The 70,305-nt window shown below is 36.7% G+C and overlaps 8 protein-coding genes, 1 long non-coding RNA gene and 2 other non-coding genes across 13 annotated transcripts in view; 8 read left to right on the top strand and 3 right to left on the bottom strand.

Annotated features, from left to right (window-relative positions):
• LOC18015211 (probable sucrose-phosphate synthase 4) overlaps positions 1-414 on the top strand; it is a 5,173-nt gene extending 4,759 nt beyond the window's left edge. For all 3 annotated transcript variants that reach the window (XM_006397034.2, XM_024154222.1, XM_024154221.1), the window contains exon 15: positions 1-414. This exon is cut by the window's left edge and continues 24 nt beyond it. In XM_006397034.2, the coding sequence (XP_006397097.1) occupies positions 1-253 (253 nt within the window). In that variant the 3' untranslated portion in view covers positions 254-414.
• Positions 415-1,346: 932 nt separating this feature from the next.
• Positions 1,347-2,045, bottom strand: LOC18015210 (DPH4 homolog). The gene has a single exon (XM_006397033.2). The coding sequence runs from the start codon at positions 1,949-1,951 to the stop codon at positions 1,412-1,414; it is 540 nt and encodes a 179-aa protein (XP_006397096.1). The 5' UTR covers positions 1,952-2,045; the 3' UTR covers positions 1,347-1,411.
• A 7,902-nt stretch (positions 2,046-9,947) lies between these two features.
• LOC18015209 (non-specific lipid-transfer protein 2) lies at positions 9,948-10,355 on the top strand. Its single transcript, XM_006397032.2, has one exon. The coding sequence runs from the start codon at positions 9,994-9,996 to the stop codon at positions 10,288-10,290; it is 297 nt and encodes a 98-aa protein (XP_006397095.1). The 5' UTR covers positions 9,948-9,993; the 3' UTR covers positions 10,291-10,355.
• Positions 10,356-11,319: 964 nt separating this feature from the next.
• Positions 11,320-12,880, top strand: LOC18015233. Its single transcript, XM_006397031.2, has 5 exons — positions 11,320-11,508; positions 11,863-11,933; positions 12,025-12,130; positions 12,244-12,376; positions 12,499-12,880. Exons 1-5 carry the CDS (start codon positions 11,432-11,434, stop codon positions 12,652-12,654), a joined length of 543 nt encoding a protein of 180 aa, XP_006397094.1. The 5' UTR covers positions 11,320-11,431; the 3' UTR covers positions 12,655-12,880.
• A 1,940-nt stretch (positions 12,881-14,820) lies between these two features.
• On the top strand, positions 14,821-16,749 carry LOC18015232 (RING-H2 finger protein ATL7). The gene is made up of 3 exons (XM_006397030.2): positions 14,821-15,254; positions 15,546-15,628; positions 16,261-16,749. Exons 1-3 carry the CDS (start codon positions 14,997-14,999, stop codon positions 16,640-16,642), a joined length of 723 nt encoding a protein of 240 aa, XP_006397093.1. The 5' UTR covers positions 14,821-14,996; the 3' UTR covers positions 16,643-16,749.
• A 7,875-nt stretch (positions 16,750-24,624) lies between these two features.
• On the bottom strand, positions 24,625-24,761 carry LOC112085915. Its single transcript, XR_002899193.1, has one exon. It is a non-coding gene; the product is annotated as a U6atac minor spliceosomal RNA (small nuclear RNA).
• Positions 24,762-31,381: 6,620 nt separating this feature from the next.
• Positions 31,382-32,632, bottom strand: LOC18015129 (phytolongin Phyl1.1). The gene has a single exon (XM_006397028.2). The coding sequence runs from the start codon at positions 32,384-32,386 to the stop codon at positions 31,610-31,612; it is 777 nt and encodes a 258-aa protein (XP_006397091.1). The 5' UTR covers positions 32,387-32,632; the 3' UTR covers positions 31,382-31,609.
• A 331-nt stretch (positions 32,633-32,963) lies between these two features.
• LOC112085219 lies at positions 32,964-35,162 on the top strand. Its single transcript, XR_002898776.1, has 6 exons — positions 32,964-33,296; positions 33,419-33,538; positions 33,752-33,832; positions 33,962-34,196; positions 34,277-34,431; positions 34,921-35,162. It is a non-coding gene; the product is annotated as an uncharacterized LOC112085219 (long non-coding RNA).
• Positions 35,163-43,410: 8,248 nt separating this feature from the next.
• LOC18015128 (light-mediated development protein DET1) lies at positions 43,411-46,152 on the top strand. The gene is made up of 10 exons (XM_006397027.2): positions 43,411-43,577; positions 43,665-44,318; positions 44,404-44,586; positions 44,841-44,909; positions 45,006-45,062; positions 45,159-45,239; positions 45,326-45,487; positions 45,558-45,653; positions 45,727-45,826; positions 45,936-46,152. Exons 1-10 carry the CDS (start codon positions 43,506-43,508, stop codon positions 46,073-46,075), a joined length of 1,614 nt encoding a protein of 537 aa, XP_006397090.1. The 5' UTR covers positions 43,411-43,505; the 3' UTR covers positions 46,076-46,152.
• A 5,459-nt stretch (positions 46,153-51,611) lies between these two features.
• LOC112085336 (meiosis-specific protein ASY2-like) lies at positions 51,612-53,054 on the top strand. The gene is made up of 3 exons (XM_024154541.1): positions 51,612-52,527; positions 52,610-52,741; positions 52,813-53,054. The coding sequence occupies exons 1-3, from the start codon at positions 51,612-51,614 to the stop codon at positions 53,052-53,054; spliced, it is 1,290 nt and encodes a 429-aa protein (XP_024010309.1).
• Positions 53,055-68,203: 15,149 nt separating this feature from the next.
• LOC112085867 lies at positions 68,204-68,307 on the top strand. The gene has a single exon (XR_002899154.1). It is a non-coding gene; the product is annotated as a small nucleolar RNA R71 (small nucleolar RNA).
• Positions 68,308-70,305: the final 1,998 nt, after the last annotated feature.

The following is a 70,305-nucleotide window of genomic DNA, read 5'->3' as shown; positions in this document are numbered from 1 at the left end:
TGACATGTCCAAGTCTGTTTTCTTCTTGGGAGAAAAGGGAGACACAGACTATGAAAACTTGCTGGGTGGTCTCCACAAAACCATCATTCTTAAAGGTGTAGTGGGATCTGATAGTGAGAAGCTTCTTCGCAGTGAAGAAAATTTCAAAAGAGAAGATGCAGTTCCACGAGACAGCCCTAACATTTCCTATGTCGAAGAGAATGGTGGACCTCAGGAAATTCTATCCAGTTTAGAAGCCTATGGGATAAAGTAATCTTCTCTTTATTACAACAGTTCATATACTTCAATGGGTTGGTACATCGTGAATAATAACGAGACTACACAACATCATCTGTAAAATATTAGGTACTACAATAAAATAAAAAGCTGGATATAACTTTGCAAGCACGGATTCAATAGATTCCTAGTTCTTTAGGTGTTTGCACTCAACACATTCGTAGAAAGTTTGACAGCTACCTGAAGGTACTCTACTTAGTGTGCTATTGCCCCTCCCCTGGATTACCATACACCAACAACGTGTTCATCGTCACATCAGAGTTTTGCAGTTACAATTTTCCCTGCACAAGTCGAAGTAGCAGTGATTACCGAATTGGAAACCAAATTGAGCCTAAAATCCAAATGTACGATCAAATGCTAGCAGCCTGTGGATTCCAAAACCAAAATATGCTCGATCAGCACAACCAGAACACAAGGAGACACCATTGAATAATTGATTCATCAATACATGCCAATAATGAAACTGAAATCAGAAACTATGACAGAAAATTAGTCCTGATCTAGGTCTTACTCCAATGTCAAGGTTGCAGGAATCTGTATCAGAAATCATCACCACTTGGTCCTCTACATCTAACTTCAATCAATTCGACCGTAAATATCAGATAAGGCAAGACAGTATCTATATAGCTGCTTCTCGGTCAGATTCTTATCCTTGATTCATTTAATCAGAAGCACAAATGGAAACTTATAAAAGATTACGAAACAGATCTTTGCAAGAACACACAAAAGAAGACAATGTCTCGTGAATATTCTGGTTCGAGCAAATTGAAAAGGAGACCGGATTGAAACTAGAGAGGAAAGAACGAGAAGCAAAACCGAAAGTGCTCTTTTTTGTTTCCCATTATAATTCAAGTTCCAAACAGAACTAAAGTTCTTCAACTAGTATAACAAATGAGTACAAAAGACACAAAAGAATAAGCAAGCGGGAGAATTTCCAAATCTGAACCAAACAATATCACATTGGTTGCATTGATCACATCTCCAGCCATACTTTTCTTAAAAGAATCTATCCACACAGTCAAAATCATCCTCAAGCAGAATTCCTCTCACAATGGAATAAAGAGATCACCTTGACGAGAGAATCCTCAAACCCAGAATATACGTATTTCACCCTAAACCCAGATCACCACATTGCTCACAATTGATCATCTTGGAGAGGAATCTTCATATCCGAATCAACCCAAACTCGGGTTTTCAAAGAGCAAGATCCACAAGGAAGAACAACAGACGCAACAAAAGCACCTAATCTCCTAACTTTAACACAATCTCCATCTCTTAAGAATGCAAAACCCATAGTCTCTAGCTCAGAGGAATCAACAGAGAAGTAATCACCACACCTACACTGATAAAAAATCTCCATAACTTCACCTTCTCCAGCGATCTCAACTGACATATCCTCTACGCTAATCTCATCAGCAGTGATCCCGTCCTGTCTCGAAGATCGAAGGTCATTGTCGTAAACCACACGTAGCTCGGCGTCGCTTAAAACCTCCCACGCCTTTTGGATCTTCAGAAACTTTTCGTCTGAGCTACAACGAGAAGTGTTGATTTTATCAGGATGAGAGCGAAGGAGAGCGGAACGGTAGCGATTTCGGATTTCTTCATAGCTCGCATCCTCTTTCACGGAGAGAATCTCGTAGTACGTCTCGTGGACAGAGTTTTCACCGAGAAGCATGATTGTTTAAATCCCCTTCTGCAACGGTGGAGACGGACGGCGATTGGAATGGGATTGAGATTCTCCGGCGACGGCGACGGCGATAGAAGGTTAAGAGACCAAAGGGGAATTATAGGGATTAAGGGTAGGCATTTCGGTTTTCTAGAATAGGTTTTCCGGTTTAGGATTTTGGAAATAATGAAAAGTAAAACCGAGTTTTATTTTAGTTGTAAAAAAAGGGTTAATTAGCTCAATATGGCTCACCCCTTTGTTACATAGAGACTATGTATGTTCTACAATTACTTAATAATGAAAGTTTTACTTTGCCGGAAAAAAAAAAAATTAGCTCAATATCTAAGACCATGAACATTGCAGAGACTCAGTAGTATTTTAATAATATATGTTAGCTGAATACCTATATAAGAAATCTATTATTTTTGATTAAATATTGCAGAGATCCTTTGGAATTGTTTTTAAAAAAAAACATTTAACTCAAAAAAAGATAATTATTTCATTACAAATATTAAGAGAAGAACATAAAAAGAATTAAAACATAAATTTTGTTACAAACTTCAGTTGACATTTTAGTAATGTCCAAATTTTTGCCAGATATTCTCCATTAAATCGACTTTCAGTTTCTCATGTTGTCGTCTATCACAAAGTTTTGTTCTAGCAAACATACTATTCTCAAGATTTGAAGTATCTGTTTCATATGCGAGATCTACAGTTGCACTTCCGCTTCCTTCTCCGTGATGGAATTCTGAAACATTTGAGAGTGCGTATCCATCTTTTTCATCTTCTACGATCATATTGTGGAGTCCACAAAGTTAGTGGGTTGAGCATATGGATATGCCGAAGACATGAAAATGTTAGTGAAGAAATGAAAAGGTTGTGAAGAAAGGTAGGAAAAAGGAATGAAAAGGTTGTGAAGAAAGGTAGGCAAAAGGAATGAAGAGGTTGTGAAGAAAGGTAGAAAACAGGAATTAAAAGAGGAGCAGAGTAGCTGTTAAAAAGCAGAAGAAGGATCGGGTTTTAAAAACCAGAAAAATGGAAAGAAGGCATTGAAAGCAAACAACAAAGTCAGAAAACTCTCTAACGTTAAAAGCAATAAACACCAACTACCATCGATGAGACATAAAGGTCTCTAAACATTAAAGCAATCAAGACCTCAAACTTAAACATTAAAGCAATCAAGACCTCAAACTTAAACCTTAAAACTTCAACTACCATCGATGAGAAACATTCAAGCCTAACTAAATCCAGCCATTAATATTATTACCAACTACAAATCTCCCTAAAATGAACAAGCCTTTATTACATTACCAACTACAAAGCTACATTTTTATGCTAAAGCCTATTAATAAGGTTTGAAGATTGCTTACCAGGAATTACTTCTGTCTTCTGCTTTAATGCTCAAAGATTGCTTCACCTGTCTCGCCAATTTAGATGTATAGCCTTTAAGCTGCATTGAAAGAAAATCAAAAACCAAGTTTAGTTTCAAATAATGTACCCGATTGATGCATATCCTAAATCAGAGAAGGTTAACAAACAAACAACCAATCTGAATCAAATAAAATAATCCCAATCTCAAACATTGTCTTATTGTCACTTACACAAACACAACACCATATTTCTACATCACCGATTGAAGTAAGAAAATGGTATATACAACAAACAATTCAATTCATAAGAGATGAATGCAATACCATCGATCAGAACCCTATATTATACCCTATACCAAACCCACTAATCGAAACCACGAATCAAATAACCTCACATCAAATAATCAAACTGTTTCGATCCTAAAATCGAAAACCCTAAATTATCAAACCGATTGAAACCCATAAATCAAATAATCATATAATTTGATCCCTAACCAATTCAGAAGAAGAATCGAAAACCCGAACAGATGAAGATAGAATCGAAAACCCGAACAGATCAATCAAAACGGATTGATTTCGCAAAAAAAAAAAAATGAAGACAGGAGGGAAAAGAAGATGGCTTATCTCCGCGTCTCGATCCTCTGGTGTTGGCCTCCGAACGATGTCGACGAAGTCGCAGAGATTTGCCACCAAAAGCTCGTCATCGCCACCAAAAGATCGTCGAAGTATTTTACGGAGAATACGAGGAGAAGTGTGTCGGGGAAAAGAGGAAGGGAAAGAAAAAAAAAATTTTCCCCAAATTCATTTGCCAATCACAACGAAGCACGTGTCTCTCAATACCGTCTCCAACAGTTTCATTTTAAGCGACGTTGGACAAATTTGAGAGACGCGTTTTCGTAAAAAAATTGTTTTTTAATAACAAGAGACGCCATAGAGACGACCGATGTTCATGCTCTAAGGAGTTTTTCTGTTCTCTCTCTTCACTCATCTCTATCATTCAGAAAGAGAGAGAGCACTTTTTCTCCCTCTCTTATGTGCTCTATTCCAATCAATATCGGAGCCTCTATTCCGTTTTAAACAGATAATAATCTCTGACTTAATCCGGTAATAAATTTTCGACAAGTTTGGATATGTTTTGTCCTAATTCTTCCTGTGTTTTGGTCTTCTTATAGGTGATGCGGCATTTTAGTTCTGGCGATATGTGTCGGAATCTTCTTCTTCAATCTCTGGCATCATCCTCTCTCAAAGACAATCTTCACAGAGTCCCTATCATACGCCTAACGGCAAAGGGATGGGTGTTGAGTCAAAGATGATCAGCAATGATGATTTATGAAGAAGCAAATTTTCCGATCACAATTATTCACCGAACCATCAAAGAGGAGTAAAAACGGCAAAAGAATATCGGTTTTGATGAGTTTATCAGGTCGAACTCTTCAGATTTCGGTTTTCTGGTGAAGCTTTGAACGTCGACATCGTCGGCGTCAAGTCGATCGACATCCTTCCTAAGACTTCCACTGTTAAACACATGTTTTAAAATTATAATCTATACTCCCTCTGTTTCACAAAAAGTGTCGTTTTAAGGTTTTATTTTTGTTTCACAAAGAGTGTCGTTTTATATTTTCAATGCAGAATTTTAAACAATATTCCAGTTTTGACCATATTGATTTAATGTATTAATTAGAGAAAAAAATTATTTAATACATTAATAAAGGGCAAAATAGTATTTTTAATAGTTTTCTTAATAAGTGTGAAAAATATCAGAATGACACTCTTTGTGAAACGGAGGAAGTATCTCTTATGGTTTGGATTATAATTGGCCTTGTAATGTATAAGTTTTGCTGTAATCTACGAAGTTGACAAAAAGAAAAAGCTCAATATCTACACCAAAATTTTATTTTCAGACTCATCATTTAGCAAATTTTAATGTAATTTCATTATTTAGAAAATTTTAATTTAATCTCATCATTTAGTTATTGAACTAATTCACGTAAAGTAAGCAAATTTTAGTGCTCTTATACAAATTTTATGTTTCACATTTGATTATCTATATATCATTAGATGATTAAAAAAAATCATATATATGTATATCATTATACTAAAATTTCATATAATTAATCTTTTATGTACAAAATATTGAGTGTTTTGAATCTAATTTGATGAAAATCTCATAATAATTACCTATATATTCTTTCTTTTCTATTTTACTTTCCAAATCTTTTTATTTATAATTAAACAATATGAAAGATTGTAAATAATTTTCAAATCAAATCTCTATAAATTTGATATTGTAGAAATCCAAAAGAAATTGTTTTATTATTATATACAAATATTTTCACTCTGTCTTCAATTAAATAGTTTCACCTTATAAGACATTGTTTGCAAATTATGATTTTTTTAATTATCGGCAATCTAGTAAATATATACGGAAAATTGGTTTTTTCAGGCTCGAACTTTCCGAAAATGTTAAATGTATACCTAAACTTATGTGCAGTGCTTTAACATACTTAATCTATGTTAACATTTGAATTTCATCCCTAAACGTTGTTTTAGTTTGAATTTCAACCTTAACCTTTTCTTTTTGTGCTAAAAACAATTTCCGACCTAACTCTGTTAACTCTCCGTCAGAAGACGCTTACGTGGATGCCACATAATTAACGATGTCGTATTTGGTTGTCGTGAAATTGAAGCTTTGAAATTGAAGCTTTCAAAGCTTCAATGCAGAAAGGATTACATGAGAGTATTAACTGTTACATGATTGTGGGATTTGGGAATGTGTGGACTTCTCCTCCGACATATGCTGTTCCGTTTTCAATCGAAATCTCAAACTTTCCATTGTGATAAACTTGAAACACATCCTCGTTCTCACTAAAACAACAGAGTTAGAACAAAGTAAGAATCGAACATCATATATAGCCCTGGTCAAAGTCAACTAAGATACTGACTGAGAAAAAATAACGTATCTACAGTGCGTAAAACCCTAAACCGATCTAATCGAAGCCACAAACTAGAAAACATTATCACGCAAGCCATCTAAACCCTAATCGATCCAACAATAGAAAGAAAAAAAAAATCACTATTTGAAAGTTTACCTCATGTCTCCAACCTGTAAGTGATGATAACCAAAAGCTTACACCACCTAAACACTGAACTCGATGTTTAGGGTTTCTAAACTCTTGATCGCTCTGTTTCTTCACTTTGACGAAGAAGACGAGCATATGAAATGTTGTCTCGCTGTTTAAGTATTTTCTAAGTTATATTTTTTATCATTTTTTAAGGACCAAACGATGAAGTATTGCATTAGGAGCTTGCATTAGGTCCAAAAGAGGTTTGCATGGTTTGAAGTGTTAAACAGGTTCATTTGGAGGTTATTTGGAGTGGAGAAAGTGAACCAGGTGAAGAAATGGTGCTAAAATGATCAAAAATGGTGAAAAAATGATTTTGGGATCTCTCGGCAAAACACTGTACCGCTGGTCGACGTTTCTTGGCTAAATTCCATACCACGGACAGGATCTCTCGGCCAAACACGTACCGGCTGCTTAAGTTTCTTGGCCAAAACTCTCCAGTGCAGATATATTTCACAGATTGCGTTACCAGAAGGCCTTCCCAACCGATTCAGCTTCTGGGATCTTTAGAAAAGATCAAGATAATTGAGTCAAGGTTCCAGAACAGTTAGAATCAATGAATTTGGATCAGTGAGCTGAAAGATATGGCCATGGGAAGACGATCTTGTCTTGCATTTATTCTGGAGAAACCCGATACGCCTCAAAGACGCCATTACCGGAAAGCCTTCCTGGCTGATATAGCTTCCGGAGTCTTCATGAAGGTTTCATAGCAGTGGATCTAGTTTCCATAACGCTTGAAAATCAGGAGATTTAGAGCTGTAAGCTTGGAGATATTGCAATCAGAAGAAGGATATGTCGAAGAAGCCAATTCGGACCGGTGCATTGCACTTCAAAGATGACCCATCCGGGAACCTTTGCTCTCCCCAGATGAAATCGAAGTCTTCGCTAAAGTTATTCTGGTTGAGTCATATTTCTTGAGGATTTAGTCTTGTCTCATTTGGAGTTGTGAGCTGAAAGTTATATGGAACAGAAGAGAAGCAGGTCAATTCAGGTTTCAAGGGATGTGCCTGTGTGCTAAGTGTTGTGTTGAGCCTCTGTGTGATCACCTCGACTTTTCATGATACCGAGGCCTATTTGCAAAGATTTTGGCCTAAACTTCGGGCTAACCCCTCGGTCATACAACACCGAGGTACTTTTGCTCACCAAACTGATCCTGAAACGACTAAGTATCAGCTTAAGCATCTATGGGGATTGATCTGGGAATTGTCTAAGTGTGTTCCTTCACCTCGACATAGGAGCCTCGGTACAGTCACACCAAGGATCATTTCACAAAGCAATTGGGCAACCCCTCGACCATTTACCTCGCCCAGATCCACACCGAGGCTTCCTTTCTTGAAGATACAAAGCCCTAAACGACTAAGTGTCAAAACTAGCCTCGGCTAGAACACCTTGGTATGTGAGGCCGAGGCTCCTTTTCACCGAATGAAATGCCAGCTACCTCGATCAAAGACCTCGCCATACCACACCCCAAGGTACCTTGTCACGTGCTCAAACTCACAAAAAACTTACTCCAGGGTTTCCAGATTCAAGAAAGATCAAAGCACAAAGATCATGCAAGATTCAAGATGTGTTCTTTATGCATCAGCTAAGATTCACCACACCCTCGACCTAAATACCTTGACAAGGACCTGTCCCAAGCCGAGGTAGTCACCCAGCAACCCATTTTAAGACCGGATTAGTACCCGGTTTGTTTCGGATTGACCCGGTTTGATTCACTTAGTATAAATAGTTTTTTTGGAAAAAACCCTAAGAATCATCCATTCTCTCTTTAGTTTGCTTGCCTTTTTTGTGTAAAACTTGGTTCTTTCTTAAGGGATATCTCGTTTTTAATCATTGGAGGCTGTTCTTACCATTTATTTTCATCATTTAAAACTTCTAAACATGATTAACATCACCTCTTGCAAAGGAAATGGTGTGTTCATCATGATTAGTGAGTAGTCTTTTCATAAGGTCTTAGATAGGTAGATTATGGTGCAAAGATGTCAGATTAGGGAGTTTAGGGGTTAGATCATGCATGTTCCATTCTCTAAGTAGCTGTTCTTAATGCTAGATCCTTGATAATAGCTTGGGTCTAGATCATAGGCATTTCACACACCAAAAGTATTTGATGAAAATGCCTGAACCAAGCTATGTTAGAGGTTTATGCATCAAGACCATGAAAATGATTGTTTTGCTCATAAATGACATATTAGAACTGTCCCTTAATGCTCATTGATTCATATTCCACAAATGGGAATTTGGTTTGAAAGTGGATTAGTGTAGAGGTTAATACCTTCATGAGAGGATTAATCTAATGCTGAGTTCTAAGTTGAATCGTTTTCTGTGATTGTTGTTCATTAGTTCCCTAGTTTAGCATTGATGCACCCTAATCCAATATCCTGTCTAAGGCCTTTGTCTCATCATATTACTTTCATCATCATCTTATCTTTGTTTGCTTTGTTTATCTATTTAGTCTTGTCTTAATCTAGTTTAGTTTGCTTGTTTACTTGTTTGAAACCAAAAACTATCTTTCTTGCTTGAATTAAGTGGAAACCTGCATGAACTAGTGCCTAATCTTACCCATTATGGATTGATACTTTCTATGCTGCAACTATAGAGGGATTGATAATCCAAAGAGCCTTGAAAACTCTTACCTATCAATTGCAAGTAAAGAGTAGAGAGAAGAGCGACCTCGAATCCGCTCAAGTTCTTTCGCGAATTAAATAAAAATATGGTTTGATAACCAAAGCTTCTGATTGACTGAATTTTAGCGCTATTTTGGCAGTATCAATGAGGGATTCTGATTGGCTGATATTCCTTTTATTTTCATTAGCCGGATTTCTTTTTTATTATTATCTACATATTCAAATTATAAGGGTAAGATGGAGATATCATATTTTATTAAATGAAAAAGAGTTTGAGATAATAGAATGGGTAAGGGAGAATATTTTGCTCCTTTTAAGAAGTTTTTTATAAATTTTCTCTGGGTTTTTGGGTTTAGGATTTTAGAAGTTGATGCAAAGTAAAACTGAATTTTATTTTCATTGGAAGAAAAAAGGTAAATTAGTTCAATAACTAAAAAACATATTATATATTCATTATTTAGCAAATTTTAACTTAATCTCATCATTTAGTTATTAAACTAATTCACCTTTTTCAACAAAGAAGGAAAAAAGGATAAAGTAAGACAAACTTTAGTGTTCTTATACATATTATATGGTTTTTGTTTTATTATATAAAAATATTGTTACCCTGTCCTCAATTAAATAGTTTCACCTTATATGACATTTTCGAATTTTGACTTTTTTAAGAACTGGCAATCTAGTAACTGTATGCATATGTCAATATCTTATAAATAGTCAAAATAATGTGTCACATAGATATGAAATGCATTAAATATTAATTCAAACGATAAATTACACTACCTAAAATGTTCACTTGCCTTATTACAAACACCTTTTCACTCTCCATCTATCTATATAATAGGTTGGTCACCAACACCTAAAAATCAACATCTCAAACATTTTGCAAAAGAAAAAAATAAAGAATAAATTAAACAACTAATCGCTAAGGTTATAAAATGAAGTTCGCAACTGTAGTATGCATCGCATTTGTGATAATCGCTGTGTCATCTTTGACTCCAACCAAAGCAGTCATGGAAGATGAGAAAGTGACATGCAACCCGAAGGAGCTTCTAATATGCATGCCAGCAGCAAAAACCGGAAGTCAACCGTCGACGGAATGCTGTGGAAAATTGAAAGAACAACAGTCTTGTCTATGTGGCTACAGTAAAGACCCATCGTTTAGTCAGTATATTACATCTGGAGCTGCTAAAAAAATCTTAGAGGCTTGTGACATACCTATTCCTAAATGTTAAAATAACTATTAATATTAAAATATAAAAATTTGTGTGTAATAATATTTGATTATTGGGAGTTTATTGCGGTTTTACCTGATTCATACTGTACTATTTGTTTTTTTTTTATATAAAATGCAAATTGAACTCAATCCATCTTCATTCTCGAGCCTGTCATGGGCAGGATTTTAAATTAGTTTTTGAAATCTCCGTGAAAATCTTGAAAATTTTAAAACCAGCATCTCAGATCAGAAAATTCAAAACCATAGTGACCCTAACCTAACTCTAATAAGTTTGGCACTTGTACATTGTATATGTAAGGGTGGACAATCCAAGTTTTGGGTTTGAAAATCTTTTGACCAAATTTAATCTACATAAAATTTGGATCAAGTTTTTAGGTTTTGGATGAGGTTTAAGTAGTTTGAATCGTAAATAATTTAACCAAGATAAACTTGAGTTTAAATTTTTTTTTTTTGTCACTTGAGTTTAATTTTATTTGGGTTTTTTAGATATTGTATTAGGTTCGGTTATTACATTTATAAAAATTTATAATAACATTGAAAATAAATTGGTTATGTTACATATATGTTTAAATTTTATAGTAAATTATTAATTTTAAAGGTTTGGTAGTTTAATATTTATGTTTATTAATGTATATGTTATATAAATAGTATATGCAAAAACAAAATTAGCTAGGTTTTATCTGGTTTTTTTAGTTATCTAAAAACCAATCCAAATAATCCAAACCCAAATTAGTATAAATTTGAAGATTTAAATAAGTTTTTACAGTTTTAGAACCAAAAAAAAAAAAAAAGTTTTTACAGAAATGGATATCCAAACTAATTGAAGTCCTTTGGATTGGGTTGAATTGAATTGGGTTGGGTTGTTTAAATTGACCATTCTTATGAACATGCTCTAACAAGAGGTACTGGGTCTATAAAATTTGGATAAATTACATTATTGGGCCTAGGCCTGATTTAAAATTCATTATTTGACCCGATTACCCGAACTCGCTCCGGAATATCCATCTTCAACTGGTTCTCGACGCCCAACGGAAAAAAAAAAAAATATCAAGAGGAAAGCCGATTCGACGTTCATCTCTGAATCTGTTAACTCTTTCTCTCGGTGAAAAATATATCGTTCAGATTTTGTAGAAATCGTGATGGGTTTATCAAAAGGTAGATTGAAAGCATGGTTCAATAAGAAAATCACCGATCCTCTTCTCCAGATCTTGCGTAGGTTCGTCTCCTTTCTCTACGCGTTTTGTATCATACTTTGATCGTATCTGCTTATGGATCTGAAATTAGGGTTACTTGTTTAGTTCTGGCTCTCGATACCGGAGAGAGATTGAATTCGATAGATCTCATTTGCTATTTGTTTGATCGTTGGTCTTCAAAGCTGAGACCTTTGTTGGTTTCTCAATTTGGAACACTAGAGAGACTATACAGACAGTAAAGGCAGAATCTTTATCCTTCTGTCTTAATGTAGCTCCTAAATGTTCCTTTAGGCATCTCTTTCTCGCTCTCTATTGTTTCAGAAATGCTGATGTTGTAATTTGAGTTTAATTTTGTTTTACTTTTCAAATTCCTTTAGAGGTACTGAGCCAAAGCAGCTTGCTTTCTCCGCCGCACTTGGCATTACATTGGGAGTATTTCCGATATGCGGTGCGTGTCTCTTCTCCATTTTCTCACTTTGGTTATGTTTTGAGATTGCAATGTATCTTATTTAGGAATGGTTCTTGGTTTTGTTAAACAGGTGTTCCTGTGTTTCTATGTGGAGTAGCTTTTGCCTTGCTTGGATCTGCTTGTCATGCTCCAACCGTGATGTTGGCTAATATCATTGCCACTCCAGTAGAATTAGCGTAAACCCTTATGCTTATTTACACATCATTAAGAGACAAATTGGTTTTTTATCATCAGTTCTCTTCCTGACTTGGATTTTGATTTTTCCCTTTCGTTTCTTTCAACAATGAAGTCTCGTGGTGCCTTTCCTACGACTCGGTGAAAAAGTAACCGGTGGACCTCATTTTCCTTTGACATCAGATGCCTTAAAGAAGGTTTTCACTGGACAAGCCTCTCAAGAAGTCTTTTTAAGCATTGGAAATGCAGTAAGTAGCTAAGAATGAGACTCGTATCTCTTGACCATACTAGGGATGTTAAAACCACTTGTTGGCGTTGGTTATTCTAAGTCTTTTTATCTTGACTCATATGGTTTATTGGTTTATTGCAGTTACTAGGGTGGCTTGTAGCAACACCGTTTTTCTTCATTGGGCTATACGTTGTGTTGCTGCCATGTTTCAAAATCTTGGTCCGCAAGTTCAGTACCGTTGCTTCAACACCTACAAATGCGGAGACAGAGCTTAACCCAAAGCCAAGAGTCGCTTAAAATGTAACTGGTGTTAGAAATCTCACTGCTCTGTTATCAACACGAAGCCCTTGAATTGTAGACTAATGTATAGGGTATATACACGCTTGCACTGTCAAGTCCTCACACTCTTGTTTAAAAACCTCTTATGAGAATGTCAGTAACCGAAAATGATGGCGGTTACATTTAAACGCACAGATTTGGCAGCTCACACAACCGTTAAGTTTATTTTTGTGGGTTTTTGATTTTGGATTGTGGTCAAGTTTAATAGACTATATCCCAACTTTTACTATCAAAAGAAACTTGTGTTTATGCAACTGAAGAAACCGAACATTAGGATCATTATTGTGATGGAGAGAGTATCTAACTCAGAGTAAGATTGGTTATAGAACATTTCTAACTTACTTAGTACCAAAAAAATAACAGTTGACTTTAGAGTTGACAATGATGATGTCAAAAAGAAAGATTCGAAAATGTCTCTTGGTTCGTACCAACAAGGTACGTTGACAAGACTAATAAGCAGAGCGAGAAGGCAGATCTGCGGATCTCCGCGTCTATGTGAACGATCAAAGCTGATGTGTTCATCATCCATAACTATATATTTATATATATATATATATATGTTTATAGAATGAAACAAATTGACATTAAGAAATTACAAGTTCAGATATATCTACCGTCGACGTATGATTTTGTTTGTTTCGAGTGTTAGTGACATTATCATATTATATACCAGAGTGCAATGAAGTTTAATCGCATTAACCGAATGTGAAAAGGATTTTTGTTTTGGATTTCACAGCCTTCATGTAAACTAGACAAAAATAAGTGTCGACAAAAAGAACTCTTAAAAGGAGCTACAAGCCTTTAAAGTCCGATTGCTAATTTAGCAGAGTAAATAGGCATATCAAATAGAGAGAGAGATTTTCTTCGGTGTTTTGAAAAAAAAAACAGTAAGAAATCTACCAAATTAGGCGTATCAAAGTCATTATCTTGTGTATTACTGTTTACTCATGCTACTGCTATGTATTTGATATACCAGATTTGTTACTAACAAAAATTACGTGACAAAAATGTCTTCGATAGTAAAGTAGCGATGGTAAACTAAAAATGTCATCCAATGCATAGTTTCATTGTGCATATAAAAAAAAGCATAGCTAATTACTCTAATTGACGGATTTTTAAAAAAAAAAATATATCTGCACCTTTGAATCAGCTAATTTTTAATATTTTAACTGAGAATATTAACAACTTACATTTCATTTAAGATAAATATTGTTAAAAAAAATTATTTTTGAGGTATTAGGTACGTGTACGTCGTAGGCAGCTTGTAATGAGGAGGGATCAATTGACCCATGTGAATTTCTAAAAAATTATATATACTTGTATTTTAGGAAGGGAAAATAGTTGAAATGTTGAAATTTAGATTAATAACCCCTATAAAATTTGCTCAGAATACATTGTAAATAAACTAAAACTGAAAAAAAATTGGCTAGATCTGCCAGTACATTCCATCAAAAAAAGCATATAAGAAACTCGTTAATCTCAATTATCAAACTGAAAGGTATACTTGAAAGATTACATTGCCTTCTTGTAGTTTGCAGCAATTAATGACTCTAATTAATGATACTGTTATTTTGTTATTTATTCACTAAAATGGGCATATTTTTCTTAGTTCTATTTGTTTATTTATTTATCGTTAATTTACTAAAAAAATTCTAAATTACAGGACTCACATGGTTCAAGAACTCGTCAACTTTTAAAACGAAATAAATGAAAATTAGTAATCTATTTATTTTACTTAAATTAGAGATAATTCCAGCGAGATGATGTTATTCTTACCAAAACAAACAATATAAAGCCAAAAAAATAGTGTTAGGGAAAGGAAAAATCAAATAAAAACAAAAAGAACGGAACATGTGTGTGTCTTGTTTTCAATAGTGTTACTGTTTATTGCATTCTATAAACTCTAAATTAGTTATCCAAGAAACAAATAATTTCCTTCTAACGTTTATTAACCATAATATCTCAGATTTTGTTGCTATCCTATTTCGTAATTTAATTTTAATAATATTAAATATCGCATTTGTTCTCTGACATGTTTCCCTTTAAAGAAATAAATAGCTAACACATAACAGATGGCTTTTACTGACACCTGAATACACTTCACCTGAAACTTTTCCACCTCTCTTTCTTTCTCTCTGTCTCTCTCTCTCTCTTTCACAATCTTATCACTATTGTTTCACCCTCCGATTCCAAATCGTGAGATTCTCTTTCTTATTCTTGGTTCTTCACTTTCTCAGACAAACCAAAAAGACTTCTCTTTAGTTGTTGTTGTGGGTTTTATCTATTACTTGAATCTTGAGATGTCTTACAGTGACCCAAATCAAAACCCAATCCCAGAAACTTACATTCCACCGACCAATGACACTAACTCGATTGAAGCCGTGCAAAAACTTAAACTTTACCAAGCTTTCATCTTCTCCATTCCCATTTGCTTCACATTCATCGTCCTCTTCGTCTTCTACGTCATTTACCTTCGGCGACGAAACAGCAGCGTCGATTGGTCTTCTCTCCGAATGCGTGGTGGCAACTTCGTCTCCACCAACAATAATCTCTCCATGGTAATAACATAATCCTCCTTTTTGTTAATCTTTGCTTTGATGAGTTATTAAAAAATTTTCAACTACATGCATTTTAAATAGGCTATAATGTTTTTGTTGATTTTGTGGGTTTTATGTACCTTCTCCTTCTTCTTTATGCTTTGATGGGTTTTTCTTCTTGCTTTGATGTTGTGGGCTTAATAAATCATTTTTAATAAAAAGAAAAAAAATTATTAAAAAAAAGACATTTTTTTGTTACATTATTTGTTGAGTATAGTTCTGTAACGATTTTGTCGGATCAAATATGAACAGGTTGAATTAGGACTAAGCAAAGAATTAAGAGAGATGCTTCCCATTGTCATCTTCAAAGAGAGTTTCTCAATCAATGATTCACTGTGAGTTCACATATTCTTTGTTTTTTTATGTTTTGTTAACTGAGAATTAATTGTTTTTTTCAGTTTACGACCTTGACTTAAGATAATTTTAAAGTATTATTCTCTCATGGAAATTTTTCATTGACAGAAGTTTAAGACAGCCAAAGTAAAAAAATGGGAAAGATGAGAAATTTTTTTTCTGGTTTTTAATTTATTTGTTCTATGATTCTATCCATTGTTTGATGATTGATTAGTTACTTGTCCCTTACGAACTTCTGATTGGGAAATGGATAATGTGTCTTCTGGTCAAAAGTAATTCGTAACCGTTACTTATCTACTTTAGACTGAAAAAATTTCATCTTTTTTTCTTTTTCGGATTGGACCATAACGAGATCAAGATCTCACTCAAGCCTCAATGGTGCAATTTTGGTCTGCAAATTGAGTGATTGAGAATAGTTCTTATGAGTTTGTGGTTTGATAACAAGAATATGATTGTGTAATTTGGAAGTATATATATCTTTATTTTCAGATTAACTATTGGCCTTATTAGCTCATAAAGAAAACTGACCAAACTGCTTTTGTTTGTTTGAAGAGTCAAAACATAAGAAACTAGAATTAAGAATCACCTGATTTGACTTTTGACTTGAATACAGATGTTCAGTGTGTCTTGGGGACTACCAAGCAGATGAGAAGCTTCAACAAATGCCAGCATGTGGGCACACTTTTCACATGGACTGTATTGATCTTTGGCTCACTTCACACACAACTTGCCCTCTTTGCCGTCTCTCTCTTATCCCACAATCTTCTCTAGACCTGTCCCATCAAACTCCAATGCTTGTCTCTACCATGGAGAACTCTAACACAGGAGGAGTTTCGGCTCAACCAGAATCCCAGTCAACAACCGAAGCAATAACTCACATCGATGATGGCCAATTAGGTGACCGAGACAGTAGAGAGGTCTTTAAGGAAACAGAAGTGAATAACCGAAACAGCGTAGGAACATCTAATGCTTGTTGTAATTGCAGACTTGGTTAAATTGCATAAGAGCTTTGTCCTTTGATGATCAGTTGGTAAATTTTAGTGTATGTTGTTTTTCTTGGGTTTGTGACTTGTAAACATTGGTAGGAGTGAAATGATAGCATGATCCTTAGGAACAAAAAAAATAGTAACTTTTGATTTGATGTTTCTATAATGTCATAAAACTTTTACAAAGTTATCATACTTTCTTGGACAATCCTCTTCTTAAAGGAATTGGTCGGGTTCCACTCAATAAAATCCTCTTCTTAAAGGAATTGGTCGGGTTCCACTCAATAAAATCCTCTTCTTCATAGTGAATTAACTGAATTTGTCCCATGCTTGTTTTTTTTTTCTTTTGCCAAAATTGTCCCATGTTTATTTGTTTTTTTTTTTATAAAATGTGAATCATATATATAAAAAAACTGGAAATGTTTCATACAATGTTTCAACGCAGCAAGAAGATTAATTTGGGCCCAAAAATATAACAGAAAAAAAACCCAAATGAATCACATAATTAGCACTAACATACTAAGCAAATTAGCTATAAGGAGAGCAAGGTTGAAGGATTTTTCCTCCCCTTGGCAAACAAGATGTCGCAGATGCAGCGGTCAATAACTTTGAAGACAGAGTCCGGGGACGAAGAGATTCTGGAATGGATCCTAGCATTCCTCTTACGCCAGATGCAGTACACACGGTCACCTAGGAACAAAGCCGTTTTAGGATAGATACGTCCTTAGATGAAACAGCACAAATCCAAGAGAGCAGAGAATTCTAATATGGGAAAATGGTTGTAGGAAGGCCAAGCTTTGAGAAAATCTTGCACCACACCAATTTCGTGAACTCGCAATGAAGGAGAAGATGGTCCCTTGATTCATCGAACAGGCTGCAGATGCCGCAAAGAGCTGTCATAGTGATCCCCCAACTAATCAATCGAGCGTGAACTGGCAATCGATCGAGCTGCGCGATCCAGAAGTTGAAAGCGTGTCTCGGGATAAAGCCCTTAAACCATACGAGCTTCCACCAACTCACCAAAGGCGCAGAAGGCCTCAAAGTTTCCCAAGTTGCAGATGCCAAAAAGACTCCTTTGCCCCACTTCCCTGGTGCCAAAGATAGACATCCTCACCTTTTTGAGGAGACGGAGCAGGAGTCTCCAGGAGAACCCGACGGATGCTTTGCAGGTGCTGAGAGCGAGTGCGAATACCCGGAAGTTTACAAGCATCACGGCGCGTAGCATCATGAGCAGAACTCCCCAGAGGGATACCCATTTGTCTTGGAACAAGAGGACCGGTGACATCAATAAGAGGCCCCAAAGAACACCAATAATCATACCAGAATTTGCAGCTCAAACCATTACCAAGGGAACACCGCAAGAAGAGCTTTGCCAGAAGACGCAATCTAAGAAGGGAATTCCAAAACTATGAGGATGAAGCTTTCTCCTCTACTGCCCAGAATCTGCTTCAATCTGTGCTCTCTATTCCAGGCCATCCATAAAGAACCTTCATTCACAAAGAGTAACCATGTTTCAGATTCAAGACTTTGTTTCAAGTGTATAAATTTCTTAGACCTAAACCACCCTCCCTCTTTGGAAGGCAACAATGCTTCCAAGATACCTTGACACCAGCGCTGTTATCCAGATCCCCAGTCCAAAGAAAACGACTGCAAAGTCTCTCCAATGTTTTGATACAACTCTTAGGCAGGGGAAAAGCCGATAAACAGATATTAATGGATCCATAAATGACGGAAGATATGAGTTGCAGGCAACCGGCGAAGGAAAACGTTTTAACCATCCAGTTACTAAATTTCCGAGAGATGAAATCAATAAGAGGAGCATACTCGGACTTGCGAAGCTTTCTGTACATCAACGGAAGTCCAGAGTATTTGACAGGGAAAGTCCCAATGAGGAAGCCAATGGAAGATGATGCCAAGGTTTCCGCATGGGTCAAACCCACTGTGAAGAGTGCAGACTTTTCCTTATTCGTGCACAACCCAGAAAGACCAGAAAACTCGTCCAAAGTATCAACAATAGCTGTTAGAGATTTGGGTTTACCATCACAGAACAGCATCAAGTCATCGACAAAAGAAATATGAGAAATCTTCGGATTCCTTCCCTTTGGATGATAACCAATGAGACCAGCCTCAAACTTTGAGTCAAGCTGGTTTGTAAAAATTTCTATGGCTAAGAAAAATAGATACGGTGACATGGAATCACTCTGACGAAGACCTTTAGAGCCTTGAAATAACTGTTGATGCTTCCATTGAGACAGACTGAGAAGCTAGTAGAAGTGATGCACTGCTCTACCCAAGTAACAAAGACTGCAGGAAAACCGCTGCCACGAAGGACCTCCAACATAAAATCTCATTTTACGGAAACGAACGCTTTGCGGAGATCAACCATCAGAAGGCCACGTCTAGAGGTATTCTTCTGATTAAACCCCTGGACCATCTCAGTTGCAAGCAGCACATTTTCCACTAGAAGACGACCTTTAAAAAAAGCGGTTTGAGAGTTAGAAATCATGTCCAGAAGGACAGCTTGAAGTCGTCGAGCAATGATCTTTGATATAACATTATAGACCGAGTTGCAACAAGAACTGGGTCTAAAGTCTTTGAGCTTGTCAGCCCCTGAATGTTTCGGGATAAGGCAGATAAGAGTGGAGTTCACTTGTTTGAGCAGCTGCCCCGAATTGAAGAACTCCAAAATCGCTACCGTGAAGTCTTCACCCACAAAAACCCATTTGGCAAGAAAAAATTCTTCCGGATAACTATCGGGTCCGAGAGCCTTGTTGAGAGGCAAAAACTTCAGATCTCACTTCAGCAGCAGTGACTGGAGCCGAGAGAATAGAAATAGCCTGATTTGAGCATTGAGTACAACAGAGGGAGTGAATCTGGGCACGAGCTGAGTCAGAGAGAGGAACAGTGTCACAGGCGAGCAAAACTTTGTAAAAGTCCATGCAATGAGACTGAATATCAGGCGGGTCTTCTATCCTTCTTCCATAGTCATCCAGAAGGTAGTGTATCTGGGTTTCTGATCGACGAGCAGTCATGAGCCTATGGAAGTAGCTGGTTTTTCTGCCACCACTTTCGGCCCAGTTTACCCGAGATCGCTGCCTCAAAAATCATTCCTCAGGATCAGCAAGTTCAGACCAGATCCTTGCAGCCTCTTGCTCGTTGGCAGCAGTGTCTGGGGAAGGATCCAAAAGAAGAGAAGATTGGCATTATTGAAGCTTAATCTGAGCCTCAGCCACTCTTTGTTCCAAGTTTGAGAAATGCTGCTTGTTGAAATCCTTTAAGATCCCTTTAAGCGCCTTGAGCTTCTTAACAAGAACAAACATCAAGTACCATTACACTCAAAATCCCTCCATGCCACAGAGACTGTAGGGATGAACTCTTGATGCATTATCATAAAGTTCAAATTTTTAAATGGTCTGTTCCCAGTCAAGCGAGGCTTCCCAAGATATATATTGCATGGGCTATGGTCGGAGAAAAGGTTTTCCCCAAAGTGGGCATAATAAAACGGAAAAGCCAACGACCAATGATCATTAATGAGGGCACGATCCAGCTTCTTTGCAAGGGGGCTGGCCAGCTGCTTGTTCCACCATGTAAAGTAGTTGCCACGAAAAGTGAGATCAGATAGACTCAAAGAGGAAATGCAATTCCGGAGATCAATCATACCACTGGTGATTCAGGAGCTGGAGTTCAAAGTGTCGGAAGGGTCTAAAGACTGATTAAAGTCCCCCAACACAATCCAAGGAATAGTAATAATGAGGGGATCCTGAGCAACACAACACATCTCTCCCCACAAAGCGTTTCTCTCATCTTTAGTCTTCAGAGCATACACAAAAGAAACTACGATATCCTGCGACATACCAGGGAGCCGCACAGAACAGGTGATCATCTGACTAGACTTGTAGCGGAGAGAGATCGATGGATCTCAGAGCACCCAGATGTGTTCCATCTCAGAAAATTCGTAGTTACTGACAAAACTCCTACCCGGAAAAGAGAAATTTACAAACCGAAGAGACTTGGATTCTTTCACCTTTGTCTCGATAATACTACCAAAAAAAGCCTTACTATGCCGAAGCCATTTTCTGAAAATACTACGCCGAACGGAATCGTTAAACCCTCTAACGTTCCAATAAGTCTACTGATATTAAAAATTATGTACGATTGGGCTCTTTTCCCTTAGAAACCCGATTATTCTTCAGAGCCTTGCTCTTCTGTTTGGATATAACTTCCACAAACTGTTGTTCATTTTTTTTAATACGCTAACAAGTATTCTTTCTGTAAAATTTTTTTTTTTTTTGCTTTGGTTTTATTCTCTCTTGTGGTTATTATTTGTTTTTATTGGTTTTTGTTAGTTGAATGAAGAGAATTATGAATAAACAATTTTGAATTTTTGATCATCGTAAGAGTGGGATGAGATTATTGTTGGTGTCGTAAATTACTACGACAACGTTCTGCCTAAAGTAGACAACGTTCTGCCTAAAGTAGAGGCTCATCAAAGTCGAAACTCAATAAGAGAAGCGAGAAGGAAGAAGCCATTTTAGTGGATCCACATTGTTTTTCTATCTAAGAACTCCTTTTTGTATCAAGCTATATGACAGTATATTATATGATCTCTAGACTTTGCTAGCGACACTGAATTGTAAATCATTATGTTCTTAGATCTATCAATAAAAATCCTTGTCTCCCTTTATTTTATCATCATAATATTTCACTGTTTATTCTTAATTGTGGGTCTAAACATCCACAGTAATGTACATCATTATAGTTAAATGAAAAATACGATGGTGGGATGTTTTCCAATAGCTCTTCGACGCTCAAGACAGAATACGGTAAAAAAAAAGATCAAAATACGGAAAGGAAAGTGGGCCAAGAGCTCTTAGGATGGAACGAGTCCAAACAAGCGTAAGTTTGATGGACTCTTTTAGGTAGAAAAAAAAAAAAAGAAATGTAAGATTTTTGGGGATGGAAATGGTTGGAGTGATGACCAAACAAGCGTAAGTTTTGTTTAGGAACCGTTGTAGAGTAGAAGTAAGAAAGTGGTTGGAGTGATGACCAGAACTTAAGACTGCTAGACCTCTGAATTACAAGTATCTAGAGAAATAACATAAGCCAAAGAAAGCAAAAAGAATGAGCACTTTTCTCGTTGAAAAGGGTTAAGTATTTCTATAATTTTACCTGACCTGAATTAGTATACCGGATTGGATTTTGGAATGTCGGGTCGACGGGTCGGTTTAGGAACCAGTGTGGTTGGGTTCAAATCTTGTTGATTGCATAACACTTCGGATTTTCTCACCAACTTTCTTTGGCATCTTCTGCCAGCTGTGAGGCCGACTCTTGGTGCATCCCATTTCGCTCTTAGTGTACATCTTGAGTTCGGCGGTTCAAGCGTGGTATGGACTTTTCTAAGCCATTCTCCATCTCTGCATCCCGCGAGTGGTCACTATCACCTAACACGTGTAAGCATTAAATATTGAATGCTTGTTTTATGGGTTTTTAAGAGTATGGGCAATTAACTTGGTCAAACTTATATTCTAATTGCCGAGTGGAGGGAACTTTGAATAGTGTTTCCCGTTTAAGAAGATATTTCTATATGGTATGTATCCTTTGATACTAGGACCAGACTATCAGGATTGTTTCGCCAGCTGGTGTCTTTCTCCGGGTACCTGTGTGGGTTACTTTCTCTTAGATACTGATTCTTCCAGATCACTGAGTTTTTAAGTCTAAGACATAAGGAAGACAACCTCTCATCCTTCTGACCACTCAGTTCATGACTTCTTTGTTCCTGACAGGGTGGTGTTTGCTATCAGGTACGAAGAACCCGGGAACAGGTAATCTTTCATGCCGGGTCTCCCGAATCCAATGAATTGGAGGTCAGATGCTATATGCTTAAGCCTAATACAGAACCTAATTTGGTCCAAGAAGTCGTACCTACAAAAAAACCATAAACATCACATATAAGCACATAATTCATCCACGTAGGAAGGATCAAATTTATCCCCAACAGCAATATAACACAATATTTTGGATGTAGTGACTTTGACTCACCTAAAACATATAAAAAATCTCAAGAGAATTTCCGATTAAAGAATATTCTTTTTTTCTTAGTAAACATGTTACCTGAAATTATAGGCAAAAAAATGAGCAAATACACTAATAACGAATGTAATAGAAGAGGTGAAAAATTATTGTTTTCCATTAGTTATATTCTAGAGTGCAACAAATTTTTTTTTTAGTAATATTCTTCAATCTCATGGAAGAAAAGGATATATAAGAGAGAGAGAGAAAAAAAATGTTAGATGATTTTCTGGTGTAATAGTTTTGCTAGAAGAAATTTTGTTATATATAAGAAAATTTCTAGTAAAATAGATATAATAAAAAAGTATAATTTACACGTACATTTGTAAATCTTATTCTATAGTAAAAATAACTATTGTTGGGATAAATTTATTTATTTATTTATATTTCGTAAATAAGTTGCTGTTTTTTCCGATTAAATATAGGTGTCGGGATTCTAAATATTTTTTTAAGAAAATCAAAATGAATATGGTACTTTATTTGGTATTATTCAGAAAAATGTAAGCAATTATACTTTGGATTGTCGAAGCTAGAGGTTGGAAAAGTACATTTTGGTTATGTTTTTTTTTGGGGGGGGGTGGTGGGGGGTTATTTAGATTGAAAAAATTACATCAAATTTGGTCTATATAAAATTTAGATTAAGTTTCTTAGGTCTTAGATCATATTTCACTATTTAATTTGTTTGAAAAGTAAACAAATTGACGAAAACAAACTCAAATCTAATTTTATTTGGATTTTAGGCTTTGGAGTAGATTCGGTTATTACATTTTTATACAAAATAATAATAACATCTAAAAAAAGTTTCAAAATCTATATAAAACTAAATAATTAACTTAAAATTTGGTTAATCGTAAAATTTGGTAATTTAATAATTATTTTTTAATCTTTTTTTTTTGCAAAAATTGTTTTAGATCCACTCGAAAGTGGAGAGCCTTAACCGAAACTAGATTTTAATCTCGTGCGTCCGCACAGGAATTTTTTATTTTTTATTTCTAATATATGTTGCATTTATTTTTTTGTTTAGATATAATTTATTTTTGTTATTTATTTTTTAAATCAAAAAATTGTTATCATGTTTTAATTTTAAACAATAAAAATTATATATTAGAATAAAAATATGTGTTAATTAAGTATACATTGATATAATGTTAATTATAAACTTTGTTATTATGTGAATTTAGATTTACATATAAAAAACCTATATATCTATGAATTTGCTAACCTGTCCCTTTATTTGTCTTAAATCTTTTTTAATATCTTACATATTTTGAAAAACTAACTCATATAATACTATAATTATAAATGTATAACTCTATAAATATTTACTAATATTGAATATTTAGATCAATTGATTATGAAAAAATATAATAAAATATTTATTTACTATTTGTGCTAGTATATATAAACTGGCTAACCTAATTAGTTTAATTGTCTCAAATTATTTTAATATCTTACATGTTTTAATAATTTAACTCATAGACCTTAAATATATATATATATATATAACTCTAATCAGCTCGATCATATTATTGTATAATATAAATATTTGTTAATCTAAAATATTTGATATTTTAAACCAATTGATTATGATAAATTACGATAAAATATTTATTTACTATGTATATTTATGAAAATATTATTTAAATTTTAAATTTTAAATTAAATTTAACATGTATTTAAGAAATTTTAAAATATTAAAATTATTATATAAATTTTCGTTATAAAATTTAATTATAATTTTTTTGAAATTTTTGAATTTAAATTAAATTGAATGCAGATTTTTGTAATTAAATTTAATTATCATAAATTTCTAATAATTTGAAATTTAAATTAAAGATGATCTAGATTTTAGGAAACCTAAAAATATCTAAATTAATAATTAATTTTCGGAAATTAAATATAAATATAAAATAAAATACTATAAAAAATATTTTGGGAGTGTTTGGAAACAAGCACTAAAAGTGCTTCTGTTTTAATATAATAGATGTGTTCAAAGATCTGAAGGTCAATCCCGTCTCTGTCATAGGAAATGCCCACCATCTCTCCTTTCTACGAACACACATCTTATTAATATGATAGATGTGAAATGTTTGGTGTTTTAAGATAGTCAAAGACTAATCCAAATAACCTAAACCCATATTGATAAATATCATTAGGCTTAAATGAGTTTTTGTAAAAATCCATATCCAAACTAATTTAATATTTTCGTTTTGAATTGAGTTTGGTTGAGTTGGGTTAGGTTGTTATTGCATACTTGTTTAAATTGCATAAAAGCTTTGTCCTTGAAGATGTTTTGGTAAATTTTAAAGTATATATTATTTTTCTTGCGTTTGTGACTTGTAAACATTGGTAGGAGATATAAAAAAACATGATCAATAAGGAAAAAAGAGGTAACCTTTGATTTGATGTTTACAAAGTTATCATAATCTCTTGGAAAATCCTCTTCTGAATGGAATTAGTTGGGTTCCTCTCGATAATCTTGACTTCTATTGCTTTGGCAAAATTTCATAGTGTATTGACTGAATTACTCCCATGTTTGTTCTATTATTTCATAAATAAATAAAATTAGAAATGCAGGTAAGAATGAAATTAAAAATTAAAAACAAAACCTAGATATTTATATCTCCAGATTGCAAACTCAAAACATGCATATTCATCTCTCGTTTTGATCGAGTCTCTTCAGATTTTGTCAAATCTCTTTTTTTCAGTCGTTGTTATCTTTGTTTCGTTTATCCATTTGGTAGAATATCTCAGTTACCCAACTCAAGGTATATAACTCTTGATCTTAACATTTTACCCAAAAAAAGGTATAGCTTTTGCCTCTTTTTAAACATTATTTTTTTACCTTTCGTATGAAAAGTTACTTCTCCTTTTTTTTTTGGCTTACAGTTACTTTCTCATTCTCTTACCTTCATATGTGTTTACTCTTTACTCTTTTTCTTATCCATTAGTTTAATATTGCATCATATTTACTCACGACTATGTAACTACTACTATGCCCCTTCATCTTCTTTGGTCTTGGCCAGGGCCGGCTCATAAATTTTATGGACCCTGTACAGTAAGCTAATTTTGTAGATATAAAAGCATAATATTACAAAAATACCTTAATTTTTACATCCAGTGCAAATGCACCTTTGGCACATTGCAAAAGCTTGCACTGGTCTTGGCTAGCTATGCAATTTCTTTAGGTGATCGAAGATATTTCACCGGTGAAGCTATATATTAAAATGCTTAACTTACAACCAAGAAATAAACGGTGATTGATATGTTTATTTCTTGGTTGATATGTATATAAACGGTGAAGATATATATTTTTTGGTTGCACTGGTCTTGGCTAGATATGCAATAAAATGTAGAATAGAAATATATATCTTCACCGTTTATATACATATCAATCATATTAAAATATATTAAAATCTCTGTTTATTTCTATATATCTTCACCGGTGAAGCTATATATCGAAGATACTTTACCATTTATTTCTTAGTTGTAAGTTAAGCATTTTAATATATAGCTTCACCGTTTAATATTTTTTGGCTGTTGCATAACAAGGTATAGCTTCACCGTTTATATACACTAGGTGTTTAGCCCGCGACTTGCGCGGGCCAAAAGGTTTTAAAACAAAAAAAATAAAAATTTATGCTATAAATTGAAAATAATTAAAACAACTATTTAAGACATAAAAAATAAAAATAAAGTTAACTAAAAAAGTAAATACAATCCAAAATTAATTACTTAAAAAAATACTTTATAACTGAATAATCCACAAACTAATTTAATTAAGAGAAATTCTAGTTTTTCGTTTCCTATTTTTTTTCTCTTCATTTTTTTTTCTTCCTCCCATATTTCTTATTCAAATTTATCATTCACATCCTTTATTTATTATTTAACATATTCGTCTTCTTCGTCTTCTTCTTTTTTGTTTTTATGGTTTATTCTTCTTCTCCTTCTGATTTTTTTTCATATTACGTACTCTTCATACTTTTTATGTCTCTATATCTTTTGAGGCTGAGAAAAAAGATAAATACACATTTCAAACTTAAAACTCTCCTTAAAAGTGTGTTATATTTATTGTTAGATAAGAAAGCTGCATTAACTTTTGTAGCTTGCTCCTTTCGAACAATCAAAACTGTTTCCGGGTAATCAACTTTAAAAAAGAGCTTAAACATATATACCAAAAAGAAATTCTCAAAATTTCTTAATTATGCTAATAACAAAATATCAAAAATTAAAACAAATATCAAAATAAGACTTTAAGTAAAATGGAGTCTCCACAAAATGGTTGTGACATTTTCACGATCCCAAGATTTGCAGATTTTTGTATATAATTTATCATCGATTTCTTTCACACTGTTGTGCTAGAATATTAATTTGTTACCCTATTAAATAATTTTAAAAAAATAAAGAAAATACAAAATTAGATGGAATTGAATCCTTCCAACATACAAACTTAAGAAAACTTAGAGTTTTAGCTACTTAAACATAAATTTTACATCTTTTGTGAAACTTAAGCAAGAGAAGCTTTACTCTGATCCAAAAACAACATTTTATAATTAACAGTTCAAACTCAACTGGAAATACATGAGATGAAAGCACTCCACACGAAAAAGTTTTCAGTCGGAAAAACGTGCAAAAGATCAAGGTACAAATAGTTACCTTTTTTCTCCTGTCTTTACCCATAAGTAAAATAAAGGAATCAGAAATCAATATCAAAAAATATCCCAACACTGGACATAAGAGACAAAACACACACAAAACTCATTCAAATAAAGTGATGTTCGAATAAAAAATAGTAATTTTGTTCATGTATCATCACTATTATCAATAGAACTAACTTTAAGAGTAAGAATATGCCAAGTGGACTAACATTTTTGCTAAAAGTAAACTCCTTGTTAGCTTGATTTCTTTTGTTCTCGGCAGCGACAAATGGGGTCTTGGATAAAACACAGACCACCATGTTATGCACCTCGTTCACCGAAGCTTCTTTTGAACTGTTATAAATTTAGGATTCATCAGATCAAGTAATAATCTATAATCAGATGATTAAACTTGTGTTTTTGTACGTGTTCTTTTAAAGTTTCATGTACCTTCCAAAAGTTCAATCAGCTTGGTAACCTTCACAAGAACCAGGTGAACTCACGTTTTATTGCCATGAGGGATTTCGACACCGTATGTCCTATAGACCATTCTGAATCGTCACCAAGAACCTACACCACAAAACAGAATACATGATCTTTTTGTAATAATTTTTTAAAACATATAAAATGCTCTTATCTGACCGAGAACTGGTTCGGTTCATGACCATAATCTAGATCTTCATCACCAGCAAATGAAATCTGTTGCATCGCAAGATGAAACAATAAAACACGAGCACCTAAGAAAGAAAAAACAAAAACAATCAAAAATTAAAACAGATAAGAATCAATAAACAAAAAAAAAGCTCGACTTAGCCCCAACTAATAAAAGAGAAAGAAAAAAGCACCAAAACTGGCTAATATATAAAACATAAATATGATAGATAATAAAAAAATCACAAATCTAAACCTAAAGCACAAAAAAGAAAATAAAATGTTACCCTTCGGTATAGCAGTAAAACTAAACAATCAACGATTAAGAAAATCCGGCTAAAACACCACCTCCTAAACAGAAAAAAAACATCAAACGCTATTATTAATAAAAAGAATTTATAAAATATAAATAGAATCCAAATTTTAATATACATCAGAACAAAATATATTTCTGGAAGCTATAAAAGAGAAGACACAAGGTATCACCTAACATATATAAAAAAATGTAGATCTACATGAGCTAACAGAAACGAATATAAAACAAAAATAACAACCGAATAGAAAATTAAACAGCACAAAAACTATTTTTTTAAGAAGTCACAAGATCATTAATGTGAAACACACGAAATATATAGCTTACATGATCGCCAAACATTACAACCGTGTAAGTGAAGAAAAAAAAATTAGTTGAAAAATCTTTAAAATTTATGCAAATCAGATAATTTATATATATATATATATATATATATATTTAAAAACAATATCTAAGTTGTTATCAAGACTTACTTAAAGATTAAGGGAGTAACATAACTATATATGATGATTTTTTTCATTTTTTAATGTTTTTTATAATTCATATAAATATTTTTTTTAAAAAGAAAACAATATCTAAGTATTAAGATTTACTTAAAGATTTATGGAGTAACATAATTATATATGATGATTTTCGATTTTTAATATTTTTTATAAAAATTAATTTAAAAAATCGTGATTTTAGTTAAAAAATCATGATTTTTGATTTGATAAAATCGTAAATTTTGATTAGATTGAGATAAAATCATGTATTTTGATTTGATTTAATATTATTACAACCTATATTATAATCGTGATTTTAGTTGTAAACAATGTTTTTTGTTTTGTTATTTTTGTTTTTTAAAAAATCATGATTTTAGTTGTAAACATTTTTTTTTAATTAAATCTAATTTTAAAGAGGGGTAAAGGGTAATTAGCCACTCTGAAATTCAATGAGAGAGCTTTAAACGAAATTTTTACTTCGCTTATAATATATATGATATCAATCATATTAAAATATATTTTTTTATTCTTTAAATGATATTACATTTAAAGGGAGGTCTTAATTAGGACTGAATATGAGAGAATCAACTTGTGTTTTAATAGTTTCGCAGCAACACAGAATATCTGTGTTTGTTACACAAGTCCCATTTTGGTATCCCATAGATTGGCATTTTCCATTGCACTCCATTATGTTTGTACATCCCGGTTGACAAAATCTTATATATTGCCCTATATGGTTAATAAATACATTAACAATAAATATGATACATTAATATGTAAATGATAGTGACTTTGAATCAACCCCAAAGTATATATAAACGTTTAAGAGAATTTTCTATCGATAAATATTATTTTTTCTTGCGTCTGAGACAATTTAACGCTAAGCAAATAAATTTGTTACCTGATATCATGGGCAAAAAGATGAAAAAAGACACCATTAACAAATGTAGTAAAAGAGATGAAAAGTTCTTGGTTTCCATTAGTTAGAATTTTTGAAGATGAAATGTCTTTTTTTTGGCTTCAGTCTCATAAAATAAGATGATATATATATATATATATTAAAAATGTGTTGGAAGTTTTTTTTGGGATAACATTAATGTTAAAAGAAACACTGGCATATAAGGATATTTCTAGTAAAATAGACATAATAACAAAATCTAGAATTTCCATATTAAGATTTGTAAATCTTATTTTATAGTAAGAAGGTTTTTGACTTTTTGGGATAAAACTTATCTATTTATCAATATTTGACTTAAGAGTTAAGAGTTGCTGTTTTTTTCAATAAAATGTAGGTGTCACAAACAAATTGTTCCAGGTAACTTTTTAATATATATATATATATAATATATATATTCTTATTATTATTTTTCAAATTAGAATGATCTTATGTCTTACTTTTTTAATTATTTAGTATTGTATCACTATTAGGAAGGTTATCAGATGGTTTGTTAATTAATGGAGAAATTTATATATTTCTAGTTTGTTAGATTTTGAGATGTACTTTTTTCTGTATTGAAAACAATATTTCATAATACATATAAATAAAGCATATGATACTTTCATATTTAATCTCATTGAATTCCAAATTTAATTACTGGTTTGTGAAGAATTTATCAATCAAACAGATGAAAAAAAAAAGACAATAAGAATATCATTTTTTTTGATTTTTTCCGTCTGTTCGATTAATAACTTCTTCACAAACCAGTTGCTAAAATTTGAAATTCAGTGACAGTTATGTATGATTAAACCAGCTGTGTTAATGTTAACAAAAAAACGATGGCTGTAGCACTGCAGTTAACATTAGCACCACTGGTTTAATCATGACCATGACGTTGTGTAAAGGAATATTAAGTTATTATTAGTAATGAGCTTAACTCACACCCAAAAGCTAGTTCAAGAGTGGAGGATTGCCACACTTATATATTGTCCACAAATCTTCTATTTCATCGATGTGAGACATTCTAATACACTTCCTCACACTCAGGATTGGACATCTGAAGTGTGAAGTTTGTGGGATTGGACATCTATGGGTGTGGCCCACAATCGAGAAATTTGAACTTTGGGCGCTGATATCATTTTAGTAATGGACCTAACTCACACCTAAAAGCTAGCTCAAGAGTAGAGGATTGCCACACTCTTATATATTGTCCACAAATCTTATATTTCATCGATTTGAGACATTCTAATAGTTATATCCTCAAGGCAAGCTTTCGATTATGCCTCTCAAGTTCCACATTCACTTATACCTAACCATGGTTGATGGTAGCAGATATCTTTTGAGGTAAATGTAGGGAAATGTAAAGGTGTGCTTGAAAAATATCATCCTATTGCACAGTCTTATCTTTAAAGCGAGTTAGAACATAGATGATCATCAAGAATGGCGCAAAACCATCATTGAAGACTTCATTGGGGTAAATAAGGAAACGTAATGACTAGTATAAACAGTCTTGGTGGTTTGTTTTATTAAGCTTTGGAGTTATAGAACTTAGACTTAGACCATTTCAAGATTCAGGATTAGATCAGGAATCACATTTCTCTCTACTACTCTAATGATGATGAATCTGTTCAAATCATAAGATAATTGAGCTTCGGGCAGTTTAATCATATAAAGATGGACACTACCATATCGTGAAAGCACAAAGACCACATAACAAAGATCATAGTTCCAACTGTACATATCTGTACATATTTTTTTTTAACTATAAAGCACTACATAAGCTAAATAAAAACTTGAGCCTCATAGTCTTCACACATACTAACAACAATGCTGCATAAGAACCAATTCAACTTCGACTGTGCACACAATCCGAATCAGATTTGTAGATCATGAGCGTGTACATTTGATGCCATGACAAATAGCCAACCAAATACCAAAGAGAATCAAACAGATAACTGCATCAATAGCAAGAACAACCTGAACTAGGCGCCGCCACTTCCATTCAAAACGTCCTCTACTCGGTACACACTCCTTGTGCAACGACGTTTCTGCTGCTGCTGCAGATAAATCATCACTGAGCACGGTTCTGTTCCCTCTATCATTGTATTTCTTGTGTTCTTCAAGCTCAAAGCCTCTGATTGAGATCACATGATCTTTCCCTTTCTTTTTCTCTTGCTTGTTTGACCTCCCCAAGAGCGGTGCTTTAGTGGAAATACTCACAGCTTCGCTCTGTTCAACAAGATTAACACTTAGACTCTTCGAATCGTTGTTGCTAACACGCTCGAGAGCATCTACGAGTTTAGACACAACAGGAACAAGCTGGTCTTCAACATTGATAGAACCAATCATCGCAGTGAAACTTCCACTACAGTTTTTCCTCGCAGCTTTCTTAAATTCGTCTCTCAGATGCTCTAGAAACTTAAGAACGCTGAATTTCCCTAAAACCTCATCAACAATGGCGAAATACACAAATCCATCTCCGATTAGAAACCCAAACCTCTTCTTACCTATGGATTCGAAGTACCAATTGTGTAAAGGCGGAGTCTTTTCCAAACACAAAGCCGCCAGAGACTCGTTGCTTTTGTCTCCGCCGTTGTAAGCGTAGAGAATCTGATTGTCTCTAGAGACACAACAGAAGTGAACTGTGTTCTTGATTGAACCCATACGGAACTTAAAAGGAGTAATCTTTTGTTGTTTAAGAAATCAAATTGAGACAGAAGAGGAAAGAGGAGAAGTCTGTGATTAGGGAAAAGAAGAAGAGAGAAATTGCGATGAAGTGGTCAGAAAAGAAGTCAAAGAGAAGAAGAAAGTACCAACAGAATCCTTCGGCGATGTATTCAAAATCGAGGATGAATTCTCTCATATCACTCTCTAGGGTTCTGGGTCATGTGTGGTAAACGAAAAAAAGGCTCAAGCTTTCAGTTTTTTTTTTCCCTCTATCTTTCGTGAAGATATAAAAGGAAAGGAAAAAAGTCAGAAGCGAAAAAAAAAAAACAGTCAGAAGCGGAGGACCAAAATAAGAGACTTGGTCCACAACGGAAAAGACAGAGAGAGAGAGGGGAAAGCTGATAATTTGTTTTATCGATAATCTAATTTGCTGGAAAAAATGTTTGGAGATGAATCGTTTGGTTTTTCTAAAAAATCAAAAACTCCCGTCGTCTCGTATTCTTTTTCTCTCTTATGTTTCCAAATCAATCAAACGCAACTCATCGTCACCTCTACGGCTCTACCTCTTCTCCGATACATTTTAGGGCCATAGGAATATCAATATATTTCAACGCTTGGGCGTTTTTCCTTCACTTAGTCTCTTCTTCTGGTGCTTCGCGATCTTACATCTTTCATTTTGTCTCTTATTGTTTTTTGTTCGCATCGTTTCCTAATTTTGATATTGGGTCGATCGATCAATCGATCCTGTGATCTGATTGTTTGTATGCCAAATCCACACGATGGTTTAAAAGCTCCACACCATGGACCAACAGCTGTTTTACTGGAGCAAAAGGAGTTGTCACAGAGAGCTGAAACTAACATCACATTTGTCGTCGATAACTTCACGCAAAACCGAAACGTTTCAAGGGTAAGTGATTTCTCTCATTGTTTCACTTAAGATCTATCACAATCTAATCGCTGGAGCATAGATTTAGTAATAGATTACCCTTAACTGAAATTCACTGGCAAAAGTGTTCCAATTTCCTGCAGCTGCTTATTGAGCTATACCAATTTTCTGGAGTTTCTACCTATTCGGTTTTCTGTCGGTGAGTGATCCACCGGTGAAGAACTTGCAGGAAACATACATGATGGATGCGAGCGTCTAGAATGGTAATTGATTATTTCGATCCATCTAATTCGAATGATATATCTTTACGCATCTCCAATTATGTCTTAAGGTTTAGGGCAGCTATTCAGATTTGAAGCACACAGAGTCGAAACGTTTTTAATCTTCGATGTTTAATTTTACTTTGCTTTAACTAGGTTTGGTTTTCTGAGCTTATATGCCCTTATTGTGACGATTGAATGATTTCTTTGAAACAGATGGACTACAAAAATAACATAGAAATACTGTTTCACGCTTTTCCGCAGTATATGTAGATGAAAAGCTCACTCATTTGCAAGGTTTGAATCTCTTTAACATTCCCTCATGAGTCTCCAGTTTAGCTTAGTTTTTTTCCGTTTCGTTTGTTTTCCTAGCTTAGGCTCTCATTTAGTTTATTAACTGAGATTTTCATCAATTAATGGTGGCAGGTTCAACCACCTGACACCATTTTGGAATTCGTATTGAAACAAAGAAATGCAGACCATGGGGAACAAAGAAACGCAAAGTTTGATTAAGAAGCTGAAAAGATCAATCGACTATTGCCTAGATGAGAGAACATTTCTTTTCTGATCAACTGATCATGCTGTCTCGCAGACTTTTATTTGGATTTAGGTTGTGGCTGGTCCATGTGCCCTCGGGTTGGCTATGCCACCGGCAATGCTTGTAAGTTTTCTACTGAGTACAGATATGTCTGCTATGAATCAGACAGTGTAAGATGTTGAAGAACATGATATATTCTTTAGGTTGGTACATCATTAGAAGCAAGATGAGGATTACTTCTTCGTGGTGGTGATATTCTTGAAAAAAAATTTTCCATTGATTGTTGCCTTTAACATAACCGGAACACTGACAAAGGGACACCCTCTTGTGACTGAAGTTATTATCCTGAAGATCCAAGGTTAGGCTCTTTGCTATTTTTATGATGGCTCTTTGATATTTCAAAATATTCAACGATCTATGAGTTCTTCAGATACTTTCCGTTCTGTGTGGTTACCTATGTTAAGCTCCTATAAAAAGGGACCTTATGGGTCTGTCAATTTACTTGAATTGGAGTTTTTTTTTAAATCATTAAGTTAATATACCGAAAAATGAATCGGAATGTGGATATGGTTTAAAGGGGAATCTGATGGGAACAAAAGAGTAAGACTAGCCAAACATGGAGCTATAGTGTCCAAAATATTTGTATTGTTTCATTATAAAGTCCCTTTTTTGGTTAAATGATATGAAATCTCTTACATACCCATATTTTGCGCCTAAAGACTCTAGGATACTTGTAAAATACTAGCTGAAGTCTTGTACTGTCTTAAATATTTTTGCTTGAAGTTGTCCATATATTTCTTTGTTTTGTGATAAACATCTGATTCCTGGTGTTCTGACGTCAACACAGTCTGAAAGATACTGGGTTAGAAGTTCAGGTTTTGAGGTTAGCAGCTGCTGTTGAATCAAACACTACTCACCCTGTTGTGAAAGGGATTGTTAAAGCAGCTTGGGCTCATAATTAATGACATCACTGCAGGCAGAGGATGGAACATTTACTGAGGAGCCAGGGCTGCAGTTGGGACCTAAGAGTGGGTCCAGCGGTATAATTTGTTCATCTTTTGCATAAGTGGTTAGCTATTGACCAGTTTAACCGACCTTCTCTTTGTTTCATGAAACATCTAATACCATGGGGAAGAGAATTATACTAAGAACAAGGCATGCTGTAATAGGAGTTAACCGACGTTCCTCTTTTGTTTCTCTTTGTTTTGAATTTGATTCAATTTTCTGTCAAAATAAATAAATAAATTATGTAATGTTACACCTCATGGTAATGGAACATTGATCGCTTCTAGACAATGGAACGTAGAATATTATTAACGGTAGCTAAGACAATGTTCATTTTCAACTTTTTTTTTGTCTTACCTACATTTACAATTGTGGCTTATTTGAATTCCCTATTTTTTTTTTTAACCTTTTTAGGTTTGTAGCAAGTCAAATGTTTAAACAAACATTGTGTTCCCAATGGGGAATTATATACGGTCATTTTTGAATCTTTATTTTCTTCAAAACATAAGTTATTCGTGATTTCAATACATACTTTTAAAAACTTTAGTGTTGTATATAATGTATCAATAAGAGATAAAGATTATGTAGTGTATTAGTAAAATATATAATATAAATTTTAATATATTTTTAATATAATTTTTATAGTATGTGTGCAACCACCTAAAACAACTTATATTTTGAACGGATAGAGTAGTTGTCTACTTTCTTTCAATCATTCCAATCATATTAATCCTTGTTCTAAAAAAATTTTCAAGAAAAAAAAGTATAATTGATCACAACAATGTATTAATGTTTAAAGAGTACATCAAAACATCAATTATTTAAATTGGTAGAAATATCAAATAAGTATAATAGTTTTGATTAAATAATGTATTTAATGTTCAAAGGGTACATGGAAATATCATATATTTAAATCGGTATAAATATCAAACAAATATAATAGTTTTGATTAAAATAATATAGAATTTTAAAATTTATGTATAAATTTTATAAAATACAAATAATATAAGCTAATTCATAATTCATAGCTAATAAGGTTGAGTACATGTGGCTTATTTTTCTTTGGAAAGATTAACAAAATAGGAGAAGCAATATATACCCATGGATAATTGCATAATTAGTTCTCTCTTAAATACTGTTTATCATCCATTGTTCATAAGCAAAACTCCATTTAACCCTTTTCTTTTTAATTAATTACATATCTCTCTTTTTTCTTTTTCAACTACTTTCTAAAACAAAAAAAAGAAAAAAAAAGACGATGAAGGATGGTGAATGTAAGAAGGTGGATGTGTAATAAATTAGTGATAGTGACTGTGAAAACGATAGTAGCAACGACTATAACAATAGCGGCAAAGATGACATTGTTGAAATTTACTTAAGCGGAATGAAGAGAATTATTGAGAGAGAAATGAAGAACATAGAAAAAGAGATGAGATAATAGTTTCCAAGAATGTGTATATTATTCAATAGCAGCGACAATACATTTATAAAGAGACAAGAGAGATCCTAGGTCTAGGTTACAAGAGAAAGAGACAAATAAGTGGTTAAGCTCTCCAGAATCATGTGTGAGAATAAGGTTGCTGGCTTCTCAGATCCCGAAGATGATTGTGACAGCCCCAACGGTCATATTAACCCTGATCTGCACCCGTGACTAAGGAGGGGACCACTGTACGGACACCTCTTCTCTTCACCGAGTTTTACAAGACTCTTCTTGGGCCTCTCAACATAGTCTTGGCCCTTAACATTATTCTGGCCTTGTGTGAATACACAAAGACTTAAACATGATCAATACTCCCTCTCAAGCTTAGCACTCAAAGTCGCATAAAGTTCTTAGAGAGCTAAGCTTGAAAACCCATGAGCATCACCTCATTAAAAACCTTAACAGATAAAACCTCATGGGATAAAACTCTGTTAAGGGAAAAAGAGTGTGATGTCCATGGATCAAGAAGCAAGATCACGGGTGTGTAAGATCCACCAGTCCAATCTTGTCAAAGATGTGCTTGCAAACTTTTAGACTCGCGGATTTGGTAAAGATATCAGCCAGCTGGTCTTCACTCTTTGTGTAGCATGGAAGGATTACCCCTTCTTCAATCTTTTTTCTGACTTTATGGCAATCGATCTCTATGGACTTGGTCCTCTCATGGAATACCGAGTTTGATGCAATGTGTATTGCGGTTTGGTTATCACAATGCATGGTTATGAGACTTGATTGCTCAATGCCAAAGTCTTTTAGAAGAGCTTTGAGCCAAGTTAGCTCACTTGTAAGCTTCCGCATTGCTCTGTATTCAGCTTCAGCACTTGAGCATGAGACCACTTTCTGCTTCTTTGTCTTCCAAGTAACAATTCCCACCAATGAATGTACAATAGCCAGTTGTAGATTTCCTGTCTACTCGATCTCCAGTCCAATCTGAATCACAATACCCCACAATCTCTGTATTATCATTCTTTCCCATCCAAATGCCTTGACCTGGGCTTCCTTTTAGATATCTGAGAATTCTTTCCACCATGCTCCAATGGTAAACGGTTGGAGCTTGCATATGTTGGCTCACTTGATTAACCGCAAAACACAGATCCGGTCTTGTTAGAGTGAGATAAATAAGTTTACCCACAAGTCTTCTATATCTTGATACATCCTTGAAGGCTTCATCTGTCTTCTCCCCCTTTCGACTGACCTTGTAGCCATCCTCACGAGGAGTTTTAGCCGGTTTAGCTCCAAGCATGCCTGTTTCCTTAAGCAGATCGACCGTATTCTTTCTTTGAGATAAGAAAAGACCCTCCAGAGATCTATAAATTTCTATCCCCAAGAAGTATTTGAGCTCTCTGAGATCCTTGATGTCAAATGTGGAGTGGAGGAATGCCTTTGTATCTTTAATCCCTTCTTTATCATCACCAGAGATTATAAGATCATCAACATATACTAGAACCACAACTAGGCCGCAATTAGTCTTCAAGGTAAACAAGGTATGATCCGAATGAGACTTCTTGAACCCATGAGCAATAAGAGTGGTACTTAACTTGTTATACCAAGCTCTTGGGGATTGTTAGCCCATAGATAGCCTTGTGCAGCTTCAAGACTTTTCCTGGTGTAAGCGTGTCTTCTAAGCCTGGTGGTGGTGTCATATAAACTTCCTCTTGAAGATTTCCTTGTAGAAATGCATTCTTTACATCCATTTGCCAAAGATCCCATGAAAGATTAGTGGCTAAGGAGAGCACCACTCTCACGGTGTGAAGTTTAGTAACCGGAGAAAATGTTTCTTTGTAATCCTCCCCTGGAGTTTGCTTGAATCCGCAAGCAACTAGCCGAGCTTTATACCTCTCAATGTCCCCATTACTCTTGTACTTAATCATGAAAACCCATTTAGAGTTGACCGGTCTCTTCCCTGGTGGTAAAATCTGTCTCATCCCAAGTATGATTACGCTTCATAGCTTGAATTTCATCATCGATCGCTGCAACCCACACTTTCTGATCCTTAGCTTCCTCATAACATGTAGGGATCTCATGCTGATCTATTTTCCCAAGAAAGGCCTGATGATGGGATGGCAAGAAGGCAAGAGAACACACGGCCTGAATAGGGTGGGAAACAGCTTGACTACTGTAGTAGACTCTGGTATTAACCCAATTTGAGGGGTCTTTAATAAGTCTTGAACTCCTTCTAAGCGGCTGCACCACCTCCTCGATGACCTCAGGTTCATCTTGAGAAGCTCCTTCCTCTGCCTCCATATTTCCTTGATCTTGTGAACCTGGTGATTCACCTCCTGCTGAAGCCGGTGCTGGATCTTGACTTGGACCCATCTCCTGATGCTCCTCCTCCTCTTGTTCTGCATCTATAGGTGCCGTGACTTGAACCGGTGCTGCTCCTTGTCTTGGAGGATCTTGATTTCCGAGGTGATCAAGGAGAAACCGTAGGCTTGTGGCAAGATCAGATGGTGAACTGGACAGGTCTTTCAAGCTTTCCCAATCCTTCTTGACATAATATCCTTGCTCCTCAAGGAATTTGACTTCTCTAGAGACATAAGTGCGACTGTTGATGGGATCATAGCATTTGTAACCCTTTTGAGTTGTGGAGTATCCAAGGAACATACACTTGATGCTTTTAGCGTCAAGTTTGCTTCTCTGTTCACCTGGGATCAATACAAAACAAACACACCCAAAAACTCTCAAATAATCAAGTGAAGGTTTGGTTTTGTTCAATACCTCAAAGGGAGACATGTCTTGTAAGACTCTAGTAGGTATCCAGGTAATGAGATAATAGGCTGCAAGAACCGCATCTCCCCAAAAATTTTTTGGCACATTTGTATGAAACATCATCGACCTAGCCACCTCCATCAAGTGCCTATTCTTCCTCTCAGCCACACCATTTTGTTGTGGAGTATATGGACAGCTAGTTTGATGTAGGATTCCATGTTTTGATAAGTGCTCCTTGAATTTTTGGCTTGTGTACTCCCCACCATTATCTGATCTAAACACTTTGATCTTGGCATTAAATTGGTTAGTTACATAATTTTGAAAGTTTGTAAATGCCTCAAATACTCGATCTTTTGAAGGAAGAAGAATAATCCATGTATATTTTGATTTTTCATCTATGAAGGTCACAAAATATTTGTTACTATCCCTAGACATACATGGTGAGGTCCAAACATCAGAGTGCAGAAGATCAAAGCAATTTTCATAAATAGTAGATGATTTAGGAAATACTATTCTGCAATGTTTGCCAAGAATAAACAATTCACAGCTAGAGTGATCAAAAGAAATATCAGGCAACATTAATTCAAGGGCACGAGAATGTGGATGGCCTAATCTAGCATGCCATAGAGCACTAGTTGAATAACAAGACTTAAATGAAACAACAGCATCTAATTTATTTGATGAAACTTCTTCAAGAACATAAAGATCATCCTTGGTTCCACCTTTCCCAAGTAACTTCCTACTCTCAATATCCTGAAAATGAACATTATTAGGACCAAAAACCGCATAACAATTTAAGTCTCTAGTTGCTCTTTTAACCGATACTAGGTTGGAAGTGAATTTGGGTACATAAAATGCTTCACTAGTCTTGTTAAACAGATTCAGTTTACCGATTCCCTCTATTGGAATTCCATCACCATTAGCTATCACAACTTTACCTAGAGCGGTTTCTATATTGTTCAAGAGTTTAGGATTATTAATCATGTGATGAGAGGCTCCTGAATCAACAACTAGAGCACTACTAGGTTTATGTGAGTAATAGGTGATACTGGATTGTTTAGAGGCAAAAGCCTTGATGAGAGCCTCCAGGTCGCTCTTCCTCACATACTCCACCAATGCGTTCATAGCCACTTCTCCTCCTGAATTGTTTCCAGCTGCAGGTTCATGAGAGAAGTTTGCCCTGGCGTCCTTGAACTTGTTAGGCTTGAGGTGGGGATGGAGGATCCAGCATTTTTCCTTTGAGTGGCCCTTCTTCTTGCAACGGTCGCAGACCCAAGACTTCCTCTTTTCCGATTTGAAAGCCCCTTTGTTAGCTGAGATGAGCTCTCCTTTCTTGAAAAGACCAATAGAACTCTGCTCCGTTTGGATTCTGGCGCACACGTCTTCAAGGCTTGGGAGCTTGTCATCTCTTAAGATGTGCTTGATGAGATCATTGAAGACTGGATTCAGTGTGAGAAGAAGACCAAACACCTTGTCCTGCTTGCGTCTCTCATTGAGAATCTTGGGATCTAAGGTACTCGGCCTTAACATCTCTAGTTCAGCCCACAAGGATCTGAACTTTCCAAAATGAGTCTTGAAATCCATATCTTCTTGGCTCAGGTCATTAATAGCCTTCTTTACTTCAAAGACCCTGCTCAGATTTGTATCATTTCCAAACACGTTCTTGAGAGTTTCCCAAAGAGACTTCACTGTCTCACAGTAGGAGTAAGCTTCAAGAATCGCGGTTCAAGAGAGTTTTGAATGAGACCAAGAACGGTTTGGTCTTCTTGAAACCACCTAGCTTCTTCGGCCTTGGCTTCTTCACTCTTTGTATCGCCTTTGGTGTCTTCATCTTCTTCTGGTGTTTTGTCCTCCAAAACATGGCTCCAGAGACCGCGACCACACAAAGCTGTTTTTGTAGTTCTTACCCACAAAAGATAGTTTCCTCCTTTGAGAATAACTGGAATAACATTCACTTTAGAGTTTTCAGTAGCAAGAGTGCTTGAACTTGAACTCATCTTTGTTGTTTAAGAACAGAAGAGAATAAGAGGAATATAAAGAAACAAAATGAAGCTTGAGAACGGAAAGAATAATCGAGACTTGAGAATGAGAAGATTTAGCGAGGTTTTTAGAGAATTTTAGAGATTAAAGGAGAAGAGATTCATGATAAAATGCTCAGGACATGAGCTCTGATACCATGTTGGAATTTACTTAAGCGGAATTAAGAGAATTATTGAGAGAGAAATGAAGTTCATAGAGAAAGAGATGAGAGAATAGTTTCCAAGAATGTGTATATTATTCAATAGCAGCGACAATACATTTATAGAGAGACAAAAGAGATCCTAGGTCTAGGTTACAAGAGAAAGAGACAAATAAGTGGTTAAGCTCTCCAGAATCATGTGTGAGAATAAGGTTGCTGGCTTCTCAGATCCCGAAGATGATTGTGACAGCCCCAATGGTCATATTGACCCTGATCTGCACCCGTGACTAAGGAGGGGACCACTGTACGGACACCTTTTCTCTTCACCGAGTTTTACAAAGACTCTTCTTGGGCCTCTCAACATAGTCTTGGCCCTTAACATTATTCTGGCCTTGTGTGAATACACAAAGGCTTAAACATGATCAATAGACACTACCATTGTGTTATTTACGCTGGTCAACGTTGGTACTGGTGTTAATGATAGTAGCAGTGCCAGTGACGGTGGTGGCGACAATGACGCAATAGTCACTGTATCGATGTAAAGTACTGGTTTTTGTTATTAACAAGTATTAATTTTTATTATCATGTTAACAAGTATTAGTTTTATTGTTACCAAGTTACCAAGTATCATATATTATTATTTAGCACATTAACAAGTAACAACTATTATTGTTAACACGTTAACAAACATCAGATCTTATTGTTATCACGTTAACAAGTCTCATATATTATTGTTAACACGTTATAAGTACCAGATATTAGTGTTAACATATTACAAATACTAGATATTAGTATTAACACGTTAACAAAATAGTTATCCATTTAAAGTTAACATATTATTTAAATGTAGATTAACTACGAACTTTTTTCAAAAAAAGTTTGTGAACTTGTTATCATATTATTTTATATCACATGTATATATAATTGTTATCACCTCAATCAAATAAATTTATTACGATATAGTAGTTATCATGTTAAGCTAATAGTTAACCACCATAATTACGAATTGTTTATGATTTTTTATGGTGAACAGTATCCATCGATAAAAAATGGATGATGAATAGTGTCATCGGAAGCTGGTGATGAACAGTGTTATCGACATATTTTGTCTAAAAACAAAAATCTTAGACAAATGACATTTATATAAATATTGAATAGAAGAAGGATATTATTGGTTGTTTTTTTATTTTTTTCTTTCCTACATATTTAATTTTTATTTATTCATTGTATTTAACTAATTTTTTGGTCAAGTGTTGGTATTGAGCCACTTAATTCTAAAATCTTTGCAAATTTAGATAGTAATATACTACAATAGGTTTTAAAATTGCGGACTCTAAAGCAATAATATGGAAAATGACATAAATTAAAAATCAAAATATGGTTTAGAGATACCATTATTTTCCATTATTTTAAAATTGCGGACTCTAAAGCTAAGAGAGATACCATTATCTTCCACCCTAACAAGGAGGTCAGACTCTTCTTCCCAGTCAAACAGAAAAATACAAGAGAACTCTTGCTCTTGTTTATATCTAGACATATAGAAGAACAAAAGAAGATTTGAAAACGTTAAAATTTGTCAATTCTCTCGACCAACAACATCCATAAAAGTAAGAACATAAAAAGAAATGCATGCAAAATAATCTATTACTTAAGTCTTGACATTCATTCCATCTACAAGCAGACAAGTGCTGAGCAGTCAATGGATCTAAACCACATTGGTCAACCACAGCCTTTACAATTACGAATTGGAAAAACTACTTTCAACTACTAACTAAGAAGCGTAACAGGATCAGAACAGGCATCTTACCGATATTCATAAATTTGGAAAATTTACAGATCAATATGGGCGTATCTGCACCCTTTCGGCCCATTTACAATACCGATATAGGCCCATATTTGAATTTAGTGAATTAAGAAAGTAAAAAACCAGACTTACGAAAAAAAACAAAAAATCGTCAGAGCCAAAGTATCTCACTTCCATCGTCTCCTCCACACCAATTTACCATTTCTCAGTGAACCAGAAAACCAACTCTTAAAAGCTTTGTTCCTTTCTGGGCAAGGAATGTTCTCAAGCGGTAACGTCACCGCTAGGGTTTTCGAGCGTCAGATTCGAACTTCTCCTCCCGGCGCTTCCGTCAGTTCAATCTCTCTCTCTCTCTCTCTCTCTCTCTCTCTCACTATCTCTTTCGCCGTCTCTTATCTCTTTGGCTTCAAATTGCAGGTGAATCGAGCTAGAAACTTCTACGAAAACCTAGTCCCAAGCTTCACTCTCTATGATGTCGAATGTCCCGATCACTGTTTCCGCAAATTCACCGAAGATGGGCTCTTCCTCATCAGCTTTAGCCGTAATCACCAAGAGCTCATAGTTTATCGTCCCTCTTGGCTCAATTACTCCTCCGATTCCGACGATACTCTTCCTCCTCTTCCTCGCCGTGCTTCGAGGTTCGATAGCTTCTTCACTCAGCTTTACTCCGTTAACCTCGCCTCCGCGAATGAGCTCATCTGTAAAGACTTCTTCCTCTACTTCCACACTCATCGATTCGGTCTCTTCGCTACTTCCACCGCTCAGATCCATGACTCGGCTCCTTCTCCAGGCGCTGTTCCTGGTGTTCCTTCGATCGACAAAATCACTTTCGTGTTGCTCCGATTAGACGATGGTGTGATTCTCGACGAGAGGGTTTTTCTTCACGATTTCGTCAATCTGGCTTATAACATGGGGGTTTTTATGTACGATGATCTCCTCGCGATTCTCTCTTTGCGGTATCAGAAGATTCATCTTCTTCAGATTAGGGATTCGGGTCATCTCGTCGATGCTCGTGCAATTGGGTACTTTTGCCGTGAAGACGATGAGCTTTTCCTCAATTCCAATTCCCAGGCAAGCGAGTTACATTAATCTTCTACTACTTCTTCTCTGTAATGTGAAGATACCGAAATTGAGCTTTTTAAAGGTTTTGATGTAGGCAATGATGACACAAGATAAGAACAAGCAGCAAAGTTTATCTGTGAATAGGGAAGATGATGCGGAGAATGGGTTGCATCGTAGCCAACCCAATTCTGAGAATTCGTTTCTTAGTGGTATCAAGCAACGGCTACTTTCATTCATCTTCAGAGAGATTTGGAATGAAGAATCAGATAATACACTGGTTTGTTGTTTTTGAACTTCTATATACATAATATGAAATCGTTCTCGAGATTCTTAATCTTTAACTTCATTGCATTATGCTTGTGTCTTGAGCAGGCAATTACTGTAGTTGATAGACTAGATTACAGGATAACTGAAGTTTTAAGGTTTTAAGGACTTTTAGCGCTTTGCATTTTCTACATGTCTTCGTATTTTGCATTGAAATGCTTATCAGTCACTGAACTAATCGAAAGACACATTTTTTTAATTTGCCAGAGGGTTCAAAGTCTGAAGAAGAAGTTCTATTTCCATTTCCAGGATTATGTGGACTTGATTATCTGGAAGGTAATGATGTATTAATGCTGCTGGAGTTTGTTTCAAGTGTTTACATTTTGATGAAGAGAGAAGCTCCTTAACATTGTGGCTGTTTCTGATACTCAGGTTCAGTTTTTGGATCGACATCACCTGCTAATCAAATTTGGCAGTGTAGATGGTGGGGTAAGCTATCTATATTAATACACATTCTATGTTGCTACTTTCTGATCTTGTCAATTTCAGAATTTAGAATTTGGCTGATTGGATTTTATAACTCAGGTAGGAAGAAATGCTGATCATCTTCCAGCTTTCTTTGCGGTGTATAATATGGAAACAACTGACATTGTAGCATTCTATCAGGTATATGGATGTGATTTTTGGCTTTGTTAATTTCGTTGAAAATCGTGGTTACTTATAAATTTAACTTAGTACATTGATTTATGCAGAACTCAGCAGAAGATCTTTACCAATTATTTGAGCAATTCAGTGATCACTTTACCGTATCAAGTAGTTCACCATTCATGAGCTTTGTAACATCGCATTCTAACAGCGTCCATGCTCTCGAACAACTAAAGTACATGAAAAACAAAGCAAACAGTTTTTCTCAGGTTAGTACATCTTTGTAGCATCTCCGTTTTGTTACTAAATTTTCGATATCTGATCAAATTTTCTATACAGTTTGTGAAGAAGATGTTGGTCTCCTTGCCATTTAGTTGTCAATCACAGAGTCCCTCTCCATATTTCGACCAATCTCTCTTCCGGTTCGATGAAAAGGTAAACCATCACAAACCTTTATTCTCAGGATTGAATTTTAGTCGGTTAACTCAATTTTTGGAGATGATTACAGTTGATATCCGCAGCAGATAGGCATAGACAATCCTCCGACAATCCAATCAAGTTTATATCTAGAAGGCAACCGCAAACGCTGAAATTCAAGATAAAACCAGGTTGGGTTTTAGTTGTATATGTATCGAGATAACGAAAACCGAACCAAACACGATTTTTAAGTTTTTATTTTTAAACTTGTGATGACATGTGTCTATGAAATGAAAACAGGACCAGAGTGTGGAAGTGCAGATGGTCGAAGCAAGAAGATATGTTCATTCCTCTTCCATCCTCATTTACCACTTGCCATCTCTATTCAACAAACACTTTTTATGCCTCCTTCTGTCGTCAATATCCATTTTCGAAGATGACTCTTTGTGGTTTTACATATGTTGTATTCTATTGTCATTTGTAAAAACAAAAAAAAAAAAATATATATATATATATATATATATATATATATATCTAAAAAAACACACATTATACTCTTCTTTCTACTTTACAAAAAGAAATCACACATATATCAGAAAATCCTTTGTAATATTAAGTTTAGTTTGGTTCCTTTCGGCACCTTCAAACGAGTGAAAAAAACCAATGGTTGCTGCTTGAAATATGAAACATATAGAAACGGACAGTTAAAAGATTAATGAGAATTTTTAAGATGAGAACCGAACTTAGCATCTTGCGGAATGGAAAATCAAGTGCTAAATCAAGTGCTAGCCCCGAATTTTATGACGCCTAATAAAGCACACTAAAGCTCAAATGTACCACAACTAATCACTATACCAAAGAAACTTATAGACACTAAAATTTTAATAAAATTTATCGTCTAAAACAATTGCTTTACGAGCTTTAACCCAGTCAGTAATCAAAAATGGTTAAGTAAACAGAATCATGCGTGTTAAACTGTTAATTGTTTTAAAGAAGGACATGATACGAAAAAGACTACAAAAACAGGAGGATGACTTCGAGCATGGGGCACTCTTCTTCGTACGCTAAAATCCTAACAAAGATGCATTTATTTTTTCTTATAAATTATAATCAACATCTTTGTATTCATACGATTACGAATATTCAATATGGAAACACAATTTCCATATGTTTGTTAACTTTATACTTCATCTAACAATAGTGAATTGGATATACAATAGTGAGTGAATGAAATACATTTTTAGGATAGACAAGTGTGGTATTCCACTGAATCTCATGGATTTCATGACTCTTTGAGCCGAGTGCACTCAGAGCTCATCAGTGGCAGACCCAAGATTAAATTTAAGGGAGTGCAAACATATAAAGAAAATATAAAAACTGTTATTTCAAGAATAGAATCTAAACAAAGAATGTCAAGCATGTGCTTTATGAACCAATTAAGCTGTATAAACTTTTAATGTCATTACCAAAAATAATAATATATATAAATTCAAGAGTGTTATTTAAACCACTATCCCTTAACGTGGGCCATCACTGGAGTTTATGGTGTTCGTTGAATTGTTTAATCTGAGTATCAGTTAACTGTGTAGTACTTTGGTACGCTTTTACCTTAAAAGAAACTTGCTATGCAAAGAACTTATTCTTGATCTATTACATTTAAATGTCAAACTTAATTTTATATTGAGACAAATCTTTACTTCAATAAGTTACTCTCTTTTTTGTTGTTTTTATTCTTCTTCCTTTTTACAGTATATTAAATGTTTAATTTATGAAATACTAAGTTAAATCATTTCCTAAATCATAAATATTACATTTGCAGCAGTTACATACTACATAATTAATATGAGTGTCAACAAGTAGAAGCTTTATAAAATATAGATTAACTTATAATTTATATCATCTTTGAACAGTGAGTAAACCGTTTTGATCGTAAGTTTGAAGTAATGTTGATGCGGATTAATCGTAAATTAATTTTTAAAAGGAAAACATATCTCACAAAATCTTGAAATCACTCAAAGAATAAAAAAATTTAAAATTTCAAACACGACTGACATACATAATATAGTTAATTCCGAACAAATCATTTCAAAGAAATGCTATTGAGAAATAATAAACCTACCTTTGCGGTAAATTAGGAAAAACGTTATAAATTATTATTTCGACACCCACTTAAAAGGTTTGTATTTGTTACACAATGTTGGTTCTCGATATAATACATCACTATTATTTTACAGAATTATAGTACTTTCAAAAAATTCCAATGAACAATAATAATTCTAAATTAGCAAAGAATTAGAGAAAATGTTATATATTTTTGTTTATCTAATTTATTTATTACTTGTATCTCACTCTACAAGAAGTACACAGTCAATACTCTCTCCTGAATTTGATAGAAAGTACTAACTATGTACTTCTTGTCGAAAGTGAGTACGGACAAGTAACATAATTAAAATAAAACTGTGGCGACACAATAAAATAAACTACTTCTTCTGATGTGATTCTTCACAGATGCACAAAAAATATTATGTAAAAAAACATAATTTTTTCTTGGACGTAAACATATTTTTGTACATTTGTGAGAGGATCACATCAGAAGAATAGTTGTAGTATGAGTTGTATTTGAGTGAAAAAATTTTGCTTGGTTACTTGATGAAACTTCTCTTTTTTTGTTTACTTATAGAACTAATAGAGAGTGACGACTCATGTTTCATTCGTGTTTTTCATATTCTCCAAAAGTCTTTTCTAATTAAAACATATTAACTAATATTTGACTTATTTATCACAAATTCTCATAGAAAATGCATTCCCAAATAAATGAATACATTTTCATCTATATTCGATAAAATATTTTCTGTTCAATATACATTTTGGAAAATAGCTTAAAAACAGAAAATTAAGGTATGTATTCCGAATTAAATGTATTCTTTATCTACACTTTTTTCATTATACATATAATTGTAATTACGTAAAATATATCATTGCAAAATATGAATCAATCTGAACACACACTATAAACTATCAATAAACTAACACTCGGCCCAATAAGATTAACACTATATCCACTTACATTTGAATTGTAGAAAAACGTTCAAACTCGCGCACATACGTACGGGCCAGTATCCTAGTAAGGTTGTTTTTTTAAAAAAAACATATTTTTCAAAATTAATTATAGAGAACGCATACTACCAACTATACCAAGACATCGAAGAGGATCCACATAATATTTTATTGGAATCATTTCAGGCAGAATGTTCAAAGTATGTGACAGTCTAGAAATTGTCAAACTCACAAATATTTTGGTTTGTTACAACCTATTCCATTACCTACACGTACTTGGAAAGAGACCTCTATGATTTGATTGACAAAATCAACAATATAGCTACATCATAAGGCATTAATGATTTTGGACCCTTATTATTTTATCATTGGAGCCTTTTAAAATGTAGCTAATTTAGCTATATTGTTGATTTTGGACCATTGTTTTGTTATTGGGCTAACTTTCCCAGATAACAACAAAAAAATGTGTTTCTTACCTAAAATTAAAAATAAAATGTTAATATGATCAAATTTTGTATTTATTGAGAAATCAAGTAACGTATATCATATAGAAAAATAGAAATTAATTTTTTCTTTTATGAAACACTAGATAAATAGATTCATGTATGCAAATTTGTAATCTAATATTTTATAATCTATGAAAGAAAACTAAAAACTTCAAAATAGAAAAACAATTCATCCGTAAAAATCTTATTATATAAAGGAAAATTAGGTATTTGGCCCGCACCTTAAGCGGATATAGAGGTTTCAATATTATAAACCAAAATTGAAAAAAATTAAAATAACTATTTAAGTCATACATAATAAAATAAAGCAAACCCAAAAATAAATACCATCTAAAATTAAAGAAAAAAATGTTTACTAAATAAGTGTCTTGAACTCACAAACCAATTGGACAAAGACAAAAGCGAGTTCTTCGTCTCTACATAATTGTTTTTCATCTTTTTTTTTCTTCTTATTTATCTTTCCGTTTTTTTTCTTTATCGTATTTTCCTTATATTTTATCATCGTCTTCCATCTTTATCTCTTCTTCTCTCACGTCTTCTTTTTAGTTTTCTTTCATTTTCTTTTATTTCTTTTTCCTTCTCGTCTTCATTCTATATGTCTTTTCTTACTTTTTATTATTTAAATTTTGCTTGTCTTAGTATTGAGACTGAAAACTGAGACTGAAAACTGAGACCTAGTATTAAATTTTTCCTTCTCCTTTTTATGACTTAGAGATTAAGAACTCAATACTAAGACTTAGGAAAGTAAGAAGCTAAAATATTGAGTTCTCAGTCTCTAAGGCTATGAATGGTAACAGCGGTGCGGGACAGATTTCGCAAATCCGCTTTTATGTTACCATTCATCAAAAAACTATTGTAACTGCGGTGCGTTTTTCTATTTTTATTAAAAAGATGAATAGTATAAGTGCGGTTTTAGTTTTATGAAGAAAAAAATGAAATTTGTATGGAATAGTAATTACGCTAGGTTTTTGATGCGGTTCTGTTTTCATATGCGGTTTTCTATATTACAACTGAAATTTATTATAAATATTAATATATTAACTATATTTATAAAAATTATGTTAAAATTTTAAGAATAACAAAAACTTTAAAAATTATACAAAAAATTATGAAATTAACTAAATGGATCAATACAGTTTTTTTTTTTAAAAAAATATGTTTAGACCATTTCTAATTTATAATTTTACTAATATTTTTAATATATTTGTTTTGGCAATATCTATCATATTGCATATATGTTGTTTTTCACTAATTAAATAATATTTTACATCACTTATTTTGTATTAAACGTATAAATAGTTTTTTCGTACGTATCGCGGTTGAATTTCTCTCGTACATACCGCAGTTGAATTTCTCCTGCACGTACCGCAGTTGAATTCTCCTGCACGTACCGCAGTTGAATTCTCCTGCACGTACCGCAGTTGAATTCTCCCGCACGTACCGCAGTTGAACCGTACCGCACTTTAAAACCACTTTTCCCGCACAACCAAATATGCCGTTGCCATTCGGACCCTAAGTCTCTCGGGGATTTCTTGTGTTTCTGGTGTCGATTCCTCTTCCTTTATATATGTCTTCTAAGTCGGCCTTCACGGGTCTTCTCTGCGATATGAGACCGAGAAGACTTTCCTTGTCTTTCGGTCGTTTTCCTTTTCTCTCAACAATTTCCTTTCTTCTCGGAAGTTTCTTTTTTCTATTCGGAAATTTTCCTTTTTCTTTCGAACTCGGAGAACTTCTCGATTCCTTTGAGAAGTTTCGACCGACTTCAGTTTATCGGGCTATGTTTATCCCAAGAACTCGCATGGTCCAATTTTCCCGGTATAATTCCTTCGTAAACGAGGCTAATTTGTGCCGATTTCGGTTTGTACCGGAGAAAACTGGGGGTGCGGTTTTCACCTCCAACAGTTAGCCCCCCACCTCAGTTCGATGAAAGAGAGTGGCTTTTATCTAAAAAATAAGGTCGCAAAACGAGCTCGGAAATTTTGGTCGATTCGTTTTCCCGGGTGTTTCGTAACTCGATTTTAATGTGGCGTGTGAATTCCGGGATTTCGCGGAAATCAAGGAACCACGATTCCCACGGTTTATTTATAAAGAAGTATAAACCTACCTCGCATTCATTATTCTCGCCTCAGCATATATAAGGTACGCCGCTCTCCCTTCTCTCTAGTTTTGCTTTTCTCTCTAGATTTTTAACTTCGTAGATCTAATTAGTTCTCTCTTGTTCTCCGCCGTGCTCTTAAAACTTTCCGGCTAATCTTCAAGTTTTTCCGATCCATCTTCAAATTTTCCAATCCATCTTCAAACTTTTTGATCCATCTTGAAACTTTCCGATCCATCTTCAAACTTTCCGATTAAACTTCAATCTGTTCTTCATTTACTTCAAATCTTCTTCGGAATCCATCTTTTCAAACTAAAAATGTCTTCTGATTCTTCGATCAACTCTTCTTCTAAACAAATTTTTCCGGAGGATCGTCATGAACCTTCAGAACCGAACTCTTCTTCAACGAGCTCTTCTCAAGCGGCGAGTAATCCACCGACTTTGATTCGTAAGAATTCTAGGTCGGTAGGTGCCAGTAGCAGCCGACCTCAACGGAGAGTAGATTCTCCAGAACAGTTAACAGTTGAAATCCGCGAGACCGAAGCTCGGGTCGGGCCAGATGTTGACGACGATGATCATGAAATTGAAGAGGTCGCGGAGTCCGAGAGGGGGACTCCTGACGAGAACATCGCCGAAGTGGATGCAGCCGAGGACAACCCTGAGGCGGTGAATCATGCCTCACCACCAATGCCGAAACGAAAAGTTGTCCGACCTCATGATGTACCTGCTTCCTCTCTTTCTCCAATGACAATTCGGACCGTACTCGAGGCCCACAGACTCACGGAGGGAGTTATATTCATTACTCCGGACGCTGGAGATCGCCCATGGGACGTTCTCGAAGGTTTCCTCTGCATCTATTTGACTTACTTCACGCAGTGCGGGCTCACCTTCCCAATCCCTTCTCGTCTTATTGGTTATTACAACCGACGAGGCGTAGCTCTTACTCAAATGATGCCGGCGTCAGTAGTGAACTACACAGGTTTTCAAACTTTGTGCGCCGAGCTCAACGAGGATCCAACCAGCCGACTCTTCGAAGATCTTTTCTCGGTTAATCTTTACGCAACAAAGGATTGGTTCTTTGCGGCGAACGCCAAATCGAAGAAGGACATCGTTACCGGGATCAAACCCAGTAAATATAATGACTGGGAATCCCAATATTTCTTTCTCGAGATTAACGATCTCACAGTCAGCAATGCTGACATCCCAACTCAATCGGAGTGGAAGATCCTGATCGGTAGATTTAGACGATCTTAATTCTTCTTTGGATTTTTGCTTTCATATTTTTCTAACTCTTTTTTTTTGGCTTATCTTCGCAGGTCGTCACCTTCCAAGTATCTTACTCAACTCTGGACTCACCCCTGAATTCCGAGCAGCTTTCAGCAAAGCTGGAAAACGTCTTTGGCTTGAAGCTTGGGAAGAGATACTTCAATGCCGAGCTAAGAAATCTGGTAAGATTACTTAGCCTTTCCCCTCTATATTTTAAGTTTCTCCGAAGTCCTCCTTACATGTATTGTTGCAGCCTCCGTTAGGGAACCGAAGCCTTTGAAGCCAAAGAGCCGAGCTAAAAAGCCTCGACCTGCTCCAAAACGGAAAGTGGTAAAATGCCAGAAAAAGCGTTTGACAATGCTCTCATTGGAGGAAATCCCAACTCTTTTTGATGATGACGAGCCGAATGATGCGGCGCTGGATCCCATTCCCACTGCTGAAGGGGACGTACAAAGAAACGAGGAAGTGCCTCCAGCTGCGAACTCATCTGATTAAATGGCCCAGAGAAAGGCCAAAAAGAAGAAGTCCTCGAAGAAAATCAAGAGGATCGAGGGCTCTTCTCTTCCTCAGGAAACGTCTGCCGAGCTTAACCCTCCGGTTCTTACTACATCAGAGCTCGCTCTCCCTGGAGATCAAGCCGAGGCCTGGAATACGAGAAAAAGGCAAGAAAGGGATCCTGCTGATCGATCTTCAAAGCCCGAACCGACAAAAAGGGCCAAGGTATGCTTTGACTATGATGAGGAGGTTCTTTTTGAGGACAACATCGATGCCTGTGCCGATCTCTACCACAAGATCTCCAGCGAAGTCCCGAGTCTTCCGAAGGTCTCTGAACTCCGATTCCCCAACTTGTATAAAGGAATCGTGCACACAACTGCCGTGGTAATTTTCTAACTTGTCCCCTTTTTTTTATTCTTCTAAGTATTAGTTCTGACTCTATTTTGATTCCCAGCTCGCTAGTCAGACCAATACTTTGGTCGCGGGATACGAGATCGTTCTATACGACGAGCAAGTAAGAGTGGCAGAGCTGGAGGATCGGATCTCCGAGGCTGAAGATCGCCTTGCTACCGAGCTCCGGATAAATGAGGAGCTTCACAATGCCGTGGATCTGCTGAAACAGGAGAGTTCGGAGCTCAAGGCGGTCAAGGCTGAGCTGACGGAAGCGCAAAATCTCTTATCTCATGAGTTCAAGCAGGACAAGGAGCGGTTGCAAGGTTTGGTGGCTCTCTGGAAGGATTGGGCGAGGAAGGTTCATGCCAAGGCTTGTGAGCGTTTAGAGAAGGTCATCCGGAGCCTGGATGATGCTGATTGTGCTCGCAAGCCTTATTTGGTGGTTAATCAGCTTACCAGCGTTCTCGGCTTTATCAAGAAGTTGAAGAATAAAGGTTTGTACGAGGTTCCTCCCGAGATGGTGGCAGAGCTCAAAGCTAAGCACGCGGCGGTGCTGAAAGAGTTTAACTCTGTCGACGCTTATGTCCTTACTGAAGAGGACAAGCGAATGTCACCACTTCCAGAGGCTGGTGAGGAAGCTCCTGTCGATCATCCAGTCAGAGGCAGACAAGATCAAAGGGGAGTCGAGCAGTTCAGCTCGAATGAAGATATGCTTAACGCGGTTCAGACTGCTGCTTCTAAGACTGTTTAGTCTTTTGTTTCTTTTCTTTTGAATTGAACTTAATTGCCCTTTAATGGGTTATTCTATAGGCTTTCGTAATATTTCGTTCGTTTTCAAACCCTCGGTGGGTTTTCATATTTCGAACTTATTTGCCTTTCGAAAGGTTTTTTATTATCTGTTTTAATATTCTGCTTTGAATATCTTCGTACTTTGAAGTAATAGATCGGTTTTTTTTAGTTTGAACTTAATATCATATTTTGGTAGCGAGTTGCGTTAACTCGGCTTATATGTGCAAGTGTTGAGAACTTGGCTTATGGTGCGAATCTGAGGAGTTCGGCTTAGGGTGTAAGCATTCGAGCTCGGCCTGGGGAACCCATGTGAGTTGTATCGTACTGGAAGAGTGAGTTTGATCGAACTCTTGTAAACGCACGACACAAATTCAAGGTTTTCTAAGTCGAACCTAAGTATATATGCAAGATGGGCTCGGCTTATTGTTCTTGATGACTTAGAATTTTTAATGCGGGACTGGCCCCGGCTTTATAGTATGGAGTTTACCACGGCACCATGTGGGTGTTAGCGAGATGGATCTCAGCTTTTTAAGTTTGCATTCATGTGGAATGCTATCGAACAACTGGCCAGGAAGTCGATGTTGGTAAAGTAAGAGTTCAATATCTTGCGAGTATCGAACTAAAACTTAAACATTTTCGCTTAATAAAATTTTATTGATATTATAGCTGGACTCGGTAACGAGCTACCTACGTACCCTTTAAAGTGATCAAGCCATTCGTAGTTCTAAGTACAAAGGATCGGAGGTTTTTTTATTTATTTATTTTTTTAGGAAGAACGAACTTAATAGTAGTATCGTTTAAGATGCATTGAATTCCAGGATCTCGGGATCGGGGTTCTGTCGAGCTTCATAAGCTGATAAACGCCAGGTTTAACGACTTTCATGACTTGATATGGTCCTTCCCAGTTCGCACCGAGTTTACCAGCGTTCTTTTCTTCGGTGTTCTGGTAAACTTTGCGAAGTACAAGATCGCCATCTTCGAAGTGACGGCCTTTAACCTTTTTGTTGTAGTAACAAGCTGCCAGTTGTTGGTAGTTTTGTATCCTGAGTAACGCTCGTTCACGATGTTCCTCGACTAAGTCAATCATGTCGAGCATCATGTCTGTGATCTTGTTGGGCTGCTGAGTGAGCATAGTTCGGCGAATACTAGGAATGTTGAGTTCGGCCAGACACATAGCTTCCGTACCATACGCGAGAAAGAAAGGCGATTGACCGGTAGAACATTGTGGCGTAGTTTGGTGAGACTATAAGACGCCGTCGAGTTCATCCGCCCACGTTCTCTTAGCCGTATCAAGTCGTTTTTTCAGACCATCGATAATGGTTTTGTTTGTAGCTTCGGCTTGCCCGTTTCCTTGCGGGTACCTTGGTGTGGAGTAACTTAAGCGGATTTTCCACTTGACGCAGAAGTCGGCGAAAATTATCGAAGTGAACTGAGTACCGTTGTCTGTGACGATCTCGTATGGGACACCGTGTCGGCAGATGATGAATTTCTAGACGAACTTTTTGACGTCGATGCCATGTATCTCAGGATACGCCTCGGCTTTGACCCATTTGGTGAAATAACGGTGACGACCAGAAAGTATTGTTTCTGGCTTGTAGATCGGCGAAACGGACTGATGATATCCATTGCCCAGTACATGAAGGGATATGGTGCGGTCGAGGTCATCAGGAGTTCGGTAGGAAGATTGATCATCAGGCTGTGACGTTGGCACTTCTCGCATCGTGCGGCATACTTTTCGCAGTCTGAGAGCATAGTGGGCCAGTAATAGCCGGCTTTTTTGATCTTGAATGCTAAAAAACGAGCTCCGGAGTGATTCCCTCCTTCTCATTCTTGCACTTTCTGCATAATTTCCATGATGTCGCTTCGATGTCGATTGGGACGTGTTGACCTTCGGACTCATTGTCACTTTGTTCATTCATATCAACATCGAGATCAGTGACAACTTCCTTAGTCTTTTTCTTTCGGGTGAGGGGTGCGAGGTTGGGATGGGCTTCATAGTCGTGTCGTCTTGTGATAATATTGCAGACAGAGGCGGGCTCGATACTAGGTCGCTCGATTTCTGCAACTGGAATTATTCGCCGGAGGTCGGGATTAGAGTTAGTCGCGAGAGCAGCCAGAGCATCAGCGGAAGCGTTTTCGTCCCGCGGTATCTTCGTAAGTTTGAAGGTCGAGAATTGTGAAGCAAGATCTTTGAGGACTTTGAGGTATGCATCCATGCGATCATTCTTGGATTCGTATTCTCCGTGAAACTGGTTAGGTACGAGTTAAGAGTCACAGTAAGCGTGGATGTGTTCGGAGCCGATTCCTTTGGCGAGGCGTAACCCTGCTATAAGCTCCATACTCGGCTTCGTTGTTGGACGCTGAAAAACCAAGACAGAATGATTGTTCAACGATCTCGCCATCAGGAGATTTGAGACGAATTCCGACACCCGACCCTTTATGGGAAGAGGAGCCATCGGCATGGAGGATCCAGGGTTGTATGGTCAGATTGGCGTCGATGAGCTCAGGTGGTAGTTCGACCAAGAAGTCCGCTAGGACTTGGGATTTTGTTGCGGTTCTTCCTCAGTATTCGATATCATATTCGCTGAGTTCGATGGCCCATTTGGCGAGTCGACCAGATTGACTTGGGCTGTGAAGGAAGGTGCGAATAGGATGGTCGGTTAAGACAATGATGGAGTGCGACTTAAAGTACGGGCGTTGGGTATCGGTACTCTGATCCAATCCGACCATACTGACTCCAAGGTTAGGTATCGGTACTCCGATCCGTCAAGGTATTTACTGGTGTAAAAGATTGGCTTCTGCTCACCTCAGTCTTCGTGAACGAGTACACTGCTGACCGCATATTCCGAGATCGCGATATAGAGCGTCTCGCCAGTCTTGGGATTGGACAGAACTGGCGGTGTAGATAAGTATTTCTTGAGTTTGGTAAAAGCTTCCTCGCACTTTTCGTTTCATTCTAAGTGCTTGTTGCCGAGGAGGAGTTGGTAAAACGACAAACACTTGTCCGTTGATCTGGATATAAACCGGTTGAGTGCCGCAATGCGTCGCGTTAGCCGCTGGACTTCACGTTTGGTTGTTGGGGACAGGAGTTCGAGTAGAATTGCGATCTGCTTTGGATTAGCTTTGATGCCACGCTGAGTGACTATGTACCCGAGGAATTCGTCGGACGTTACGCCGAAGGTGCACTTAGTGGGGTTGAGTTTCATGCCGTATTGGTCGAGAATATCAAAGCAGGTGCGAAGGTGGCCGACATGATCGAAAGTGATAAGTGACTTGACGAGCATGTCGTCAATGTAGACTTCCATAGCTCGCTCGAGCTGGCTTGCGAACATTCGGTTGACGAGGTGTTGGTACGTTGCTCCTGCATTCTTCAAACCGAAGGGCATAACCTTGTAGCTGTATATGCCGCGATCGGTGATAACTGATGTTTTTTCCCGGTCTTGAGGGTGCATGAGGATGTGGTTGTATCCGGAGAATGCGTCCATGAATGAGAGGAGTTCGTTCCCAGCGGTTGCTTTGACGAGGCGATCGATGTGAGGCAAAAGAAAGCTATCTTTGGGACACGCTTTATTGAGGTCGGTGAAGTCAAGACAAATTCTCCATTTGCCGCTCTTCTTTTTAACGACCACGGGATTTGCCAACCAGTCGGGGTGTTTGACTTCGGTGATTGAGCCTGCTTTTAGTAATCGTTCGACCTCATCATTGACGGCTTGTGCCTTTTCTGGTTCGAGTTTTCGGCGCTTCTGTTTGATCGGCTTTTAGGTCGGGTCGATGTTGAGCTCGTGACAAGCGATCTGTGTATCGATCCCGGGCATGTCCTCGACTGACCATGCGAAAGTGGACAAGTGTTGTTTTAGGAAGTGAACGAGGGTGTCATGGATCTTTGGGTCGAGCTCGGCTGCGATGCCGACCTGTCGTTCTGGCCTTAGTTCGTCGATGCAGACTTGAGTAATAGATTCTTGCTTAGATTTTGTTTTTTGGACAATAAGGTCGGCAGTCGGGCCCTGCGAGCTGATGACGCAAGCTTGATTGGTTGAGCGAAGCTTGCACTCGTTGATGTAGCACGATCGGGCGACGGCTTGGTTACCTCGGAGAGTATAGATGCCGTCTGGAGTTGGGAATTTAAGGCACTGGTTATATGTGGAGGCAACTGCTTTCATTGCGTGTAGCCAAGATGTACTGAGAATAGCGTTGTAGATTGCCGATTTGTTACGGATGAGGAACTGGATGATTTTTGCAACTCCGGCAAGGTATATCGGGATTTTGACCGTGCCGACTGTCATGCAGCGTTCGCCGTCAAATCCTGTGAGAGGTTCGATAAAGGGTTCGATCTTGTCCGATGGTATGTCGAGCTGGTCAAGTGCGTCTCTGAAGATTATGTTGACTGAGCTTCCAGTATCGATGAGGATACGGCTAATTTCGACATCGTCGAGAAGGAGTTCGACGACGAGAGCATCGTTGTGTGGTTTGTGCAATCCATTGTGTCGGCTTCGGTGAATATCAAAGGGGTTCCCTTGGGTGGATCATGCAGGAGTTTAGGCGCGGTTACGGCCTGTCTGCTGTACTCCTTGATGGCCCGAACTGAATAGCTGCAGGCTTCGATAGCTCCCATGATCATGTTGACGCGTTTCCTAGCTTTGGGGGTATGGTTCTCTGGTGCGGGTTCGTCGCGGTTGCGTTTCGGTTGCTCGGGCTGGGCGGGTGGATTCGGTGGAGGCGGTGGTAAAGCCGGTAGATCCTTTGCGACGGTATTCTCGGGCGATGTGTTGTTAGGTCGAGGCGACTTGTTTCTTTGAGCGGTCGAGCGACGGAGGTCGTCGAGCGAGATTTGTCCTTTCCGGTACTGCGCGAGCAGGTACTCCCGCAGATGTCTGCACTCTTCGGTGCTATGTCCTTTGCGATTATAGAATTCACAGAATAGTGACTCGTCTTGGTCTTCGTTGCTACGGATCCACTTATTGTTCCACTGTTTCCTCGGTTGTTGGATGGCGTTAGCGTAGATTTTTTTTGTGATTCTCGTACCCTCTGCCATAACCCGATTACGGTTTATAAGTGTCGGTCTTTGGTCGTTCGGGTTGCTTTGCCGAGTAGCTCTGTTCGTGAGCTGCCTCCTCTTCTTCTTCCGCGATGTAAGTGTTAGCTCGGTGTAACGCGTCTTCCAAGGTCTGCGGAGGGTTGTGTTTGATTGCACTTCGGAAGCTCGTTTTTATCCGAGCGCTCTTTTGTAGACATAAGAGGGCGGCTTCATCGCTGATCGTGCAGTTAGCGACAATCGTTTTGAAGCGGTGGATGAAGTCGCGAAGGCTCTCGTTTGCTCCTTGAGCTATCTGCCATAGTTCAGAGTTCTTGGTATTCTTTCCGATGAACATGGAGAAGTGCTTGACAAAACCCGTTGTTAGCTCCTTATAATTGTTTATTGAGTTCGCCTCGAGTAGTGAGAACCATTCGAGAGCTATTCCTCCCAAACTTTCGACAAACAGCTGGCACTGGACCGCATCCTTCTCCTCGGCTGACCTGAACTGGTATCGATTCATGCAGATTCCGAATGAAGTCAAAAAGTGTCGGGGGTCGGTATTGCCTTCGTAGATCTTGATTTTGAGTTTCTCCAGGTGTCTGATAGGCGTTCCGGCTATGCGTAGTGTGTCTTCTGCGTTTCTTGAATGACGCGATCGATCTCCGTGCGGCGCTCGTTGCCTGATGAATTTTTGAAGTGATCTGGCGGAGTTGTGCCTTCATTGCTTCGAACTCGGCGTCACGACTCAGATCTGGCGGTGTTGGAGGTTTTGCCGACCCGATAGCGGTAGATCGCATAGTTCCATTTGACTGATATTGAGAGAGATCGACCAGTAAACTTGTTTGAGCTGAATCAATTTTGGATAAGTGACTAAATGTAAGGAAATATTTCATCGGAATTGGAATGGTTGATGAACAACCCTTTCGAACATTTAAAAGCAACACATCGACTATCATATGAGTGTGGAGTCCACATGCAGAGAGGTCAAAAAACGTTTCTAGCTGTGTTGTTCTAATTGGTACTCTATTCAAATTTTAACGAGTATAAACTCGTGCGATCACACTGTCAAAGGTGACGGTTTGATTGGTTTGCAAAAAATATGTTTTTACTATAATTGAGAATGATTTTTATATTTTTAATTATGAGAGAGATAGTGGTTCAAGACGAGATTTAAAGTGAATTGACTTGCCTATAAATGTTCTAAATATACACTTTCTCTTCTCTATAATTCATCCTAAAAAATTCTAAAATTAAACTGATGTGCTTGTGGTGAGGGAATAAATTTTACCTTAATAAAAACAAATGAAAGCCGCAAGTGCACAACTAATCAGTTGTAGTACTTAGGGATCAAATCCACATGGATTTGTGTGCCTAATATTTTTTTATGGTTTCTAAGTTTATGTCTAGATTAAATCGGTTTTAAGGGGTTGGTGTTTGTCATAAATTAAACTAAAACTAAAGAAAACAAATAAATCTATCCTAAAAAGCAAGTAGACAGTCGAATAAAACAAAATGAAACTAGCAGGACTTCGAATAAGTGAAAAATGCAAATCTAAAGGAAGTAAATGTAAATCAATTAAGTTGTGAACAATGATTAAAAACACTGGACTTTTGGGAACTCTACAAGGATCATAATCGGTTTCAACATTTTATATTGGGATTGATGGATATTGAAATATCTAGGGTTCTAGAGCTAGAGTACAGCGGTATGACTACGTCACCGTCGTTATCATAACCAACTGTCTCTCGCAACCCTGACCAGTAGGTTTCCACTATGACTTTGGAAGGGAGGAGATAGAGGAGCTTGTAAAGGACTCGTCAGTACTCACGGCTTCGCTGCAGGTAGGTTTCCACTCCTAAAAGAAAAATGGCCCGTTTCATTATAGGTTGGATACTTAATGAAAAATTTCGCAACAATAACTATCTAGATCAAACGTTAGGTGATCAATCAAGCATACATGCATTAAGAATAAGAATAAACAGAGAACATAATTAAAATCTCAGAGTGCTTGGCCGCGGTCGCGTGGCTCTGGCCGTGCTGAATAGCCTGTTGGTCGCGGTCCCATAGCTTTCTGGCCGTCTTAAAATGTCTCCGGGGCAAATGGAATATCTTGATATCCAACCATTGGAATGTCTCCAAAAAGCTGCATTTGAAAGCTGGTTGAGTCTTCTGTTAAGTATCCAATTTTGGGGGTGATCAAACGGTGAGAAGGTCTGTCTCTCCATGAGAGTTTTGACGGTCTGAATTTATCCAAAAGAGTATTTTTATCCTGATTTGCACATCTTTCTCCCAAATTACCTGAAACGTCTTTTAAAATCCGAAAACATAGAAATCATTTGAAAACCTTTGAAAATGGAGTAAAAACATCTGTAAAAGATATTAAAGTGATCCATAAAAATAGTCAAAATTAAGTGTTATCATAAACCTGGTTACCGTGGAATTTTTTTACCGTTAATTATTTACAAGAAAGGTGTTCTGATGTGGGTGCTGTCGGTAACACAAGTTTTACCCTAAACAAGCTGCAAGTGCACATCAAACGCAGTAGTACTTAGGGATCGAATCCACAGGGATTTGTGTATTGAGGACCTCTAACTGATGCTAAAAACAATCGTAGACCTAATGGAATAAAAAAGGGTTTAGTTTGTCACTAAATCTAACTAAGCAGAGAATTTAGAAGCTTGAAATAAAAATCGGTTGAAAACAATATGAAAAACGGCGCTGGAATTAGGGTTTGTCTTTAGGACTCATGTTCTAAAACACTGGAAATTTAGGTAAAGATTTTCTATGACTCTGAAGCTAGGATAAGAATTTATAAGATTAGCCAACTCTCGTCATCCTAATCATCTAATCACTTGTTCATGGCAATTAACTCTCGCTATCATGCCAAAACAAGACCATGCATTTCAGATCGGAATCCATCTTGTCTTACGTATCCTCCGTAGGTAGCTTTCGTCTCCTACGATGGTGACATCCATAAGATCCAGTTTAGGCAACTCAGATACAATACTCTCGTGGCTTGGATTCAACCTAGGATCAGACTCTGGGTGATCAATCCAGAGTTACCGCTATCGAAATCCTTTAACCTAAGAACCTAGATTTCAGTCGAACATGGGATCCCTTTCGATGGTCTCTTCACCCAACTGGGTGACTACTCAGACAAGGTTGAGCTTGGCATCATCATCAGTTTAAGAACTTGAAAGCATAAAAAGTAAAGAAACAAAAGTTGCAGAAAACTTCTCTTATTTAAGACAGTGTATGGCGATGAAAAGATTATACAGATGTATAAAAATAAAACATAAAACTACAAATAAGTTCTCTCTCAAAGAGAAGAAAGAGGCTATTTTACAAAAGACCTAAAAATGAGTATTTATAGTGTTTTCTCAAGTCTGGGCGTCTAAGACTTGTAAAATGAATGCAGGAAGTATCTTGGGCCTTATTTGGGCTTCTGAGGTTTGGACATAGGTCCACCGGTGGTGAAATAAGTTGAGGCGCGGTGGGGAGAAGCTTTGCCGCGGGTGAAAGCTTCCGTCCTTGACTGAATTGTGTTAGTAGACCTTCAGTGCATTGATGATATCTGGAGATCTAACCGTTGGATTTCATTGATTCCAAGTGTGTTGGAAAGCTGGTTGTCTCCTCTATAATTTCTCCAAATTTGGAGATGATCATACGGTTAAAAGGTCTTCTTTGGTTGCCAAATTTCTGACAGCCTGAATTTATCAAAAAATGTACTTTGCTCCAAAATGCATCCAAAGCTCCAAGTTTCCTGAAAAACCTTTTAAAACTCCAAAACATGGAAAACACTTATAAATCCTTTAAAAATGATTGAAAACACCTGCATAAGATATTGAAAGTGATTCATAAAAGTGGACAAAATCAGGTGTTATCAACTCCCCCAGACTTAAAGCTTTGTTTGTCCTCAAACAAAACCAAAGATCTAAGGTTTGAAAATCGCTGGAACTAACAAAATCTCAGAGAACATGCGTCTAAAATAAAGTCAATTATTATGCTCAGATCATGTATAGTTAGAGAATTCTCCCCAAAATACAGGCTAACTAGTCCGTTGATCCGTCATGCGAAAGTCTAGACACTTAAAACTTATCTTCCAGTCAAATAGCTCTTAACATTTATTAAAAGTTCAAGTGATTCTCATCAAAGGGAATTTAGTAAGTCGATCAAGGCTAGGCATTCAAATGGCTCTTTTAGGTGTGAGGTTCTTAGTGTTTAGGGTTACCTTTTTCTGGAGAGACAAGATATTATGTAAAACAGCAAGAGAGGATGGAGCTGTTGATGTCCACAGTTTCCAGTCACATTCCTCTTGCCTTAAGATTTCTGATCTCTTTCCTACAAGGTCTCTCCATCACTTCCCCAGACTTACATTTTTGTCTAGGTTTTAAAACCAATACTCACAGATGAATACTTGTAGCCTTTTCTTCAGATAATTTCGGTCATCCTAGACTCTTTTTAGGCTTTTTCTTTTCCTTTCCTTTCAATTTTTCATTTTTTTTTTCAATTTTTTGAAGGGGAAACCGCCTTTGGATGTAGAGTCATAGGAGGCATGAAATTTACCTTTGAGTCCAAGCTTTTTGAGGCACCATTAAACTTTGATAGATTCTTGATGCTTCACTTTCCCAAATTCCTTTAGTCTTTCTCTTGAGTGACTGAAAACTATGTTGTTCCTCTATCTCCGGCGCTTTTGCACATATCTATCGATACAAACTAAAGAGAGAATGCATGAGGTTTGAACATAAAAGTTTGGGTAAAGGGTGTGGTACCAGCTAAAGGTGAATTGGCCATCTAGGACAACAAAGAGTGGTAACAATAAGGTGAAGATATCCTAGATGTATATCATAATGCCTGCTAAAACCAATGATGAGAAAATTAGATGTGAAGATTATATTCAAGTAAAATGAGCTAGTATATCCTGGCAGAAAAGATCTCCATGAATAGAAATCCTCTGGTGGGAATTCATAGTGCAAGTACTTTAGCTACCGCATAGTCTAGTACTAACCACAAAAAAGAACTATCATGTAAAGTCTTGAAGCACATGGGTCTTACTCATCATAGTTTTGTGTCTAACATTCCTGAAAAAACACTCAAGATCTTTTAATAAGCATAGAAAAAATATTAAAATTGCAGAAAAAGATAAGAAATAAAGAAAATAGATCAGTACGGATAAACATCTCCCCCTAGACTTAAATCACACTGTCCCCAGTGTGAAAAACTTGGTGAGAAAATGGTAAATAAAAGCAAAAGAGTCTAAAATAAAAGAAAGAAAAAACGATGATAGAACCGTAGGTATGATGAGGTGATGGATGGGCGCCTATGTCTCATGGCTGTCGTCTATCTTTGTGGCAGAGTAGTCATCATCAAACCTGTTGTTCTTCTTCATGAACTTCATCATGCGCCTGTTGATCCTCTCCTGCTGACCAAGCTTCTTCTTCAAAGCTGCAAAGTCTGCATCGCTCCTAGTGGATGCTCTGGTGTGGGAGGAACTGGCTCGGGATGATGATGGTGCAGGCTGAAATCTCCTGCTGTTCGCAGCTACCTCTCTCTTGGCTTTTGCAGCCAGAAATGACTTCATAGTCAAGGGAAAGGGTGGCACAGATGGTAAGAAATCACGAGTCTCTGGTCTCCATCCTGGGTTTGCTCCATCTCGGATTCGGGGCACTGAATCTGACGGTAGGAGAACTCTGTACTCGGTGGTACTAGTGCAGAACTTGTAAGCAAATCCAATGGGATCCATATTGGCCCTGGAAATAGTCCTGTCTCTGGAAAACTGAGAGAGATCAAACCAATCCTCCTTAAGAGGTGTCTCGGCTGAAAAATCAACTCCTGCTGCTACCATAGGCAAAGTGATGATGCTTCCAAAGGCTGGTGAGTATTCCTGACACTCAGAGGTAAGCATCTCATGCTTAACCTTCACTTGGTTCTTTGCAATGATGCAAGCAAAGCAAAGGAACCTTGGATGATCTGTGAAAGGTAGCTGAAGTGTCACCAGCTCGGGCTTGAGAACATTCGCCTGATTAGCTCTGGAAAACACATTGTGTGCTTGAAACTTGTGTACATATTAAACAGCAGGGTGAGAGAGAACTGAAGCTTTAGATCTTCATTTGTCATAAACTCTATAACCCATCAATCTCCATTGATCCTCATCCGGACTTTCTTCAAAGTAATCTCATCACAATATGGCAGCTTCAAAGCATCACACATTTCTAAAATGATGAGAGAGTAGAGATGACCTCCAATAGAGAAGGAGAGTGTGCCATCTAGAGCTCTAGGAACAGCTCTCTTCTTGTAGGACAAGGTCCCCGATGCAAGGAACTCTTTGGCGTGGTTCTCATAGGTTAGAAAGCTCTGCTCCATGAATGATCTCATTCCAAGCCTATCAGGATACCATATCACATCTTCTATGATTCCAAACATCTCAAGAGTAGATAAAACAATTCCTGGGGTTGGCTTGATCTTCAGCTTCTCAAGCTGCTCCAGGTAGTTGATGTCTGGATCAATGGCTTTACCAACAAACTTCACATTCGGTCTAGAAGAAGACATAGTTCTCCGAGGTACAGATTTTTGAGTGGGGGCTCTCTCAGTCTCTCATGAAAATATTATTCTCTGTGCATATATGAAGGTGGAGAAAGTTTCATCATCATTCAGCTGCGTCTCGTTTAATGCATCGTATGTCTCCTACGAGTGGGGTTCTTTGCATGAGGACTCTTCTTGGTTCGAATGAGTCGTACCTTTGCATGCTTAATACAGAATAGATGTTTCGGGAACTTCCCGGTTTGATTCCGAAATAAATCAGGATTTTGAAGTTCTGGTTCGCGGAAAATCGAAAAAACAAGCCGGGAGGCAAAAACAAGCCCGGCCGTGGGTCAGGTGTTCGAGGCCGCAGCAAAGAGTGATTTGGCTGCGGGTGAAGGTCGTGGACCGCGGCAAATGAAGGCCTGGCTGCGGCTGAGATTATCGCGGCCGCGGCGAAATGGTTCTGGCTTCGCCTGCTTCTTTTCGGTTTCTAGTTTCTTCCTCCTATCTTTTTGTATTTTTTTTTTGGTTTTTTGAATGTTTTTGTTTTTTTTGGGTTTTATGAAAGTCTGAAATGCATAAAAAGAAAAAGATCAAATGGGAAAAAAATAAAAAGAAAAAAAAATCATACCAAATGGGTTGCCTCCCATCAAGCGCTTTTGTTTTTAATTCTTTTAGGTAGACTCTTGGTAGGATTAGGATTGAGAGGAAGATGCAAGATCTCTTGAAATAAGAGTTCTTGGGATCCTCTCCAGCCTGAACTTTAGATCTCCTTCATCTTGAATCACAATTTCCTTTCCCTTCTTAAGGATTTTTTCATCCTTGAAGACATGTTTTGTCTTCTCAACAATTTCTTTAAGGTTTTCTTCCTTCTCCTTGCAGATGTCTCGTGGTACCACTATCTTGATCTTTAAAAATTGCTTGGCTGCAAGTGCTTTTAGTTTCTTTTTATTTTCCAACATCTTCTCTTTGCTCTTGTCCTTGCAGTTTGGAGGTTGAGCCGGTGTGGTCTTATAGAACTTTTTCCTGTCCACATTTAAGAAAACTAAACAGCGATTTGCATGGTCAATGATAGCACCTAAAGTTGCTAAGAATGTGCGAACAAATATCAAAGGTATTTCTTTGTCTTGGTCCATCTCTAAGACTTGGAAATCGGCTGGGATGATTTTGTTTCCAATGACCAGTGGCAAGTCCTGGATCATTCCTTCTGTCCTCTTTTGAGATGAATCGCCAAAGATTATCCTTACTGGAGATAGGAAAAATGTTTCTCTACCAAGTTTCTCAACAACAGATTTTGACATAACATTCACATTAGCACCAAAATTACATAAACAATCTGAAAATTCAATTCTAGAAATAGAGCAAGTGAAAGAAAAACGCCCTGGATCCTTACACTTTTTGAGTCTTTGGTCAGGCAAGCGTTTTGAAACCTTGACCGGAATGATCTGGCTTCTCTCATACTCGGTTTTGCATCCTTCATGAGAGGTTTAGGTTTTGATTTTTCCTCAGAGGCTGCGACTGGTTCTTCTTCCGGAACTTCTGTCATGGTATTGCAGAACTTCTTTGGATTATCTTCCATTCTTCCTGGCCAGACTCTTGGTTGCCTCTTCATTGAATCTGCAGTCTGACCTATCTGTATTTCCAACTTCTTGACATGTGTTGCAAGAGATTCAAACTTTCTATTCAAGTCATTGTACATATAATTGACCCTCACTCTCCCTGATCGACTTCTCATTGCCTTGAGACGTCTGCATCATGCTTTGTTCAAGCGATTTTACCTGGTTGCTTAGCTGGGAAAGGGTTGCTTCTAATGAGCTGGTTCGTGCCTGTTGAGGGTTGAAAGGTGGTCTTTGTTGGAAATTTCCTCCTCTGAAGTTCCCATTTTGGAACTTGTTTGAAAAATTCCTCTGCTGCTACAGATAAGGCTAGTTTTGGGGGTTCTCGGCTCCCTGGCTCCTGTATGAGAGATTGTTGAAGTTGGCATTCCTGAAGTTGTGGTTGAAAGCTAGACTGAATCGGCTCTGGTATGCTTGAAAGCTCCCATAAAATTGATTTCATCTTCTTGATATATGCCATCATCTTCATATCTTCCATCTTCTTCATTTCCTGCAGCAGTATCACAAGCATATATATTTTTATTTTGAGATTTAAGAAGTTGACTTACCATGATTTTTAGCTCAGCAATCTCCCTTGACTCATGACTAATGATAGTCTTCTTTGATCTGTCATACTCAGGGTTGTTGTTGATGTTGGCTAAAGCTAAATTTTCGATGAGTGCTCTCCCTTGTGTCACAGTTTTTGAACTGAAATCTCCATTGCTGGCAGTGTCAAGAGAAAATTGATACTTCTGCTGAAGAACCAGCTAGCTCTGAGTTTGAGTGGCATTTCACCCGTTCTCTGTAGAAGGTGCTTAGCAGGTTTGCTCCAGAGAATCCATGATGAAGGCAGTCTCTCTCATACTCTTTAAATCGCTCCTAAGCTTCATAAAATGATTCTATTGGGCCTTGTTGGAAGCTTTGTCTTATTTCTCAGCTGGTTCAATCTTGACTTGGTGTAGAAGTGGTTCAGGAAAGCTGACTTGCATTCTTCCCATGAAGTAATATAACCAAATGACATAGATTTTAACCATCTAAAAGCTTTATCACTTAGAGAGAAAGGGAAAAGCTTACACTTCACGTAGTCTGCAGTGTCTGGAGTGGTTCTCACCATTCCACAGATTTATTCAAAAGATCTATGTGGTCTATTGGATGCTCAGTAAAGATTCCATGGAACTGATATTGCTTTACCAGAGAGACAATCTGAGGTTTTATCTCGTGATCTCCTCTTGCTGGGGCGGGAACTTGAATAGCTGATCTATTTTGAAAGTGTTGGTGAGGTGTATCGAAATCTGCAATAAATCTATTGCGGGGCTGTCTTCTCGCAGCATTGGCAAGCTGTATGGGCCGATTGGCCTCTCTACCATTAGGTGGGACAACGTTTTCGTTATTCCTTTTTTCTCCTGGATCGTCCCGATCTCACCTCTTTTGATCATCAACGGCTTAAGCAGCATTTCTATGGATTTGGTTTCCCTCGTCATCGAGTTGTGGCTGGCCATCTGCTTCATGGGAAGCGTCTCGGTCATCATCGCGAATAGAATCACGGTCATCGTCTCCAATGTGATACTCTTGATCACGATTTAAAAGATCTTCTCGATGGGCATTCGGATTGGCCATCTTGAGCGTTCTTCATCTGAGTTTCCGAAGTTCTCTTTCGTGTTTGTCAATCTCATCTAGGGGCAGTACAATGTTGGCAGGATTTCTCCTAGTTTTCATGCACCTGAGAGCAAAGAAAGCAAAGATAAAAAGAGAAGTTAAAAAATTTCTAGCAGAACTCGAAAATCTTGTGGTCTAGAATTGAAATTAGATTAAGAAATCAAATCAACAGCAACAAATCCCCGGAAACAGCGCAAAAAACTTGATGTAGGTACAGTGGGCAACACAAGTTTTACCCTAAACAAGCTGCAAAAGCACATCAAACACAGTATTACTTAGGGATCGAATCCACATGGATTTATGTGTTGAGAACTTCTAACTGATGCTAAAAACAATCGTAGACCTCATGGAATAAAAAATGGTTTTGGTTTGTCACTAAATCTAACTAAATAGAGAATTTAGAAGCTTGAAATAAAAATTGGTTGAAAACAATATGAAAAACGGCGATGGAATTAGGGTTCATCTTTAGGGTTCATGTTCTAAAACACTGGAAATTTAGATAAGGATTTTCTATGACTCTGAAACTAGGATAGACGCTTATAAGATTAGCCAAATCTCGTCACTCTAATCATCTAATCACTTGTTCATGGCAATTATCTCTCGCTCTCATGCCAGAACAAGATCATGCATTTCAGATCGGAATCCATCTCACCTTACGTATCCTTCGTAAGTAGTTTTCGTCTCCTACAGTGGTAACGTCCACAAGATCCAGTTTAGAAAACCCAGATACAACACTCTCATGGCTCGGATTTAACCTAGGATCGGACTCTGGGTGATCAATCCAGAGTTACTGCTTTGAGATTTGGATAAATGAGAGAATCATTTAAAAATCGAAATCCTTTAACCTAAGAACCTAGATGTCAGTCGAACATGGGATCCCTTTTGATGGTCCCTTCACCCAGCTCGGTGACTACTCAAACATGGCTGAGCTTGACTTCCTCATCGGTTTAAGAACTAGAAAGCAGAAAAGTAAAAAAACAAAAGTTGCAGAAAACTTCTCTTATTGAAAAAAGTGTATGGCGATGAAAAGCTTCTACAGATGCATAAAAATAAAACGTAAAACGACAAATGAGTTCTCTCTCAAAGAGAAGAAAGAGGCTCCCTTACAAAAAACCTAAAAATGAGTATTTATAGTGTTTTCTCAAGTGTGGGCGTCTAGGGCTTGTAAAATGAATGCAGGAAGTATCTTGGGCCTTATTTGGGCTTCTGAGGTTTGGACATAGGTCCACCGGTGGTGAAATACGTTGAGCCGCAGTGGGGAGAAGCTTTGCCGCGGGTGAA

Source organism: Eutrema salsugineum, unplaced genomic scaffold, assembly GCF_000478725.1.
Source record: "Eutrema salsugineum unplaced genomic scaffold, Eutsalg1_0 scaffold_3, whole genome shotgun sequence".
NCBI classification, from domain to species: domain Eukaryota; kingdom Viridiplantae; phylum Streptophyta; class Magnoliopsida; order Brassicales; family Brassicaceae; genus Eutrema; species Eutrema salsugineum.
The sequence above is the reverse complement of the archived record's forward strand: the minus strand, read 5'-3'. Positions and strand labels throughout refer to the sequence as shown.

What these genes read in the sequence shown, in the direction of transcription:
- LOC18015129 (XM_006397028.2), bottom strand. Translation starts at nt 32,386, where the DNA reads ATGGGTTCAATCAAGAACACAGTTCACTTCTGTTGTGTCTCTAGAGAC.
- LOC112085336 (XM_024154541.1), top strand. Translation starts at nt 51,612, where the DNA reads ATGTCTTCTGATTCTTCGATCAACTCTTCTTCTAAACAAATTTTTCCG. An exon ending in GGAGTGGAAGATCCTGATCG is followed by an intron (nt 52,528 to 52,609) that starts GTAGATTTAGAC and finishes TTATCTTCGCAG; the next exon opens with GTCGTCACCTTCCAAGTATC. An exon ending in ATGCCGAGCTAAGAAATCTG is followed by an intron (nt 52,742 to 52,812) that starts GTAAGATTACTT and finishes GTATTGTTGCAG; the next exon opens with CCTCCGTTAGGGAACCGAAG.
- LOC18015210 (XM_006397033.2), bottom strand. Translation starts at nt 1,951, where the DNA reads ATGCTTCTCGGTGAAAACTCTGTCCACGAGACGTACTACGAGATTCTC.
- LOC18015128 (XM_006397027.2), top strand. Translation starts at nt 43,506, where the DNA reads ATGTTCTCAAGCGGTAACGTCACCGCTAGGGTTTTCGAGCGTCAGATT. An exon ending in CTTCTCCTCCCGGCGCTTCC is followed by an intron (nt 43,578 to 43,664) that starts GTCAGTTCAATC and finishes TTCAAATTGCAG; the next exon opens with GTGAATCGAGCTAGAAACTT. An exon ending in ACATTGTAGCATTCTATCAG is followed by an intron (nt 45,240 to 45,325) that starts GTATATGGATGT and finishes TGATTTATGCAG; the next exon opens with AACTCAGCAGAAGATCTTTA.
- LOC18015232 (XM_006397030.2), top strand. Translation starts at nt 14,997, where the DNA reads ATGTCTTACAGTGACCCAAATCAAAACCCAATCCCAGAAACTTACATT. An exon ending in CCAACAATAATCTCTCCATG is followed by an intron (nt 15,255 to 15,545) that starts GTAATAACATAA and finishes AAATATGAACAG; the next exon opens with GTTGAATTAGGACTAAGCAA. An exon ending in TTCTCAATCAATGATTCACT is followed by an intron (nt 15,629 to 16,260) that starts GTGAGTTCACAT and finishes ACTTGAATACAG; the next exon opens with ATGTTCAGTGTGTCTTGGGG.
- LOC18015209 (XM_006397032.2), top strand. Translation starts at nt 9,994, where the DNA reads ATGAAGTTCGCAACTGTAGTATGCATCGCATTTGTGATAATCGCTGTG.
- LOC18015233 (XM_006397031.2), top strand. Translation starts at nt 11,432, where the DNA reads ATGGGTTTATCAAAAGGTAGATTGAAAGCATGGTTCAATAAGAAAATC. An exon ending in GGGAGTATTTCCGATATGCG is followed by an intron (nt 11,934 to 12,024) that starts GTGCGTGTCTCT and finishes TTTGTTAAACAG; the next exon opens with GTGTTCCTGTGTTTCTATGT. An exon ending in GCCACTCCAGTAGAATTAGC is followed by an intron (nt 12,131 to 12,243) that starts GTAAACCCTTAT and finishes TCAACAATGAAG; the next exon opens with TCTCGTGGTGCCTTTCCTAC.